Source organism: Camellia sinensis, chromosome 11 (genome assembly GCF_055761805.1).
Source record: "Camellia sinensis isolate YWXY chromosome 11, ASM5576180v1, whole genome shotgun sequence".
Classification (NCBI taxonomy): domain Eukaryota; kingdom Viridiplantae; phylum Streptophyta; class Magnoliopsida; order Ericales; family Theaceae; genus Camellia; species Camellia sinensis.
The window spans coordinates 168,079,121-168,151,209 of record NC_138971.1 but is presented as its reverse complement, the minus strand read 5'-3'; the positions used below and the strand labels follow the sequence as shown (position 1 = coordinate 168,151,209).

General features: G+C 33.4%; 2 protein-coding genes across 7 annotated transcripts; both read left to right on the top strand.

Moving 5' to 3' along the window:
• Positions 1–22,131: 22,131 nt before the first annotated feature.
• On the top strand, positions 22,132–30,367 carry LOC114273061 (uncharacterized). 2 transcript variants are annotated; one of them, XM_082896049.1, is made up of 9 exons: positions 22,132–22,339; positions 22,779–22,904; positions 23,356–23,443; positions 23,804–24,035; positions 26,618–26,671; positions 27,551–27,645; positions 28,776–28,901; positions 29,185–29,274; positions 29,888–30,367. In XM_082896049.1, exons 2-9 carry the CDS (start codon positions 22,816–22,818, stop codon positions 30,014–30,016), a joined length of 903 nt encoding a protein of 300 aa, XP_082752175.1. In that variant the 5' UTR covers positions 22,132–22,339; positions 22,779–22,815; the 3' UTR covers positions 30,017–30,367. The 2 variants fall into 2 exon arrangements, with proteins under 2 accessions (XP_082752175.1, XP_028070628.1); XM_028214827.2 differs by having other exon boundaries at positions 22,134–22,339; positions 22,779–22,933.
• A 9,427-nt stretch (positions 30,368–39,794) lies between these two features.
• NRPD1A (nuclear RNA polymerase D1A) lies at positions 39,795–57,753 on the top strand. Of its 5 annotated transcripts, none has more exons than XM_028214824.2 (21): positions 39,795–40,137; positions 40,725–40,806; positions 44,155–44,276; positions 44,678–44,798; positions 44,892–45,013; positions 46,436–46,477; positions 46,554–46,772; positions 47,600–47,737; positions 47,868–47,963; positions 48,406–50,313; positions 50,634–50,803; positions 50,913–50,982; positions 51,065–51,183; positions 51,339–51,481; positions 52,156–52,415; positions 52,512–52,685; positions 53,154–53,291; positions 55,354–55,616; positions 56,406–56,517; positions 56,882–57,038; positions 57,388–57,753. In XM_028214824.2, the coding sequence occupies exons 3-21, from the start codon at positions 44,175–44,177 to the stop codon at positions 57,423–57,425; spliced, it is 4,392 nt and encodes a 1,463-aa protein (XP_028070625.2). In that variant the 5' UTR covers positions 39,795–40,137; positions 40,725–40,806; positions 44,155–44,174; the 3' UTR covers positions 57,426–57,753. The 5 variants fall into 5 exon arrangements, with proteins under 5 accessions (XP_028070625.2, XP_082752174.1, XP_028070626.2 ...); XM_028214825.2 differs by having other exon boundaries at positions 40,042–40,153; XM_028214826.2 differs by lacking the exon at positions 39,795–40,137 and adding an exon at positions 40,142–40,587.
• The last annotated feature ends 14,336 nt before the right edge of the window (positions 57,754–72,089 follow it).

Below are 72,089 nucleotides of genomic sequence, written 5' to 3'. Positions count from 1 at the left end.
CGATCTGCATTAATCCACACCGCTCTAATCGCTAACAGCAGCTTAAACTTTAAAATCTATAATCCGCCAACCGAACCGCTCCGCTTTGCTATAATTAATACATATATATTTTTTTAAATTTCATTGAAATATCAATGTAAAAATGAGTGTGAGAGAGATTTAAGATATGAAAAGTGGTTATATATATGAAACATATTATGTAAAATTACTTTGTGTTATATATCTAAAAAATATTATGCAAATTAGTGTTATATATTTTGCAAATGTATGATAATTGGTTAGAATATTCTTCAATCTGCCAATTTGTTAAAAACTGCCCAAACCGCAATTTGTTAATCTGCTAACCTGCCATTCGGCTTGTAATTTTACTCTCAAACTGCCCGAACTGCACCATGCACATCCCTATTCATACCCATTTCCTATTTCATCAATATATATATATATATATATATTAGATGAGTTGGGAATATTAGTGTGATCGTACTTTTTTTTAAAATAAAATTTCAACCACTTTTTCAATGGATAGTTCTAGTCCACACTCCAACCCACATCCAGTTTGGTCAAATTTCAGATAGTTGCTAGATGTGCCTATGGCATCGGACACCATGCATTCGACTGAAGAAGTTGTATTGGCATCAAGCCGACCCAAAAAGTGGGCAAGTATGAAGTAGTTTAAGGAGACGAGGCACCCAGTGTACAAAGGGGTTTGAAGAATGAACTGAAACAAGTGGGTCTGCGCGAGCCCAACAAGAAGTAGAGAATATGACTCCAGACATACCCAACTCTTGAGGTGGCCACTAGGGCCCATGATGTCACTATCTTGGCTTTTAGAGGCCAGTTGATGACATGCTTCAACTTTGAGGACTCACTCTAGCGCTTGCCAGTGCCTACCTCAAAAGACGCCAAGGACATTAAGAGAGCAGCTGAGGCGACGATTGAGGCATTTTGGCCAAGAGAATGTTATAGTGATCATAGTGCCGACTTTGAGGAAAAAATGAGCAAGTAGCTGCTTTGGGCCCCAGAAAATCGGTTGAGAAAAAAGCCCCCAAAAAATTGTCAACTATTATATGTGTTCATAAAAAAAAAGATCCACAGAAAGAAATCAAAAAACGTGATTAAGGTGGTGACTTATTTGATGGATGGTTGTTTATCAGATGTATAAATTGTGTATAATGGCCCCGTTTGGTAGAGCTGTGGAAAAGTGATTATAACTTATAGTTTAACAGCTTATAGCTTATAACTTTGAACATAAGCTGATTTTTGACTTATAAATTAAGCTTCTCTTCCCCCACTCAAAGAATAAGTTGATTTTTGACTTATAAAAAGTTATAAGCTGTATTGTTAAGCTGAACCAAACACATCAAAATAACTTAAATTAAGCTAAAAGCTTAAATAAGCTGAAAATAAGCCCTACCAAACAGGGCCAATATACTATTGACTATAATGATTAAATTTTACCTTCAGTCAATAATATCACAAGAAAAATTAAATGAATTTTGTTGATAAATTTAATTTTGCAAGCTTGATTAGTAATCTTACAATTAAAAATGTAAGAATGTTGATGTTTTAAGTAATACTTTGTTATAGTTTGTACATTTTTGGGGGGTACTACTCCTACTTATATTATTTTGGTACTTATAAACTTTATGATCTAAAAATAAATAAATTTATTATAAACTTTGTTATATGTTTCAATAAAATTTTAATAGTTATGGAATTAAACTTTTTTGTGAGCAATGTGAAATAGAAGGGACGAAAAATAATATTTACTTAATTTTTAACATATATATATAAAACATGGTTAAAAAATCGGTGCATATTACAAGCTTACTTTGAGATTTTTTTTTCCCCACGTATATAAAGGTCTCATATTAAATATCTGCTTTGGATTCCCAAAAAGCTAGAGCCGGCCTGAGTGATCATGAAATAAGGGAAGAGAGCATTAAGGTTGTCTCTGATGGAAGTTGTAGCAGTGATAGGAAGGGTTGTGATGGTGGTGGTGAAAGTGAAAGAACCACCGTGAATTTGAAGAAGTTGGTGGTTGACGTGGCGTGCATGGATGAGGAATCTATTTTTGACATGCGTAGATTGCTTGCCAGTATGGCAGCAAAGCAATTGCTCTCCCCACCACCTTGCTTAGGTGGTAGTTTCAACTGGGATGATGTAGTAAATGATGGGAAAATGTTTGTAATTGTAGAAAATATCACTTTCTCATTTCTTGAAAATATCAGTGTTCCTAGATCACTTGTATATACAACTTCTCATATACAACAGATATGTATTTAATAACCTAACTAACTAATCTAACTGTTTTACATGTGTGTTAACAACTTAATAACTAGTAACAGATTATCTAACAGATTCTCTAACCACCATAGGTGTAGTTCGTAAAGCAGTTGAGCTGAATGGTAATCTTGAACTGATAGAACTCTGCTTCTTGAATTGATTGAGCTGAGGACTAAACTGAGTAGGTGCAGGTATGGGTTCTGAACTGGAGCTGAGCTGAGTAGGTAATTCTGCAAAGTTAGCATCTGTAGAGTTAGTATCCTCAACATCCCCTTGCAAACAAATGAGGGAAGAAGGACACAACATGAGCTTGGCTTTAAGATACAAAAATCGAGAAACAGAGAGTGGCTTAGTGAAGATGTCAGCCAACTGATCAATGGTAGGAATGTACTGAAGAAGCAACTTCTTAGCCAGAACTTGATCACGGACGAAATGACAATCGACATCAATGTATTTAGAGCGTGAATGAAAAACAGGGTTGGAGGCTAAGGCATTTGCAGAAACATTATCACACCAAAGTGTAGGAAGCACATGAGAGACAACAGATAAATCTTGAAGAAGCATGCCAATCCAAGCTAACTTAGCTGCAGTATGAGCAAGAGACCTGTATTTTGCCTCAGTAGAAGATCTGGAAACGGTTGGTTGCTTTTTAGCTGACCAAGAGACAAGATTACTACCCAGAAAAATGCAGTAGCTTGAAGTGGATTTACGGTCAATTATATCTCCAGCCCAGTTTGAATCAGAGAATGCATGAACATCAAAGGAACTAGGGGAATAAGATAGACCATGAGTAAGAGTGCGTTTGACAAAATGAAACAACCTCTTCACAGCAGCAAAATGACCAACTGTGGGTGAATGCATATGTTTGCAAGACTGATTTACTGCTAAGGAAATGTCAAGTCTAGTAATGGTAAGATACTGAAGAGCCGCAACCAGACTACGATAAAGAGCAGGATCAGAAAATGAATGATCAGCATTGGGAGGAAGAGTGGGCTTGACAAAGATGGGAGATGAGCATGGCTTACAGTCAGCTAGACCTGCTTTCTTGAGAATGTCTTGTGCATATTTGGTTTGAGATAAAACATAGCATGAAGTAGTGGTGGTGATAAAAATACCATGGAAATAAGATAGATTCCCCAGTTCTTTCATGGAAAAGGCTGTGTGCATATGAGAGATAAGAGACTGAATATGAAAAGGATTATTGCCTGTAAGCAATATATCATCAACATAGACTAAAAGAATGGTAATATTTGAGCCCAATTTCTCAATAAACAAGGAAGAATCACACTTGCTATTGTAAAATTCTTGAGAGAGCAGATAGGTTGAAAATGTTGAGTACCAGGCTCAAGGGGCCTGTTTTAGACCATATAAAGCTTTTTGTAGATGACAGACATGGTGAGGATGAGCTGAATCAACAAACCCAGGTGGCTGGAGCATAAACACCTCTTTTTCTAAGATACCATGCAAGAAAGCATTAGATATATCCAACTGTTTCAAGGGCCAGCCATGATGAAGAGCCAAGCAAATCAAAATTCTGATAGCGGGAAGTTTTGCCACTGGGCTAGATGACAGACATGGTGAAGATGAGCTGAATCAACAAACCCAGGTGGCTGGAGCATAAACACCTCTTCTTCTAGGATACCATGCAAGAAAGCATTGGATATATCTAATTGTTTCAAGGGCCAGCCATGATGAAGAGCGAAGCAAATCAAAATTCTGATAGTGGGAAGTTTTGCCACTGGGCTGAAAGTTTCTTGAAAATCAACCCCTTTTGTTGAAGATAACCCTTGGCAACAAGCCGAGCCTTATGCCTAGCAATAGTACCATCTAAATTTCTTTTAACTTGAAATACCCACTTGTAACCACTAGCATTTTTAGCTGGAGGCAAAGAAACCAAGGACCAAGTTTTTTGCTTATGCAAGGCATTAATTTCATCTGTCATTGCTTTATGCCAAATAAGAGAATGAAGAGCTTCCTTATATGAAGGAGGTTCAATATCAGAATAGAGAGGAGCAGAGGTAATAGAAGGCTGTTGAGAATTAGTATGAATCAAACAATGTGAAGAAGACTTGGATCGAGTAACCATGGGATGGACATTAGAGGAAGAAAGAGGAGAAATAGGCAAATCAATGGAAATAGAGGAAATAAGAATGGGTACAGGTGCAAGAGAAGAATTAAAAGGTGCAACAGGTGGAGAAGAAATAGGAGAATGAAACTGAGAAGAAATAGCAGTAGCATGATTGGAAGTAGGACTGCTGGAAGAAGGAGCAGCAGCAGAAATAGGAGCAGCAGCAAAAATAGAGGGATAAACAGATGGAGATATGTTAGAAAAGGAAGAAGTAGATGTAGGAAGATTAGATGAAGACACAGCAGACCAAAAGAAGAACTGAAGCTGGGGTAAAGAAAGAACAAAATCAGAGGAAAATGATACAACAAAGGGAAAAACAAATTCATTAAAAATGACATGTCTTGAAAGATAGAATTTTCCAGTAACAATGTCAAAACATCTGTAACCTTTAGCAAAAGGATGATAACTAAGAAATACACAAGGAAGAGATTTATGATGGAGCTTATGAGAGGAATATTATAGAAGCCAAGGATAACAAAGACAACCAAACACCTTAAGAAATGAATAATCAGGAACTTGATGAAACAGGATCTCAAATGGAGTCTTATGATTTAACTGAGTAGAAGGAAGTCTGTTAATCAAGTGAGTGGCTGTAGCTATGGCCTCAAACCAAAATTTGAGAGGTAGAGAAGAGTGATGAAGTAAAGAGACAACAGTCTCTGTGATATGTCTATACTTTCTCTCAGCTGTGCCATTTTGTGGTGGAGTGTAAGGACAAGAATGTTGATGGACAATACCATGAGTTGAACTAAAATTTTTCATTTTAGCATTACAATACTCAGTATTACCATCAGTTCGAAGAATTTTCAAAACAGTTTCAAATTGTTTCTCATCATAGGCTTTAAACTCTAAGAATTTATCATACACTTCAATTTTGTAAGTCAATGGACATAACCAACTGAACTTATTGAATTCATCAACAAAAAGAACATAATATTTGAAAGTAGAGGAAGAATGGAAAGGGCCCCATACATCACTATGAATGAGTGAAAGGGGTTTATTTACAGTGCTATTTGACAAATAAAAAGGAAGCATATGGCTTTTAGCAACACAACAATCTACACAATCTAAACTATCATAGTGAAGAGATTTCAACTTCAAATGTGGCTTGAGATGATGAAACTTTAAGGATGAAGGATGAACCAACCGATTATGCCACAAAGCAGCAGATTCAGGATTAGCCTTAATTAGGTAAACATGAGACTCAGATGGAAATGAAGTAGATGGATGAAGTTGGTAAAGACCATGAATGTTAGTTCCCTTGTGAAGAACCTTCTTGGAAACTTTGTCCTGAATCACAAAGTTAGAATCATCAAAAATGATAACACAATGATTATCCTAAGCTAGTTTTTAGACTAAAACCAAATTGGAGGAAATTGAAGGTGAATGTAGAATATTGTTAAGTGAGAAAAAATAGTTAGGAGTAAGTAAAATGCCATTACCAGTATGAGTAATAGGCACTGAACTTCCATCTCCAATAGTAACCTGATTTGGTCCTTGATATGGTTGATAGCATGTGAGATTAGACAAGTCATTAGTGATTTGGTCAGTGGCAGCAAAGTCCAAATACCATGGACCTGGAACAACAGATGAAGATGTATCATCAGATAAGGCAACAAACACTCTAGATGTGGAATTAGACATAGGATGTGAATCCTGATTCTGAGGAGAAGACTGGGACTGATAGTAAGAATCCATTCTATGCCAACAATCAAAAGCCAAGTGACCAAAACGTCCACAAATCTGACAGATCAGATTAGACTAAGAATGAGCAGAAAATCTTCCTCTGCCTCTAGGAGAAGTGGTGAGTCTGTCAGGACCAGTACTATTGCTAGATCTACTATTGCCTTTATAAAATTTGCTTTCTCTGTTATTCCGAAAAGAATTACGACCTCTAGAATAGCCAAAATTATGACCTCTGGTTTGAAATGGAATAGAAGATTGTGGGGAAAAATTTTGCTTGACTGAGGAAAAAGCAACTGTTGGCTCTGACAACTTTCTAGTCTTTGCATCCATATGAATCGCTTCAGAACACAGGAGCAAAGATAATTCTTCCATAAAAATAGTACCAGATTTAGCTCTAATTGTAGTTTTAAATACATCAAACTCATCTGGCAGACCATTCAAAGTTAGCAAAACAAGATCCTCATCATCAATAACTACTGATGCAAGAGCCAATTGATTAACAATCTCTTGAATCTTTGAGAGATAGACCTCCATGGAGTCAGATCTCTTAACAACAGAGTTCAATTTATTCTTGAGTTGATGTACATGAGATCAGGAAAGTGAAGTAAACTTCTTATTGAGTGCAGACCATACCTCAGCATAGTGATAGAACTAAAGAACAGTGGAATAAATTGAAGGAGATAATGTTACAGTGAGACAACTTAAAAGATGTGCATCGATTAAACTCCATTGAAGAAACTCTGGATTTGCAGATTTAACACCAGAGGTATCAACAACTTTAGATGAAGGACAAGGGATTGTACCATCAACATATCCCAAAAGATTTGTAGCACGAAGCATGTTAGAGATTTGACTCTTCCAGATGATGAAGTTTGTTGAATCTAACTTTACAGTAACAAAAGAAGACAGATTCGAAATGAGAAGAGTTAGATTTGATGGAATGAAAAATGAAAGAGATGAAGGAGTAGCCATTGTTATCTTGCTCGTTAGAGCTTAGCAAGTTCTGATACCATGTAGAAAATATCACTTACTCATTTCTTGAAAATATCAGCGATCCTAGATCACTTATTTATACAACTTCTCATATACAACAGATATGTATTTAATAATCTAACTAACTAATCCAACTGTTTTACATGTGTGTCAACAACTTAATAACTAGTAACAGATTGTCTAACAGATTCTCTAACCACCATAGGTGTAGTTAGTAAAGCAGTTGAGCTGCATGGTAATCTTGAACTGATAGAACTTTGCTTCTTGAACTGATTGAGCTGAGGACTAAACTAAGTAGGTGCAGGTGCAGGTTCTGAACTGGAGCTGAGCTGAGTAGGTAATTCTGCAGAGTTAGTATCTGCAGAGTTAATATCCTCAACAGTAATCCTCACAAAGGAGGACCTTTATGATCCCACTGATATATTGACCATTGAAGTATGTAAATTTTTTTTTTTATTTTTGACAATGACATAAATGGTTCAAATCATTTTGAGAGTTGTGGGGTTGTGTTTTGTGGAGTTTCTATCATTATTGATAAATGATGTTGGGTGTCATTGAGCAGTCACTCAATTTAGGAAAGAAGATACACGTCCCTACTAAAATTACATTTTAATCAAAGATTTTTAAAATGTCTTCAATTTTTTTCATCTAAAATTATATTTACTTTTAATTTTTTCTTCTTCTATTTCTCCTTCAAATTAAATTAACACATAGATTGATTCCATATTTAATTCACAAATAAATTTAAGAAAATATTTTTTATTATTAATATATAATTGACATTTTTTTTGTTCATTTTATTTTACTTGAGAGTTCTATGGATTTAAATGTAAAGATGATCTTATTGTAATGTAATGTATAATGTTAGATATTTTTGAAATATTGATAATTAATTTTTTTTTCTTCATCAAACTAAACTTTTTTTTAATAGCTGCCCCTCAACTAAAATCTCAGCTCTGTCACTACTTAGGTGTGTTGTTAGATTAATAAAAATTTGTAGCATACCTTCTCAATTTGATAACTTTGTTTTCAGTAGTAGAGGAACGATAAACAATAAACTACATTGATTAGACTCGAGTTCAAATATCATATTTTGGGAGAAGAAAAACAAAAAAGTTTCATCCACCAAACAAAGCCCATTTGTCTCAATTTAATGATTTCCATTACAGGTTTTCCCATTTGATTCAATTCTCTAACGCAATTTTACCTTTGTAGGTGTGAAATCAAATTATATATGTGCATAAATGTGTAGATTTGATTGATTTGTTTAGGTGGAAGAAGGAACATTTTTCTTTTTTTCTTTTTTGATGTGTTCAAGGATTGTAAGGTGGAAGAAAGAACATATTTCTTTTTTTCTTTTTTGATGTGTTCAAGGATTGTACCTTCATCTTTGATTTAATAAATTATTATATTTTTGCTGATAATTTTTTTAGGATAAATTACAAACACAACTCCTAAAATTTATTTAAATTACAAATTATCCCTATAGTTTTAAAACTTGCATTATGCTCCTTAAGGTTTATAATTTCATAACAAATAGGTTCTTTTATTAATAAATCATCAAGTTAATTAATAGTTTTAATAATGCTAAAATTTTATTTCAATTAATAATTCAGATAATTTTATTATTGTAAAGGTGAACAGTTAGAAATTTCACTTTTTTAATTAATTCTGTTAAATAAAAAATTCTGACACGAAGGTATTTGTAATTTTTCAAACTACAGGAGACAATGCGTATTTTAAACAAATTTTAGAGAGTGTATTTATAATTTACACTTTTTTTAATGATAATACTGAAATCTTCTGATATTAAAGAAAAATGTTTGGGGGCCCTAATTCTGTGGCACAAATAGCCAAAACGTTTTGATGTTGTTTTGTACTCAAAACGACGTCATTTTGGCCATTTGAGCCACATTTGAGCCACAAAATTTGAGCCCTCTACCATTGCTGGATATTAAAATCTTATGTAAAATGCTACACTTGCTAAACAATGTATGGGTTAATTTACACTCACCTTCCTTTTATATCTTTAACATATATAAAAGAATGAAAGGTCCTTGAATCTAACACAAAACGCCAAAATAATATCTAACTGCAAAATTGCCTTCCATTTTGTATTTTTTTAATAATATACTATAAATTGTATTAAAACATATATTTATTGCATCTTATCAAGTATATCAGGCACTTGTTAGCATGATTATTTATTTATTTTTTAATTTGGATAAAATCAAAATTAATTTATTGTCTACGGTTTAAAAAAATTGTAATCAAATTAAATTATTAAAATTATTGAACCAATTTGACCCAAATCATTTAAACACAATTCGGTTCGATTTGGAACTATGTTTTTAGATAATCTGTTACTAAAAAAAATCATACAACATTGTCAAAAAAATTTAACTTATCATAAATTTGAAAAATAATAATATGCCCATCACACAAACTATTCTTATAAAATTCAACAATTAAGCGAAAACATAACATTAAGCAAACATTGTTTAACATTAAAAAAAAAACTTAATATTTAGCAAATAAACATGCTATGATTTAAGTTAATAGTAATACTACGAATCCAGAAATTACCTAGAATTATTATCTTGTTATTCATATTTATTCTATATATGAACCTCACACTACACAAATTTAATCTCCACTACATAGCCACCCATCCAGAAAAATCTAGGTTCCCAGACTTATTGTCAAATCCAATATTTGTTGGAATTAATCCTTCAAATTCAGATAGATCATTATCTTAGAATTTTTTTTCTTTTTTGTCAATCAGCCCTTCTTTTTTATCCATTTCCTTTGTGTTCATTAATGACTAGATAATTGAATCTCTTATAGCGGTGACTATCCCATTTCAGTTTTCTGTTTGGTTTTGCCATTCTTTTTTTGTCATTAATTTTATAAAAGTTAATTTTACTAACTTTTGCTTTTATGAGTACTTCATCATGTATAAGATGATTTCTAATTATAATAATCCCCTAATTTTGCTCATCCAATTTCACTGTCAATGATGTGGAATTAGGGATGCTAAATATAAAAGAGAGAGAAGGGTGTGGAATCGCTTCACATGAGGGGTGGGCTATGTCATTGAGGCTGGAATTAGGAGGGCAAAATTAGGGAGATGTAACAAAACTCATCCAATTATTTCATATTTCAGTCAATACCATCAATTTTATTGAGTATTTTATTAACACAAGAGGTACGTGTCATTTTTTTTAATTTGAAAAATTCAATATTATGTATATTTTTTGAAAAATTCAAAAATATTTAGTAGATTAATTTATTATTCCCGTAAAATAATTTTTTCACAATATTTATAAAAGAAATTATATTCAGCTATTAATGTACTCAAATTAATTCAATATTTCTTATACACACACTTTGATTGTATTAATTCTATAACTATTATATAAAAGAACGAAAGTTAGCAAGTGAAATGAATCTAACGCTGTGTAATTATCTAATTGATCCTTATTGTGCTAATACAATTTCATTTGAACCAAACAATCTACATTGCACCATTATCTAATTGATCCTTATTGCACCATTACTTGCACACTATTTGAAGAAAAGTTCATTATCTAATTGATCCTTATTGTGCTAACAATTTCATTTGAACCAAACAATCTACATTGCACCATTACTTGCACACTATTTGAAGAAAAGTTCAAATAAATACGTATATGTGCTAGAAAAAGAGGTTGCAGCTCACAATCCATGATGTGGTGGAAGTTGTTTTTTTTATTTATTGTGATTGTCAAAAAAACTTATAGAATTCATCAATAAAATCATTAAAAAAATTCAATTAATTGGATATTGATAATTATATAATTGAGAATTAATTATGTGAAAAAAAAAGTCTATTATCAAATTTATACTGATTATTTAATTTTAAAAAAATCAATATTATTTGATCATGTGACTATAAATGCTCAATTAATTTAATTTTTTTTACTAATGATATACTCATCAAATCTTATAAGATTAACTATTTACATCACAATTAAACTTCCCAAACAGAGCTCTTATTGACCTTTTATTGTAATAGTTACATGATTGTTTCTCGCTTGCTCTATTTGGGAGTGCCTAATGTGTCTTCCCATAGTCCCTCCAAGTGGTTAACACGAAACACTATTGTTGGCTCAACCAACCAAAAGCCAACATGTGTTTGTACCAGATGCTACTATTATTCGGACCACTGTTTCATAGAAGAATAATGGAGGCAACATTTTTTGGAAGCTACAATTCCACTTCTCACTCAACAAAAAGAATTTTGGGTGAGCCTTTGCCTTGCTAAAAATTTTAAACTGCTTTCTATTTGATTTTATATAATCTGATTTGAATGGAAAACTAATGCATTTTGTTTTCTTTCTTTTTTGTGGTGTTTAACTCTTCTTGCTTTTGATAAATCATTGATATAGTGTGACAGCTATGTGATAAAATTATCCAAAGAACACATATGCTATTTCCGAACAAGTCAAAGTAAGTTATTGTAGTAATAGTAAATTAAACTTGAGAATAGAATGATCATTTTATTTCAATTGTATTTTATTGAACCAAAAACTACTTAGAATCCCACTAAAATTTTATTCCTTAATATATTTTTTCATTTTTCCCTTATGATAATATTTTCTTATTAGTTTTGTTCACTTGATTTTTTTAAACATGCGTTCTATGCAGTTTGTGACAACCTTTTTCACTCATGTTATATCCGCACTTAGGAGTAACATTACTGATAACGTTATCTAATATTTGATTGCATATTTCTTGTTTGATGAAAGCTATATGATTTTTCTTCATTTTCATGTTAGATAATGTCTCAATGGGACCACATAATTAAATGTGGTGTTATCATTTATAAGAAGCCTACAATTTAAGTGATTCAATTTAGTTAATAGGCTTAAGGGTATATGTGTTATGGACCTAATGTGTAGATACTAGTTGTATAATTTCTATTTCTATGAGGGGCAGAAATAGAAATTAAAACATATTGGTTAAAGTTGGTTTTCATTCCTTTTGAACTTCCACAACCTTTCAGTTTTGAAAACCAATAAATAGAAATTAAAACCAATAATGGTTAAAGTTGGTTTTCATTCATTTTGAACTTCCACAACCTTTCAGTTTTGAAAACCAATTACAACCTTTAAAAGGTTATGGTCCCTATTCCTTCCCAGGTGAAAATAAGAACACTGCCATTTTTTTCCTAAATCCTCTCAAGGAGAAACATAAGGCACCAAAGGGAAAAGGATTAGAAGGCAATAACATAATCAATAACAAAGAGTTCATTGATAATCACGCTTCCGTTTAACCGTTCATCAATGGATTCAGGTATGTCATTTTGTCTTGATTTCTTGATAATACACATGGTAAACGATCTAAAGTGTAAGGTTTATGTTCTGAAATTTATGTTTACAATTGGTGTCAGAGCTTGCATATCATGTGTCTTATCAGAATTAATATGCTTTATTCATTCTATTTAGTTTCCTGGAATCAGATTCTGGATTTTCTTATGAATAGTAAATTCTGTTTTTTTCCTGTTTTGTTCTGTGAAAATGGCAATCTGTTTTCTGGAATTGTAAAATGATTCGGTGGGCAGTTTTTTTTTTTCTCTCAAATGGATGAACATCATGTATTTATATATATAGATATATCTTGCGATTTGATTTGAACATCATAAAAAAAAAAAAAAACTATTTGTTTTTGGACCCGTCAATTCTATTTATATATGTATATATATAATTGGAATTGCTGCAGATTATATAACATATACGGGGTCACAAATTTAGAAATCTTTAAATTTAATGTAATTTCATACAACGTCTACAGAAATTTAATTTTCTAACATTCTCAATATATGTCAATTCAAACAAGATCTCACAAAAGTGATCTCTCTTGTCTAGATTATTTTATATGGAATGTTTTGAAGTTCATGTTTGTGTATCTCATGCGGGTATTTATCGGTCCAAAGACATGATTAAAACTTGGCAGAATTACACACACATTTTGTGATGATAAACATGTGCCAATTGTCAAGAAAACCCTAATGTGAATAATAAATCCATCAAAAGATAGATTTGTTATTTGACATAACTTATTGTCAATGTTTGATCATTACAACAAGAATACCACTTACAGTTAATATCACTACCCAAAGGCTTGGTATTAATGTTGTGCTAGGTATCTTGAGATGTTGTCATTAAATTAATTTATTTAGAGATTATCTGTTTGGTAACTTAATGTGAGCATATATTCCTTTCCTACTACTACTTTTGACCAATCACAGGTTCCTATACCTGTCATTGCTCGAGAAGTAATTTCGGATCCTCAACCAGACAATGTTGTTCAAGATAATATAGTTCAAACCCCCATTCAAGATGAGGTAATTGTTCCTGAGGAACAAACTCTACAACCTCAACCTCAAGAATCTGTGCCATTAAGGCGATCCACCAGAGAAAGGAGATTTGCATTTTCAGATGATTATATTGTATATCTCCAGGAACATGAGGTAGAAAATGGAATGTCGAAAGATGATCCAATCAACTTTCGTCAAGCCATGGAAAGTTCCAACTCTCATAAGTGGATAGAAGCCATGAATGAAGAATATAAGGCACTGCAAGACCACTTAAGTTATATTGTGACAATAAGTCTGCAGTTTTATATTCCAATAACAACAGGAGCTCGACAAAATTAAAGCATATTGATATCAAGTTCCTAGTTGTAAAAGAAAGAGTGCAGAGTGGACAGATTTCCATAGAGCACATTGGGACAAACTCCATGATAGCAGATCCACTTACGAAGGGACTACCACCCAAGGTCTTTCATGAGCACACTGCTCAGATGGGTGTTGTTCTATTTGAGAACATTCTGGTTTAGTGGGAGTTTGTATTTATATTACTGTTTTATGTCAGCCTTGAGTTTTATCTATGCAATTAGATTAATTTCTGCAGAAATGAAATATTCAGTTTATTACGCTCTGTTACGTATTGTGAAGTATTGATCTCAATAAAGTTAAGTAGGACCAGTTGGAAATAAGCATGTATGGATCACATCACATGTAATTTCCATGCTACGCATCCATGATTGATCTATGTCATTTAGCTGTATTAGTATACGTGACCATTGGTGGGTCGAGTTACGATTGATGTAACGAAGACCGCTTTGATCCTATATTAATATAGTTAATGGACAAGATTGTTTGGATACCCTCAAGTTATGATAACAAATTTCTGAGCTCACTAAAGTTAAGCATATTTTTCAGGATACATATGTGGTCCAGTGGGAGATTGTTAGATAATGTCTCAATGGGACCACATAATTAAATGTGGTGTTATCATTTATAAGAAGCCTACAATTTAAGTGATTCAATTTAGTTAATAGGCTTAAGGGTATATGTGTTATGGACCTAATGTGTAGATACTAGTTGTATAATTTCTATTTCTATGAGGGGCAGAAATAGAAATTAAAACATATTGGTTAAAGTTGGTTTTCATTCCTTTTGAACTTCCACAACCTTTCAGTTTTGAAAACCAATAAATAGAAATTAAAACCAATAATGGTTAAAGTTGGTTTTCATTCCTTTTGAACTTCCACAACCTTTCAGTTTTGAAAACCAATTACAACCTTTAACAGGTTATGGTCCCTATTCCTTCCCAGGTGAAAATAAGAACACTGCCATTTTTTTCCTAAATCCTCTCAAGGAGAAACATAAGGCACCAAAGGGGAAAGGATTAGAAGGAAATAACATAATCAATAACAAAGAGTTCATTGATAATCACGCTTCCGTTTAACTGTTCATCAATGGATTTAGGTATGTCATTTTGTCTTGATTTCTTGATAATACACATGGTAAACGATCTAAAGTGTAAGGTTTATGTTCTGAAATTTATGTTTACATTTCATACTTGCTTTTTAATTGAAAATAAAAATGGTCCATATACTATGATCTTCCAAAGTACAGTTGATTATTATTATTACTTTTGAACATATTAGGATATTCTCTAATTGAATTTTGAAAATTTAATTTATTAGATGATATTTTTAAAAAAATTGTCCCAATATGACATTTTTAGTCATATTACATCATTTACCTATCTTTTTAGAAACTAAATTTTTAAAAGAAGATATATAAATAGATGAAATAAGAATACTATAATTGACATAACGTATCATATGAAAAGATTAGATTATTTTTTAAGAGGAACGATACGTTTAATAGTTGCTATATATATAAACTTGATTAATTGACAGATTGAATGTTTTGAACACCTTGATATGCAGAATAATATCAGTAACTGTATAATTAGGAATGCAACTGAGTGTTTTCACATATAAAGTTAACTTTAAAAAGTTAATAGCAATGCGACGCGCATGGAGGTCCAACTAGTTTGAAAAAAATAAAGAAAACGTCATATAAACAGCCATATATTATAAAAAAAAAAATTATTATATTAAAATTTAAGTTTATATTTGTGTTAAAGGTATGAATTGTATATATTAAAATATTTTATACTACATGATTCTTAATGTGTCATTTTCTATCCAATTTTGAATATAAATTAATTTTTAGTGTAAATTAGAAAACACTTAAAATATGAATAAGGGCAAACTACGGAAAAAAAATTCAAAAATCAAAGTAAAAAAAGAATATGGGGTGCCAATAATGTGCAGCCAAATGGGTCAATTTTGATAATCCGAACAGTTTACATTTTAGAATATATCGATTAGAATATATATGTAAAAAATTAAGTTAATCAGATATCGTTAATCCTTTCATTCACTCACATTTGAATCTGCAAAAATAAATGAGAATTGTGATTTAAAATATTAAAATAAATACAAATGTAAGTGGATGAAAAGGTTACGATATCGATATCCGATATAATAAGAATTGCATCCACTCACATTTGTATCTACAAAAATAAATGATTTAAAATATTAAAATGAATACAAATATGAGTGGATGAAAGGTTAACGATATCCGATATAATTGATTTTTTACAGTATATTTTACTCAATTTACTTTAAAATATGAATGGTTAGGATCATCAAAATGAATCTCGAAATGAGCCCATTATCCATAAAAAAATAGTCAAACATAAAAGAGATAAATATAATTTACCCATAGTTATACATACAATTACACTAAAACCTTCAAAGACTTTTAACCCACAATAATGATTGAGATTTCTTTTTTTTTTTTGAAAACCCTTACAATCTCTTTTAAATTTCAATTATTAATGGTGTAACTCTTATATACACATGAATAAATTTTATATATATATATCAATAATTAAGATTCAAAAAGAATTATAAATCTCAAAAAAAAAAAAAATTTATCCCAAGCATTTTTCCTTAACACACCACACAACTACTTTGGTGCTTCGATGCACTCACACCACACCACATCACATATTACAGGGTCAATTTTCGTTTTCAATTTCCAACCTGTAATGACACTAAGTTGCAGCACTTAGTCTCAGCCAAGCACGCACGAATTACCCACTATAAGTTTTGTAAGCAAGCAAGCATACACAAGTAGATTACAGGAACCGTTCCCAACCTTTATTATTACCAAATAATACAAGGATACATGAGTATTCGTACAGATAACATGATCTGTCTAAATCCCACTATGCCTTAACATTTATAGGCATTTTACAAATCAGTTATGAGCAGTTGACACCCCCAACTACTAGGGCAAATTCAAACCAACAAGGCTGTTACAGATTGTAACTACTGGAAACTATTTGGAACTGTCTTGGACCAGTCCCTTAATTCTAGCAGCCTTTGTCTTGACTTTCTGCAACCATAACTACTATAAACTGTCTTGTCTGTCAGCTTTGCATCATGCCAAGGAACTGCTATGAATTGCCTATCCATTTCAGCCTTTTGAACTCTCCTGAGTTTAACCCACGAAATTGTAAGTCTTGGTCTACCATGCCTTGTCCACTGATCTGTTTGACCCAACAAGTCTATGTTGCCAGCAGCATATAGCCGTTCATTTTCCCACATGAACCATTACTCGCCTTTGGGTCTGGTGGCATTGCCACTGCCACATTGTTACCTTGACTTAAGCATGCCCCTCTCATGCCTGACTTGGATCTTGACATAAGTGTAAAGTGTCACCCCATGCCAAGCTGTGTGTCCAAGTCTTAAGGTGCTAACATCACACCACTTAAATAAAGCTTATGTGTCACCAGCACTTACATCCACTTGGCTGGACTACACTACAATAGTCATTATCACATTAATTAATCACTCTGTGGCTTGGTTTGGTACAAGTCCAAAATATCAAAATATTTATATATTTTAATACATTTTTCAAGACTTCGGGGCGATCAATACTCATAAATAAATAAATAAATAAAACGGTAATGTTATATGTATTAATTAATATATTAATTAGTATATCAACATTAATTATGAAAAAATATTATTAGAGTGAAATGTCAATAACATTTTAAAAATTATGAAAACAATAACGGTTGTTTTAATTGAAAATGAAGAGACTATTATAAACCGTATTATCTATGAAATTTTTTGAATGTAACAGTGATGTCATTATTATTGACATGCAGGTATAAGTAATCTTACTATAAGGGCCCGTTTGTTTTGGGGTTAAGTAGATGAGAGGGGATTAGGATGGTGGATGTGTTATTTAATGTTGTGTTTGTTTGTAGAGTTGGGGAGGGGATTAGGATAGCGGAGGTGATATAGATGGAGGTTGGGAAAGGGATTGAGATGGATGTTGGGGAGATGGTATTAGAAAAATAGTGAGGGGATTCAAAAAAATTCATTTTTTTTATTTTTTATTTATTGAGAATTTTTTTATAAATATTAACGTTTAATTTTTTATGTTTTTTTATTTATTTTATTATTTTATATAAAAATAATTTAACAATTCCTACACTAACAACTATCATCAAATCAAACACAATTTTACTTAATTCTCTCACTATCAATTCCCTCACTATTAATCCTCTCACTATGAATCCTCTCCATTCTACCTCTGAAAACAAATGGGGCCTAAAGATATGAAATTTATTAGATTGTTAGTTACATTTGACATGTAAGGTTTACTCTCTATATGTTTATGTATTATTAATTGGTGATATCACATATCAATGATGACATGATATTAGCATTATATTAAATTTTTAATCAAATTTTGTATAAAAAAAATAATCATTATATAATTTATTTTAAAACTTATATCCATATTTTTTTTATTGTTTATGATACACTAGTTACAAATAACATTATTTTTTAATATTTTTCAAAATTAATCATAAAAACTTATGCAAAAGATTTTTATAAAAAAATTTAATATTATAATTAATAAGCATATACCACTGTATAGTTCATCCCCTGCATGAACACGGACCTCCTCATGATGATCTTGACTCGGGTGTTTTTTGGAAAAATGCTTGCTCCCACTAATTAGTGCTTCCACTAATTAGGTGGCAGTAGGTCCCGTCATTAATGATGTGATGTTTTGATCTTCGAGTTGTGTTTTTTTTTTTTTTTTTACACTTTTTTAATACATTAGTGCTATTAGTAGTGATGTTTTTAGTGGGATGAATCATTGTTGTGTTTTTTGGGACTGACACCTTGAAAGTCGAGGAGACAGCTCTTGAAGAGGGAGGTAGGTCAAAATTCGGACGAACTACTTCGTTGAGCCCTAATCGGCTTGCAGTGGCCCAAGTGCGAATAAACAAGCTCCTATGAATCCATCATTTACAGTATGCAAAGTGTGCACGCACAGGGCTACACTGCCACATTCGAAGATGGTGAATTTTACCGCTACTATTGGAGTGGTGGGCTGGAATGAAATTAGGAGAAAATTATAAAAGGTTATGAATTTTTATTTTTATCAAAAACTTTATTTGTTATAATATTTTTAAAAATATATATCTTATTTTATAAATAAAATAGTCTCTTAATATAACAAATATATAACTCATTCTTTTCACATCTTACATTTATTTTTTATTTTCAACCAAAAAAGGTTCATCATTTTATTAGAGATTGTTTCTATGGTATTGAATTTTTTTATGTATATATATATATATATATATCATATTGTATATACATGTGTGTTTCTATATAAGGTGAAAAAATATTATTTGTCTTTTAACCTCTCCGATGATAAAATCTTGATTCTATCCCTGGTGATGGTGATGGGTGAGCTGGTTGGCCCAATATCATGGAACAAGGGTGTGTTTGATTGGACGGACTGGAAAAGGGGGGATTAGAATCCATCGGACTTAAGTCCTGGGACTGTGAATCCCCCGGACTATTTGGTCGAATTGGATATGTATCCTGTGTTTGTTTTTTCATGGGATTAGATGTCTAGATAGGACTATTTTCAGTGAATCCAATGTTTGGTTGGACAGACTGGATAGGATAAATGAACAAAAGACTATTTTGTCCTTTTTCAATTGTTTACTAAGTAATAGTAATATTAAACATATCTTTAATATTTTAATTATTTTTAATTAAATAAATTTGTTTTTTAAATTAAATAAATAAATAAATAAAATATCAATAAAATTTGTTTTAAATCATTACTGTATAACAAATCATTATTTTTTTTACATACAAAACTTTACCGTGTTTGTTTATTTACACAATTAAATAATTTACTGTGTTTGTTTATTTACACAATTAAATAAATTTATTTTTTTACACAATTAAATAAATAAATAACCACTAAATTTGTTTATATTATTTTTTAATTAAAATTTTAAATAAAACACCTATTACAATTTAAATAATGAAATTAAATAAATTATAAACAAAATTTTAAAATAAAACATCAATAAAATATCTATAAAAAATTATTTTAAAAAATTAAATAAATAAAACATCAATAAAAAGTTAAATAAAATTATTTTATTTTTAAATTGAGACATTTAAATTTTATTGAATTTTATTAAATATAATACATAATTAAATAGTAGAGGGTCAAAATGGTCATTTTCGCATCTAATCCCAACAGTGGATAGTCCCCCACTTTCTGTCCCACCCCCCTCCCAGGACACAATAGTCCCCCATATCCGGCGGGACTCCATGTCCCCCATATGGGGGACATGGAGTCCGGCCGAACATGGAGTCCGGCGGACTAAAAAAAAATCAAACGGCGGATAAGGAGCACTATTTGAATTACAATCCAAATAGTGGATAGTCCCCCCCCCATAGTCTCCCCAATCAAACAAGGTTGAGAAGCTCAACCTTAGGACCTTCATTGAGAAACTCCATGAGTGTAAGATTCACTTTGGCTTCCAAAAATTCAACACCTTGGTCATTACAATCTATCAAGAGATCATCTTTTACAAATCTTTCAGCTTCTGGATAAAATAGGGTTAGGGTTTCAGATAGTGATTTTTCTAGTTATTGTAGTTGGGCTGTCTCCTTGGCGCCATGATAGTGATGATATTAATAAGATTTTTGTTTAGAAAATATTTTCTAACTCAAAAATATGAGGGGAGGGGAGGGGAGGGGAGGGGAGGGGACGGGGTGGGGGAAATCATTTTCAAATTTCTTTCTTATCTATATCTAATTTTTTTTATTTATTTATGTGGGTGTACAATTGGGTAATGCTACAAACTCTAAAAGTTTTATCAAAATTTTTACTAAATGTCTTAATTTAGATGTAAGAATGTGGGTCCCATGTGAGACATTTAGTAAAAATTTTAAGATTTCTAGCATTTTTGGTGTACAATTTCATTTAAAGTGAGAAAGGATGAGGCAATTTAATGCACGAGGAGAACTCGTAAGATTGGATTGGTAAGGTTTTAAAGTAAGGATTGAGTTTCTCTCACGTTGGAATCTCATTATGATAAAACTTGAGGGATTCGTATGACCCAACACGGGTCTTATTTCAATGATCAAAACCGTTTATTTATAGGGTTCATAATGTATATTATTTTTGAAAAAAATTTAAAGTAATTCGATAATTGTAACCTCTTAATTTTATCACATTTGTCTCTTAAAAAATAGATGATCTACTTCAAATATATATTTGTTGTCTATTTTCTTGAGACAAATGCGATAAAAAGGAAAATATTACAATTATCAGACTATTCTAACTTTTTTTCATGGATAATATACATTGCGAGTCCTACAAAATGAACGGTTCGGATCATCAAAACGAGACCCATGTTGAACCCTACGGGTCCTCAAGTTTTGTCATATTAAGATTTCAATATGAGATAAACTCAACTTTAAAGTAAACCTCACCGTGTCAAAAATTTGAGAATCAAATCTAACCGTAAGATCTTTGAAATTGAATCAAAACTAAACAGAAAAACGATTCGATTGTGGTCTGACTCTACAATTCTTGGATAATTTTTATCATGGTATATAAATTATTCACTTTTAAAATATTCTCCACGCTAAATTTATAAAATGTGTAATAACATAACAAATTCATCATATTATATAAAAATTCTTATAGATATACAAATTTTAAAAATATAACAAATGTAAAAATCATATAAATAATGAAAAAAAATTCTCCAATCAATTAAAAAAAACCCATATATTAATGTGAAAAAAAAATATTTTGTGAATAGGATGAATGAAACTATCATCCACGTTGCAATAAAATCGGAATTCTCGAAATTCAATGAGAAATAGAATAAAACTTAGCAGAATGTCCCGATATATATATATCAAAATTAATAAAAATTAAGAAACAATTTTGTTCAGTTTAATTCAAAATTTTAAATATAAATTTATAAATCAAGTCGTAATTAGCAGTTCTTAATAGTTGGATACACAAGTCAAACAAGACAAATTGGACACAAAGAAACAAATCAAGCCCGAGCCCACAAAACAAACGGGCCTACATTATTGACTCACACTGAAAACAACCTAATTGAGAATTGAGCCCAACCATTCAGGATATCATAGCTGGGCTTTTGATGGGGCCCAATTAAGTGGCCCAAATTAAAGTGCAAATGGGCCTTCAAATCCCAATCCAACGGTTCCGATTGAAAGTTAGACCTCAACCAATTTCAACGGACACGATCATTTCTCGTTCTCGCTCTCCATTAATATAGCAAAACAGAAACCAAGAATCGAACAAAAGATTTGTCTCCGCCGAATCGCCGCAAAAATTCATCGGGAAAAAAATCGAATCTTTTGGTTTGAAAAATCATATAATTCTCAGCAATGAATGGAACGAAACGACTCGGAGGCTTCGATTCTAATCCTGAAACCAATGACTCTCTTGTAAGTCCATTCTTCACTCTCTCTCTAAAACCCTAATCTCTCTCTCTCTCTCATCTCTTCATGTTTTATCGAATTGTAGTGTTGTTTCATCACTTGAGCTTCAATTGAGGTTTCACAATGTTTGTTCTTAATTGCTGAGTGGCCAGAGATCAGTGTTTTTCGTTTATCAAGTCCAATGTTATGTGGGTTTTGCTTTTTTGAGTGACAATTAAAGCTATTTTGCTTTCAAAGTGTATTGGGACTATTTCTTATGCAAATTAGTGGTCTTTTTCATAAAATATTTACAAATTTATGAAAATGTTTGTAACTTTAATTATTAAAATTGATAAAGTTTACCACTGAAGTGCAATTTTCTGTGTCTTAAATGGCAAGTGAAGAATCATTGTGGCATCCAAGGCATCCAATGAATTTTATTTATTTATTTATTGTGATTTTGCAGTTCCAGAGTAAAAGAATAATGGCAGGATCCCCTTTTGATGATCACAGGGCAGAACCATCTTTGCAGCAATCGATGGAGACGCCTCCACAGTTGGATATGCACCGGGCTGAATTATCTAGACAGCATGTGAGAGCTCTCAATACCCAATTTGCAAGGTCTATTCTTTACTATTCAGCTCAATGTGCTCTTTTTCTTTTTTCTTTTTTTCTGTTTTTTTTTTTGGGTTAGTTAAAGACTGATTGGCTTGGCTAGTTTTTTGTTTATCTGCTTTAGCTGAAAAGAACACTGTTGCAAAATTATTAAGGGGGCAATTGATGAATATTAAGATTTTGAAGAATGAATGATTGGGTCTTTTTAGATTTTCTTTTTCTTTTTCCTTCTCCTCCACCTACTTTCATTCTTCTTCCCAAATAGAAGTTTTGTTACGTTGGTCTCTAACATTTAGCCATATTGCATAATGCGCATGAGTTTCTCCATTTGCTTAATGTATAAGTGGAGATTTTTTTCCTGTAATTTTGATTTTTGTGACAAGTTTATATCTTTCCATGTTAAACATTGCGTTGTTTATGGTAAGCAGTTGGGTCCAAACACAATTAGAGAATCACCCTGATGAACTTTGGGAAGATGGAGTCCAAGATTACCTAGCTCATGCATCAAACATAATGGTAATTATCTATAACTGTTTAGTAATTTGTAAATTAATGGTTCTTGCTCATTTTTCATTGCTTAACTTGCTTATAAATGGTCAATTGGGGTTGCATTGGAACTTTTAAATTTTAAACTAGGGATATACGTTGACTGGTTTCCCTGGGTTTCGTGAAGTTTCAAGGCGCTGTATTTACAGACCTGATGGAAACTATGCATAGCTAGATGTTTTTGTATATCACTTTTCACTTTGTCATGAACTCTTCCATAGGGGATGCTTCTCTGCTCGATTGTAAATAGTTGCAATCTTGAGAGGGAAATTTATGAAGAATAGGTGTTATTTTCTATTTTGATGATCTTCATTTATTTCCTTGCCGCAGGATCAATTTAGAGATGTTGTTAACTGGCTAAAAGCAAATGCTGTGAAAGGAGAAAGTTTCTCTGCATTGGGATGTCATGATGCTCAAAAGAAGCTTGTGCCTGAAAGTAAGGATAACCAGATAAAACCATTTCGGGAGAAAACTGGCTTTGCTCAAGCTGGTACAACTGCAAGCTTTGCACCTTCATGGAGCTCTGGAGTGCTCTTTAGCAATCAAACACCTTTTTCGTTTGGTAGGTAAAATCTCGGGCAACATTAAGGGCCTTATTTTGACATCCAGCTGTGGATGCAAATTGGATAGTTGTGTACTGGTAGCTTCAATATGTCATCTGGAGACGTGTTGAACAAGTTTAACAACTTATCAGTGATTCATATGCATTTCTATGAGTTTGGACATTTTTATTTACACTATGATGACAATCTCTAGGACCCCAATTCTATGTTCTTAATGAAAGTGTAGATATATTTAACTAATATTCAGGTTATTAATTTATTATTGAAATTATGGCCCTTGATTGAGTGCAATGGCGAAACAAGATTCATGTAGACGACTCAAAGTAGTTGGGACAAAGCTTTGTTGAGTTGAACTATATTGTTTATTTCCATTTTCTTGCCAGATAATCCATTTTAAATCTCCTTTAACACAATAACCTTATAAATATACTTGCATGGGTTCATACTCCCTAACCACATTAATCTTATGACACGATTTATATTTGTTCATATTGTCCTACATTTTAGCTTTTAAATGCTAAATCAGTGGCTCTTGGAGTAGGCAACTCCTTTACAGTAACCTCAACCATCTAAAGATTTTAGTTTAGATGCTGCCAAATCTGTACTGTACAGTGCACACAACTCATGGGTCTGCTTATCGGAAAATTTTCATATAGACTTTGAAGCCTGGTCCCAATAAAATTTTTGTAATCTCATTTTCCTCAGTGTACTTTACCACCTTCTATATCAATGAAGGCAGCTTATGATCACAAACTGCTTTAAATCTGGGAAGACATGCATATATGCAAGGAGATATTGTGTAGTGCTGTGCTTTATGATGTGATTGGCGTATCTGTACTTACAAAGACACATGCTGGATGAACTCAAACTTTACTAAAAGAAGATTTGCCACTTTCAGGATTTCATATCTTTTGCCTCATTATTGGTGAGATTGTTTGAAAGTGAAAATTGAGATATGATTAATTAGAAAATAATTTATAAAATCCTTTCAGAATGTGCGCCGAGAAAGTTATTAATTACCAATGGTTCAAATGATTTCCAGAGATTATATGATGAGTTCTATGAGCAGCCTCTTCCCTAAAGAATAAGGAATGCAGACAGTGTTATCATTTTGTGCCATATACTTTACATTAACTGCTTATTTTGTGAATGATTTTGTGACAGGATTTTTACCTATATTAAGTTTTTGAGAATGATCAATGTAGTACATGCACACACACATGGTTATTTTTTTAAAACAGAAGGTTTTACCTTAGCAGCATAAAAAAGAGAAAAAAGGTCATAAAGACACTTTCCCCTTTCTATCGTTTCTATTTCCTTTCATGTTTCCTTTTTAAGCTAAGCTTTCATGCCACATAAATCACAAGGGATTTCCACAAAGGAGAGGAAAATCATATTGGGAAAGATGTTAATATTATCTTCTTGACAGGATTCCCCAACATATTAAATTTTTATTATTTCAGTGCCATTTTTTCTATGCAGATCAGGGTTTTTTTCTTTAAAATTAAAAGCCAGGTTTTCTATACTTTTTAAGTTCTGATTTGTTTCAAGACAATCATGTGGCTTAAATATTAAGATCAGAAAATTGTGGTATTAAGTAAATCTATTGAATCTGAAAACTCATAACTTCACTAAATTTCTCAGTGAAAATGCCATAAAAGTTGGGTACTTTGAAATCTAATGGATAATATTTTTAACTAGTGTGTGTCTTCGTGAATTCTTGGACATTAATGGAATAATAATAATCTTTATATATTTCTCTTTCCTTTATATTATCATTCTTATTATGATTTTTTTTTTTTCCCCGTGCACTGCATGTGCACATTAACTAATGTTTTTATCCATTAGCTGTATGTAGTTTGTAGCCCTTTCACAAATCAATGGTTTAATTTCTTCCAGGTTGCCGATAGCCTCAACTGAGTTGGTTTGGCTTTCTTGTACCTATATTGCCTTCAACTTGAACCTTGTCATCCTTGCTTTCGGTGCAGTGATTGGTTATTGTGCATAACCATCCATTTGTTTATTCATGTCTCCTATTTTTTGCGCTCGTGCTTCAGTATTCTGATTGAGGCACATGTCACCTTTGTCTCATTTCAAACAGTAATTGATTTTGTTGCCATTATCTCTTTATTCTTTCAGCATTTTTGCAGTTTTCATTAAACTGCCTTTTTTTCTTTTCTTTTTTTCCCCACTAAGGAATTCCTAATGTAATTTTTGACAATACAAAAACATTTTTTGTCATCACCTAAAAAACTAAAGTGCTTGAATTTTTATTTTGTGATATTTCACAAGTCTCTAGGGGACATTAATTCTTATTGTAAGTGCGCAACCCCCTCCCCCCCAAAGAGAGATAAAGAGAACTTGATCTTTTTGTTCACATGTGTGTATTGCATTCAAATTTGGACTTTTAAATAAAACTTAGAGAGCATATGAATATGCTTTTGAGGTTTAGAATTGAAACTTTGTCAAGACTTTTAATATTTCTACCAATTGTAGTTGTTCTACAGAATTTTGCCATTAACTGTTAATTTGCATGTGTTTGTATGAATTTTGAAGTCCTCCATTTGTTTTTTTGTTTCAGGAAGCCAAGGTTCAGCTCTCTTAAAGAATGATGCTTCAAATGATGAAGATGATGGTGAGACATGGAACCTCTTCTTATTTTATGTCCATAGTGATCATAATCATTTTTCATACTATTACTCTAATGAAAACCTTGCCACCCTTTCTAAGGCTCATGTTGTCTAAACTAGCAAACATCATGTGCATTCAATTTTATTTGTTGTGTTAATGAGTTATTCACTTTTTATTGTTGCAGAAGTATGGATGTCATATGCTTTCAATGTTTTGACTTAAATTGGCACATGGTTAGATACATCTGTGTAGCTGGGTTAAACCTAGTTGTAGGTTTCTTTCCATTGATTTAACACTGTGGATGCTTACAGTTGCCTAAATTTTATGACAATAAAGCATTTGGGGCTATGCTTAGGAATCAAATTCAATCCGATTTCCACCCTAACCTGACCCTAGTTAGATGGGTTGGGGAACCAATCAAATGAATCAAGTGCAGCCTGCTAACCCATCATGAACTAGGACCGGGTTTAAGGGTTCCCGCCCTACTCATGTTTATGGTTATGGTGTTAAGCTTGATATGCAAAAAGTAATCGTCCCACATCGGAATAAGTAAAGCTGATGGTCATTCCTTTCCATTTAAAACACCACAACTGTCAAGCCATGGCTATATTATATGGTGCAAAGGACGTACTTGCCTGACACATCATAAAAGTTAGCTTTTCCTTGAAAACTTTGAAGTAGTGACTAGTGACTAAATTAAAAGTTTTGCTCACAGTGGAAAATTGGCCATTCCTTGTTCATCATCTTCATAGGAATAAGAGACTTTACTAGTGTGAATTAAAATATCTGATGAATGTGAGAAATATGGTCTGAAATGGGAAGTTATTCTCTGCTCATGTGTTCTTTTTTGTTCTTTCTTACTTCTATTTTTTGTTATCATCAGGAGACTTGAAGCAACCTAGCAGCCCATCAGTGAAAAAGGCTGAAGAGAAGGGTATTATTGTTGTACATGAAGTCAAATGCAAGCTTTATGTAAAGGTAATTTGTCTATGCAAATAACGGACAGTATCTTTATTTGAGATGCTAATGCTCAATTTTTTTTTATTTTTCTCTCAGTTATGTGCTTTAACAATACCTGCTGAACTGGAAATTGGCATTCTTCCTTGTTTCTATATGTGAATAAGAAAAAGTTAACTTCTTTTACCTCATGAATATAACTTTTTCATCATCCTTCTAACATCACACAAGATAAAGATGACTACTGCAATGTATGATTGATATGCTGACATTTTTTCCCTTTTCTGGTGGGTTGGATGGGGACCTGCATCTTGGCGGTATCATTAATTTTCTATGTATATATTTCCCGTAAGGGAGCAATAAATTCAGTGTAAACATTAGATATATAAGCTTAGTAGTAAATATCAATTTATATGGCGTGTTTGCTTGCACACTGCACATTGTGGGCATGCATGCATCAGTCACATATAGACACCACAGACAAACATAAATGTAATGTCCTGAAATTACACATGGTATTTATTATGCCTGAGTTTTGGGCCAAGGTAGTCTCCCCTTCATATTTGGGCACGGAAAATTGTCTCAATCAAGATTTGCGATCATTAATAAAAATTCCATCTGTGCAAATCAAAGTAGCACTACTGTCGCATGCTATGGCGAGCACAAAAATGCTTAGATCAATGTCATCTGCGATTGGTTTGCATCTTAAGAAGGATAACAGGGAGGTCTAGCATGAAGTCGTACAAATCCTACATTCTTTGTGCTTTTGTAGATATCTCATCTATATTCCAGAGGTCCAGTTACACCTACATTCTTCGTGATTTAATATTACTTTGAAGTTTTTTCTGGGACTCAGATATTAAAATTGTCATTCATCTTGTGCCGCTCCCACGTGTGATACTTTTGAAACATCATATACATCCAATCTCTTCGTGCCTCTACCTAGAAAAAAGAAACTTCCTTCCTGTTAAGAAAAAAGAAGAGGCAAATTTGAAATATTCATCGGGGCACTGCTTCTTGTAATTTTGCATCAACAGCTTGTAGTGCATTGATGAGTTGGGCACTGTTTACATCTGCCTGCTTTTATATAATATAATATTAAGACATTTGATTTTCTTATGGTTAGTTCTTTTCTTTTCTGCTTTGTTCAGTCAAGTGATCCTGCAGATAAAGATGCATGGAAAGATAAAGGCACTGGTCAGCTTGCTATCAAATGTAAAGAGGGTGTTAATAAGGGCACAAGAGAATCCAAGCCAACAATTCTCGTTCGAAATGACGTATGTTTCTTCTTACTGTTTTTGCTTCTCCCAACATGAATTCAGCTTGAAATCTTGAGTTTGTAATGAATCTTTGATTTTTGTTTCTGTTTTTTTCTTCTTTGCAATTTTTCCTACTTGTTCATTATTTGTCTGACATGTGCGAAAAATGTACTTACATGTACATGCATACACCTGTCCATATAGGGAAGAGCTGAGACACACCAGTGGTTTACGTTAAATTAAGAACCAAGGCTCAATTTCAACCATAATTATACTTCTGTGCCCTTTTTGCTTATGGCAGGTGGGGAAAGTGTTGCTAAATGCATTGTTATATCCAGGCATCAAGACGAACATGCAGAAAAATTCCATTGTTGCGATATTTCATACGGCGGTAATACTTCTTAATTAAATTATTCAAAATACACTTTTGTGGGGGAAATAAATAAGAGACAGGGATGATTTGTCATCCGTCATTTCTTCTGCAATAAATTCTGCTGTTTCATGCAAGGCTCCAGGCATGGTAAATCTTGTCGATGAATTCATAAGTGAGGCCAACAAATCGAGGTTCTTATTTCTGCTGCATGATAATGGAATAACTATTCTATTTATCAAAAAACAAAAAAAATTGGGATAACTATTGTGTTATATAAAGTGTACACCTGAGTTGGGTTGGATGCTGTCACTTCTTGTTTTTTTTTTCAACTTTTCCAAGAATGCCTTTACAACTAGTAACCGTCACCCTTTCCCACTCAGTAACTGTCACATCCAGTGACAATAAGAACAATTTTTTTCCTTTGTCAAACTGTCCAAAACTGCTATTAGTTTCCTCAACCATCATACTATCCAAAAATTTAAATATAATATTGCAAATGTGTTTGCACCCACTGCTGGTATATATATATGTGCGGGAAGGATTTTCATGGGTTGCTTTTTGCGGAAATTTTCTCTGAAGCATTTTTTTTAATGCACTTTATAGTGGGAAATTTCACTTGCGTTTTTTGTAGGGTGACGTGGGAAACAACGACAGTGACAGTAACGGTGTCGTGGCACGTACCTTCTTAATAAGAACAAAAACTGAGGAGGATCGGAATAAGCTTGCAGCAGCAATTCAGGAATATGCCCCTCCTGCTTGAAAATACACATGGAAATGATTTTCCATCACATTGTACAACCCTTGAGCTTCAACAAAATTGCAAATGCAAAAGTTGTGTAGGGTGGTCTTGTTGAAGCTGAAGAATCCTCCTGTACTTCCAGAGGGATGTCGAGCTCCAAAAATCTACCAAGCGGAGCCAATATTCAGGAGTAGACAATATTTTCATATGTACAAGAGGCTAATGCACCTGTATCGTGTGGAGAAGAAAGGATGTTCTCCTCCAAAGTGAGTATTTTACATTCTTTTTTTTTTTTCTTCTAATTATCATGCAAGGATTAGCAAAGAACTTGGCTTGAGTAGCTCCTATTAAAATGCCTTTACATGTTGGTCATCTCTTCTGAACATTTCTATTCTGGGTAATGCTAGGGACACCAAATTTTCTACCAAATAAATGACCAAATGTGATTGTGGGGTCCGCAATTTTGTGGGCCCCACACTCATGTCAGATATTTGATCATTTATTTGGTAGAAAATTTGGGACCTCTAGCATTTTTTTGTTTTTATTTATTTATTTATTTTTTTTCTTGCCCCTTTGTCTCTGTGCTGTTGCGCGCTGTCCAAAATAATTATTTTTTTGTTAGAAGCTGGGATAAGAGACGGGAAATCTCATGCCGAGTAAAAAAAAAAATAGAATTTTTTTTTTTTTTTCTCACCACCAGAATGTTGTTGGCTCATTGGCAAAGAGAAAAAAATGATACAATGGAATGAGAAAAATTGTGAATGGATTTGTACATTTTTTTTATAGGAGAAATTTTTTTTGTAGTTTAGGGAAAATAATTGCAAATAGGTGGAGAATCTAAAAAATTATAAAATGAGAAGTTGAAAAATAATTGCAAAAAGAAAATTTATTAGGTAAATTATATGGATGTACCCCGCAGTTGGCCTAGTTACACTAAGCCTTATTAGTATATAATAATTACATTGTTCTCTTTTAAAATTGCATAACAATTACCCCCAACCTTTTAACCTGTTTTTGTCTTTTATCAATTGGATATTAACCTTTGATCCTGATGATGAAGATACTCAACTCATTTGGTATGTATTTTTATTTAAAAAAATTTATAATTAATTTACAAAATTTATTAAATTCTTAACACGAAAAAAAAATTATTATTTTTTTATTTTAAAAATCATTTCTTTTTCCTTCTCCCTACACCCTGGTTTCTACTCTCTATACACACATTCAACCACCATCACAAATGATCTCTATTGACAATTACATCTAACCACTACCTTTCACCAGCAACAGTCACTTTCAGTGACTTTTTTTTTTTTTAAATAATTTTTTCCTATAATCATCACTTTTCGCGACCAATAACCATTTTTCACTGGTGGTTACCACCTCTAATCAGCACTTCTAGTAGTCAACAATCATTTCCTTATCACCATTTTTTATTTTTAGATAATTATTTCTCGTCAATTATAACACTCATCTCACTTATTTTTAGGCACCGTTTGGGAAGTGATTTTGTGAGCTTTTTTAACTATTTTAATCACAAAAGACAAAATGTGTTATTTTAGCCACAACAAATAAAACATTACATTCAACCAATAATCATTACACTATTCTCTCACAAAAAAAGTCAAAAAAGTCAAAAAGTTAAAAAATCTTTCCCAAACTAAATTTTTTAGTTTAGGCTAAAAAAGTCAAAAAGTTAAAAAAATCAATCCACTTTCCAAATCAACCCTTAAAATAACATTTTAAAATGTGTTACCAAATATATACATATATATATATATATATTAATATTTCTAATATTTTTTGGAAAAAAAAATAATACCAAATAATACCTAACTATTTTGATTTTGATTTTTTTTATTAACTTCAACAATAGTTTATAAGAGGGCAATTAGGATATCCGAAGAAACGAATGGGATAAAATTAATTTTAAAAAAATGGAAATAAAAGACAGGAATCTGATAGTAATGGATAATGGACACGTGGAATGACAGATACATAGATACGGTGGTTGATAGATTAGATTTGTTTATTTATTTATTATTATTATTTTTTTTATCACAGTGAGAGTCTATTTATAGATAGATACGTTATGGGTTATGGGTAGATTATAAATACATCTTCTGAGATTTGTTTAAAACACAGATTATTTTTTATGATTTGAAAAATTAAAAATACTTTTTTATTAGAATTTTTTATTTAATAGAGTTAATTAAAAAAATAAAATTTATAATTACTCCCCTATATAATAATAAAATTATTTAAATTATTAATTAAAATATATTTTTAACATCATTAAAAACTGTTAATTGATTTTATGATTTATTAATAAAATAGATGATTTGTTATGAAATTAAAAATCTCATGAAATGAAATGTAATTTTTAAAATCAGAAGAGACGATCCGTATTTTAATCAAATATCAGAGGATGCGTTTATAATTTACCCATATTTTATACAAAACAAGAGAGAGAGAGAGAGAGAGAGCTTATGGAGATGTGATGTGATGAATCTTTGAAGGCCTGAGTGATTGATTCTGTGTGATGAGGGGCTTGTTTGCTTTGTATTTCAAGATGTAATTTTTAGAGTTTTTTTTTTAAAATTTTGTTTGGTTTAAATTTTTTTAAAAAAAAATTTCAAAATCACTTTCCCTCCTACGTATCAATCAATTACCTTTTCTCATTTCTTTCTAATTCTCAATCATTTTTTTTCTCACATGTATCTATTTAATTATAACAAAATAGTAAGGGTTCGTTTGAGAAGTGGGTTGACTTTTTAACTTTTTGGCTATTTTAGCCTAGGGTTAAAAATTCTCCTTGGGAATTATTTTTTGATTTTTTTGACTTTTTATGAGAAAAATAATGTAATGATTATGAATTGAATGTGATTTTTTTCTTATTGAGTTAACAAACTTAGCCTTTGTTTGGGAACTTGGTTTGGGGCTAAAATAGCCATAAAAAACAAAATAGGCTATTTTAGCCACAAAAAACAAAACATCAAATCCAACCCATAATCATTACAATCCTCTCTCACAAAAAAAGTCAAAAAAGTCAAAAAGCCAAAAAGCCCTTCCCAAACCAGGCTAAAATAGCCCAGGCTAAAATAGCCAAAAAGCCAAAAAGCCAACCCACTTCCCAAACGGAGGCTTATTTTGTCCTTTTGTGGCTAAAATAATTCCAAACTCACCCAACCCATTCTTCCTAAACCAAGCCTAAGTCATTATAAACTCTCAAATTCTAAAACTATTTTCAAAATATACAACTAAACAAACTAAAAAAAATTCTAAACTCTCTCTTCAAAATTTTTTTTTTTATAAATTTATCTCAAAACACAAATCAAACACACCCAAGATATCTGTAATCAACCAATCATTGTTAATCGATACGTTATTTGGTGTTCTTGCACAATGACTAAATCCTAATTATTTGTGTTGAATGATTAAAAAATAATTAAAAAAAAAAAGTTTATATTGAGTAATTAAAAAATAAGAAGGGACATTCCGAATTGCAATAGGTTAGGCGTAAAGTCCCGACCTGGGGAGTATTATAATTTTTCGAGTTAACCACTATTTCTTCTCCAAACCCAACATATGTAAATTTCCAATTTTGCCCCCTTTGACTGTTGGTTTTTTCTTTCCTCCCCTTCCAATGACCTTAGGTTTTGTTTGGAATATCCTAAAATGAGTAACGCTTTTTAAGTTTGAAAAAGTCAGAAGTTAAAGTTTGTTAGGGAGAGGAGAGGTGGTTTTGAGAACTTTTGGTAATTTGAAATTTTACTTAATTTTTTTGTATTAAATTTTTAGTTAAAACTTTTGGTAATTTGAAATTTTACTTAAAAAGTCATTGCAATTAATTCAAATTATTTTCTTCACTTTTTTACACGTCTTTTCATATAAAAAAATTATATAATAGTCAATTTCCAAAACAATCATAAATCATATAAATATAGATTCTGTTTTGTTTGATTTTCAGAATAGGTTTTCATAATTTTAAATAAAATAAAATAAAAATGAATTTGGTATAAAAAAAAAATTATCATTTATATATAGTTTGTCTTTTGAGAGTGTAATTTTTTTTTTATGTTTATTTTTTAAAATTAATTTATATATATATTTTTTAAATTCTGAAAATGATTTTAGAAAATCAAATCATAGTGTTCTTAGCAAATTTGTGGAAGGGCAATTACTTTAAAAACACTTGCCAAACACGAATCATACATTAGCCCTCCACAAACTATAGGACTAACCTGTCTTCTCCTCACGTGAGTGATAATGTCACCTCGGGGACCTTTAGAAGCCTGACATAATAGAAAAACAGGTACAATGATGGGAATCACCGGTACTTATTTTTTGTAAGGTGAATTCTTAAATAAATTTATAAAAAGCACTAAAAAGTTAAAAAAATTGCACTAAAATATTAAAGTGTCCTTGAGACACAAAAATTGATATACGTTTTAGGGTTTTATAATCACAAGTGTGTTTGTATTATGATACAATTGAGCCGCTGTTTGGGAAGTGGGTTAGTTTTTTAACTTTTTAGTTTTTATGGCTATTTGAGCGTGGGTTTAAAAGCTTGGTTTGGCAAGAGTTTTTTTGACTTTTTGACTTTTTTGACTTTTTTTGTGAGAGAATAGTGTAATGATTATGGGTTTGATGTGATATTTTATCTGTTGTGGCTCAAATAGCCTATTCTGTCTTTTGTGGCTCAAAGAGCCAAAAGAGCCCAAATAAGCTCTTCCCAAACGACACCTGAATTATACAAACTGTGACTTTATTTTAAAAATTCTACAACTACACATTTTTTTTAGGTGTGTATTAGTATATGGTTCTCAAGCTAGGTTTGATTTTTGTTTTTTTTTTTGACTAAAAAAAACACAAAAGATAAAATTGACTATATATAAGTTAATAAGATAAAATATCACATTCAAAGTATAATCATTACACTTTTTCTTTCGCAAAAGTTAAAAAAGCCAAAAACAAAATCAAACGAGATTAAAATAGCAAAAAAGTTAAAAGGTCAGGCTATTTTAGCTCTTTCCAAACAAAGACTCAAGTTATGACGTTTATAAGTTTTGATAATAATTTATTATGGTGTTAGTTACGATATGATTATGATTTGATTATACACATTGTGGTATTAATCATGATAAATTGTTATATTAGTTATGATATTATTTTGATTATGATCGAAAAAATCTTTGGTTATATCATATCTGATGATTTGTCATAACTCAATTTTTTTCCTTTAGTGACCTTCAATGATTCAGGCCTATTTTGGCAAGTGATTTTTTTTTTTTTGGCTTATTATTATTATTTTTTTTGTTGAAAAAATGTACAAAAAAAAAAGTAGAGAGTTGATGTGATCCAAATAAGTCAATAACTTGACTTTTTTCCTAGTTGTCAAAATAGGCCTCAATTATGATATTTGTGTGATAATTAACCCAACAAATATCATAACTTACATATAATACAAACAATAGCACAATCCTACTCACTCGGATTGTTTGGTATAATTATTACTATACGTATTTGTCAAATTATTTAGTGTAATTTTTGTTTATAATATAGGGAAAGGCTATGATTTCCCTTAAATGTGTATACTATATGTACTTTATAACTACAGAATAAAATAACATAACTCTATACTTTCTGAGTCATAATTAAAAATAAAAATAAAATAAAAATCATAACTAAATATTTCAAAATTATATTATAACTAAAAAAGAAAATTAACCACAATTAAAAAAGAAAATAGCTTACCCAAATGTAAATACCATATGGAGTATATATAATAGAATTCTCCTACAACCTATTACTTATTAAATAAAAACAACTTAAATAAATTTAAAGTATCTAAAAGATGGAAGAGAAATGTTTTTAATTTTTACATTTTTATTATTAACTTTTGACTTATAAAAATTTGAATCAGATAAAGCATAACAAACCATATGATTAGGGCCATTTAAGAATATGAGTTAAAAGTCGAAAGTTAGCATTTAATTTATTTTGGGTTATATCATATCTCACATAAAATAATAAAAAAAAACAAAAAATACTAGAGATCTCAAAAGTTCTACCGAAATTTCTACTAAATGTTTCACATGGATTTAAGATCCACATGGGACTCACGTGGTGTGGGTCACCTATGTGAGATATTTGGTAAAAACTTTGGTACAACTTTTGGAGTCTCTAGCATCACTCTAAAAAAAAACTTAAAAAATTCACAAGTCAATTTTTAACCATCTTTTCAACACACTCCATTATGTCTTTCTAATTTTACAAATACATGCTTTACTTTGGTCACTTATTTACAATTCCGCTTCCATTAAAATAGTTTGCAATAGTGACATGTTTATTTATTATATTGTGGTGTTTTGAGAAATTGGTAAAAAATTAATTTTTTTATTTTTTGACTTTGTGGTGACTTTTTTGACAAAAAACTAGATTATTTTGGATAAAAAAGTTAGTTTTTTCAACTAAAAAAACTAAAAAGCAAAAAAATTGATTTTTTTGGCAACTTCCCAAAAGACTCCATTTTCTTACAAAATAGACACCAGTCAACAATAATAAATGCACAATAGATGTAATTATAAAAAAAATTAAATTAAAAATGTAAGTGTAGTATATTATTATTGAGCATCACTTCTCTCTGGTCACTTGCGAGACTTGACCAGCACAATCTATGTTTATGATGAGTTTTATTTCGGTAATTAATTTTTTTTTTGGTCTCAAAATAATATTGTAATTTTTTTGAAGCAATTCAATTTTTTTTAAATACAATTATTATATTTTAAAAATATTAATTTTCTAAAATTACTTTTCGATAGTATATTTTTTTGAAAATAATAATTATCATAATTGTATTTTTTTTATTATTAATGAAGTTTTAAAAAGGACAAAATAGAAAATTTATATTATTTTAATCTTAAATTTTTGAAAAGGAACTAATATTTTGGAATAATAAAAAATGAAATAAGGGACTAATATTTTAGAATTAAGGCCTCGTTTGGAAACATGCTAATTTAGTAACTTTTTGACTATTTGGTTAAAATATGAGCTAAAAAAAACTAGTATGTTTGGGATGACTTTTTGGTTTTTTACGAAAAGATGTGCAAAAAAGTAGAAAGAAAATAGAATCTTTGACTTTTTTGTATGGGTTGTTGGCTTTTTGATTTTTTTAGTGACTTTTTGATTTTTTGCTAAAAAAATCACTTGCTAAACGAGGCCTAAATGTTTATTTTCTAAGTTTTTATATATATATATATATATATATATATATATTAAATATTAAATAAATCAAATTGATTTGATAATCATATGTATTTTAATTGATCGAAAGCCAGGCAATAAGTTAAAAAAATATACTATCTATTTTTTAAAGATAAATATATTGAAATGTATGATTATAATTATTAAATTAATCTAAACGCATTCAAACTACATAGGCTATGTTTATTTTAACGGATTGAATTAGATGAGAATAATATTTTAAGACAGTTAGACTTGAGATTATCAATCATTTGGATCATGTATCATACCATGTTTGGATAAGCATAAAATTGATAAAATTCTATTAATTTCGTAATTTAGCCAATTAGTCTGAATATCTCCTTAATCTCCTATTTGTGTATCACACTCATCTCTTGAAATTTATTAATTTCCCATAGATGGAGATATCATATCCAAGTAAACTATTAGTTCATTCCTTATTTATTTTTTAACTAAACATAAGATTATATATTTCATTAGACTATATTTATTCAATTCGATTATAATATTCATTCAAACAAACCTAATTATAATAAAATTACAGATATCTCATCATCTGCAATAAATTTTTCTTGCCGAAAGCTAGGGGATGTTACTGACACATATTTATTGCTTTAATTTTGTTTATTTTACCCATACATTTTTATTTATTTTTAATGAAATTCAGTCATGTAATTATCATCTTTCTCTCTTAACATCTATATTTTTGGATAATCATTTTATTTGTTCTAATTACCTTTTGAGAAACTTTTCCTGATGTGAAAAGTAAATAATCATTATAAAAAATATGAAAAATAAAAAAAAGTAGTAAGTGGAAGTTGATAAAAAGTGCGTGAAAGAATCTTATAGCTTTCTGCTCCCACTGTGCAATTGCATGAAAGTCCTAATATAGGGTTGGTAAGGTATTTTCCTACTTTTACATTTATGCCATTGATAATTATATATTTTAATAAAAAAAAATATAAATTGTCATATTATTATTTTTAATTTTATATGTATTTTTTTATAAAAAATTAAAAAGTTACTAAAATAATTTATTTTCAAATGAGATTGTAATTTTATTTGCATGTTAATTAAATTTTTATTGCCTTAATTAAAGTACACACTTTTTGCTTGAAAATAGTTTGGAGGACGATTGGCTCATGATTATAGAATTGCTAATTAGTGTGGAATAATATCACAATTTACTTTTTGTTATTTTATTTTCTTTCAATGTGCTTATTTTTTCATGATAATAAAAAATGACAATAATAGGCGTTAAACAACTGGAGACTCTAAATGCATCTCATTAATTTGGTTGGACATTTCAGTTCTTTGAACACCAAAATCTAAAATTTGAACACCCCAATTAATTTCATGTTTAATACTATTCTACCTCTATTTTACTTTACCGTCAAATCCATTTCTGCTGCCAAAGCCATATTTGACACCCGTAATCTTCTTCTTTTTTTTTTTTCCGTCGTCCCTACCCATTACCCCATTTGCAACCCCATCAACTCCCATGTCCCCTACAACCACGTCGACCTCCTTTTCTTACTTCTTTTACAATCCCGTCGCTCCCATTTCTCCGCTACATACCCATTATTCTTCTTTTTTATTTCAGAATCCTTCCCTCTTCGTGAAACCCAACCTATCGCTAGCCTCCTTTGTTCGTCGTGAACTTCATTTCCTACTGTAAAACCCTAGATTTGAAAATATCTAGATTGCGACCCCTCATTTCGTGATGCAAAACCTTAGATCTATTTTTCAGATCCAGGGTTTAGAGGATAAAAAGGAGGAGGAGTAGAATAAGAAAGGCAAAGAGGCAGCGACAGTGGAAAAAATGAGAAAATAGTGGTATTGGTGAGTGTAACAAGTAGTCGCAACAGCGATGAGGAGTAAAGAGGATGGTAGCGATGGAAAAAGGAGTTGGGAACAATTGTGAGTCCTACCTTCTTCACTAATTACAAATCTTTTAGTAATCACCTAATCATAACTTAAAAGCACTAGATATTTCTTCAATAATAACTTGTTATTGTCATAATATGTTCAAATCCATTAAAACATTCCCCAAGATGGTTGCTTTTATGTTTACAAATCAAATTTTTTTTTTTAAATGTTAAGTAATAATATACAAAAACAAAAACAAAAATTTTATATGATATAAACCTTTTAATTTAAACAAAACACCAATAAATATGAATTTTTTTTTATTTACAAAATTGACATCAACGATAATAAATCATTTTTGTGTTTTTTTCTTTTTATTTAAAAAAGGGGGATTTTGTTCGGGTATGTATTTTGAGTATGAATGATGGGGATTTTGGACCCATGAATTGCAATTAAATGAAATTTTCCCATAATGAAATAACTCTCAAGAGTGGAAAAAGTTTATTTTAATTGCATCACCAAGTCCCTCGTAAAGTAAATTTTAGAAACTCCTTTGTCAATTTGGCAAAAAGTCCCCTCTTTTTATTTTTTTATTTTTATAGAAAGGTAAATGTCACTATCGTAATTTCTCCAAAATAGGAAGGGTTTTGTTTCCCTAACATCTGACACAAAACCACATAGCCTTTGTCGCGGCTTCGGTCTCTCTCTCTCTCTCCCCAACTCTTCTCGAAAGGAACCGACGGCGCTACACTTTCTCTCTCTAAAAATATATACATGTATATGTGTATGCATACACGAGTCTATCTCTTCTTACAGCCCCGATACTCTTGTTCTTATGCCCTCGATTTCCTCACAATTTACAATTTTGTCTGCTCTTTTTTAATCTGCTTTAATCGATAGTCTCGTGAGTTCTTGAGAGTGTGCCCTCCTCTCTCTCTCTCTCTCTCTCTCTCTAGCTTCGAACAGTTCTCACTCAGAGTAAAGAGACACTCCAAGCCCGAGAACAGGTTAGAGAAAGTTAAAGTAAAAGTTTCATCTCTTTTATGTAATCTCGATTCTAGTATCTGGGTTTTGTTTGGTTTTTTTGTTTTGTTTTTGGGTTTTTTTTTTTGGATTCTTTGTTTGTGATGATATAGGGTGTGCATGTTTATGTATATGTGATTATGTACTTTTGTTTTTATTTGCTTTGATTGTTTTTGCTTTCTGATTAATATCTGATTTGGGTTTGATTTCTCTGCCGGGTATTTTGCCTTTTACACACACACACACACACTCATATTTGTGTCTATATATAAATTTTGCATGTAATGATGAATTTGGGTTTTGATGGGTCATAAAGTGGGGATTGGGCAATGTGGTTGAGTGATTTTGATTGGGCTTTTGAGCTGATTAAAGGTATGAATTCATGGAAGCAAATTGATTCTGTTTAATTTGAGGACTGACATTGGCTTTATTTGGTGAGTCTTTTGCATGTTGTGTTGCTTTTGGTTTTTCAAGGGTTTAAAATTGGATCTTTATGAAATGTGCTAAGTAAGCATGTATCTGATCATGAGTTCTATTAATGGGATTAGTAATTGATTGTGTATACTGACAGGGATGCGGCTCTGATCGTCCACATGCGTTGATCGTCTATTGTTTGGGGCAATTTAGGAGGGAACTTGTGTTTTTGATCACAGGTTACAATGATCACTTATTAAATGTGGTTTTTCATTTATTTTTATTGATTAATTGGCATGTGACAATTGTGTCGTCTGTTCATTGTTTTGATAAGTAATATTGTTTTGTCAGTGGCAAGCTATTACTGCATGTGTTCTATGTTACACGAGTCCATGCGCAACTCAGGCATTCGTTTTCCAAAATTAGTTTCATTCCATTTTTAAAGCTTGGATTTTGGACAAACGGTAAGGTGTGTCGTGCGTCCCTAATGCTGCAAGTTTGAGTCACGGAATAGCCTCTCCAAAAATGGGTGTAAGGCTGTGTATGTTTTGCACTGCCTAGGCCTCACTTTAGCAGAGCCTCGTGTGCTGGGTTGTTGCCCATTTTATTTTGGACAATTTTGAGAAGTGTGTCCACGAATTACATTTTTTCTTTTATTTTTTATCAGAAAAATTTAGATATTTATGAGAAAAATGTAAGAGAGGGCCGCCAATGATTGTTAGGAATTTACAAAGAGGAGTTGGGATCCCGTAAGCGTGTGAGATGGGTGTAACACTCTGCTTAAGTATCCAAAGCATATTTTAAGTAATATACAATAGTGTTTTATCCTATCCCTGAGTTTTTTTTAAAGTTCTTACGAATAAATTGTTTGTCAGGTTGTAAAAGTTTCTCATGGGATTTTAGCTTGAGGGCTAGAATTATAAGTTGCTTTTGAAGGAAAGTTATAATGTTATCTTTATGTGTCTGTGGGTTGAAGCAATTACATCTTAACACCTTAAAAAATTCTGGACATTAGCTGGCTCCTTTGAAGGGAAAATTGACATTTAAAATTTTTTGGTGATCATCTATCATCTATACGTCTTAATTTCATTCTGCATCCCAATTTTTTTTTTCTTTTGAGCTAGTAGTTTTTCTTGGGATTCCCATGTTTTCTACATATAAGTTTCCGATGCTTGAATTAAGTTCATGCTTGTGGTTCAATTTCTGTACTAGGGTTCAATGCTGATATGATCACATTGACTTGACATATTGGAGCACATTTTTTTTTTTTGTATTTTATTTGTTTTGCTTTACTGGAATTGTAGAGCTCATATTTTTAGTACCTTTCAGTGACAAAATAGCTATATACTTCACTGCTGACATGATCACAATGCATAACTGGAGCACATTTTATTTTTTCTAATCACAATGTTGTGCATAATTGAAGTCTAAGAAGCATGGATACGGATACAATACGATACAGATACGGCGATACGACAAAATTTTAAAAAATAGGATGCAGGTATGCCTAGGTTATGTTTGTGAAACATGTTTTTTTAAAATTATTAGTAGTGAGTTACACATATGCTAGAGAGTGTTGAGAAATCACAATGTAATTTTATAATGCAAAATATTAACATTTTAGAATTAGATATTAATTTAAGCTATAGCTTGTTTATTTTTTAAATTTTTAATAGGTTTTGAAAATATTTCATTTTAATGTCAAGTCTAATATATTTATATTACAATAATATAACAATCCACAACTTGTCACTGTGCTTTTCCCTTTGGCGCTAGTAAAAAATGTTATATTCAAGTTTATTTTCTTATTTATTTATTGATATTTAATTTTACGATTGTTATATTCTATTGTTAATCCTTACTTTCTATGTAGTTATTGGGGATATGCATGAAACAATTAGGATACATCAATTTGACAAATTCTATTATTTAACTCACCATGTTCTTCTTATCAATGAACTAAACAAAATATTAGAAAAATATTTTTATATTTGTCGTTACAATTATATTATATTCTAATACTATGCAAGAAATGCTACAATTTTAATTTTGTAAAATAAGTAATACGTGATTTGGAGTATCTGATACTCAAAATGAATGAAAAATTAATAAAGAAGTATCCGATACTTTTGAGAAGTATCCGATACTTTTGAGAAGTATCCGATACTTTTGATAAGTATCTGATACGTATCCGTGAGTGTCTAAAGAGTATCGGTATCTGATACAGATACGCCACCCTCCGTGCTTCATAGATTGAAGTTAATATGCTAATGTTACAGCAACTTTTGATGCTGATGTGGGATTGTGACATTCTCCGCCATCCAATCTTGTGACGTCCTTGTCACGACACGAATTGGCCCCTGGCCTACACTAGGGTCTCATATGGCTGATAAAGGTTATGACACACTTGGACTTGCTCCAGTATTACTCTGAAGAGCTTAGGTCTTGTAAAGGGTTAACCCTATAAGAGCCTCCTCGACCTAGGATGTTATACTCAAGGCACAACTTCCAAGAGACTTAACCAATTAAGTTAATAGGTTTCTTTCCTGAACATTTCTTGCAGGTTTAATTGTGCATGTTGTTTGTTAAATTATCACTAGTCCTACATGCTTATGTCAAGCTCTCCAACACCCTCCCTCATGTGCATCCCCCGTTTTGTATTGGAGATGCAAACATCAAAACATGGTGAGAAACATAATGCACATGGGGAAACAAATGTAAATGAAGAGGCTTGAACCCAAGACCTCTTATAACCAGATCTTTGATAGCATGTTAGATCACCACTAGTCCCAAAAACTTGAACTAGTACTAGGAAAGGGGACCAAGAATGCATATAAAGCTCTCCACAGCATCTTTTATACTACTTCCATAATCTCTCTTATTTTCTAATCTGTTTATGAAGGTTTTAAGTTATTTTATGTAAATGTGTTATGTAATAGTATGTCTAGCGCAGTTGTGAAATTGACTAGAAATGCATCTGTTTTGGTATCATGCTAGAATTTAATATGACATAACAAGTTAGAAAAAAACAAAGAAACCCAAGGTAAGACTAATGCTTTGTGCTCTCAAGTGTTCCTTTTGGATTCAACGTGGACTCAGGTGGGGTTTGGCAATTGTTAAAAAAGTTGCTTTTTTGGGTCTTTTCAAACTTGCTTTATGGTGAGAAGTTATCATATTATCCTTATAGTATTGAGGAGTCCTTTTAGGGACACGGTAGAATTTTTGAAAGTATTTGTGGTAAAATTGTCTTTTCGAATTTGCTAAAAGACACTTTTTTGTTTATATATTTTTTTTAAGGAGAAGCCATGAGGAGTCCTTTTAGGGACACGGTAGAATTTTTGAAAGTATTTGTGGTAAAATTGTCTTTTCGAATTTGCTAAAAGACACTTTTTTGTTTATATATTTTTTTTAAGGAGAAGCCATCCCAAACAGGCTTATTTACTTTTGTCTTTTTTAGCAAAAAAATATACTTATTTAATTCTTCACAAACAGGGCCTTACTACTTCAATAATTTATTGTTTATACTTGGGGAACTTTCATTCTTCTTCACTTCTTGTCCTTTTAATGCTTCTTGTCATGTTATGTAGGTTGCTTAATTTGTTGCTGAATGAATAAGGCTTCAATGGACAGTCAATCATTTGTAGAGCTGCAAGTGCCATCGGGGGTCCTGACTGGCATAAATTTCAGTATATTAAATGACGTAGAGGCAGTAAGTATCTGTTAAATTTACATTATGTTCAACTCCTAGGTTGATCTTGCTTGGATCTCAAATGACATTGAATGAATGTTTATTTCTCAATTTGTGTGGATTGGTTGGATATAAAAACTGATTGATGGTCTTGCAAGTTATAGCTACAATTGAAAAGGTTGCCTAAGGTGTCTTATGGTCTTGGTACACGTTTCGCAGGCCTGAAACTCAAGTTTTTGGCCATTGAAAAATCAAATAATAGAGGCAAACAAGAAGGGTTTTCTCTTTTGAGTTAATTTTTGTTGTGTATAATATACCTAGTGAGGTGACCAGTGACATTGTAATTTAACTTTTAGTACTGTTGTTGAATATATTTTTCCATATATGAAAATATCTGATATAATACGATAATACTGTATCAGGAAAAGGTATCGGTTTTATCAATAGATGCGGTAAATGAGGTGACAGATCCGAAGTTGGGAATGCCAAATCTAACCTCTCAGTGCCCCACATGTGGTGCCAAGGACGTAAAAAGTTGTGAAGGTGCAATGAAGAACTTTATAATGATTTTATTATTTGATGAATGTCTTGTTTTAATTCTGTTAAGTAAATATGTTATAAATCTTAATTTTGCAGGACACTTTGGGGTAATCAAATTCCGATTGACAATAATCCACCCATATTTTATATCGGAATTTGCGCAGATTTTGAATAAAATTTGCCCAGGATGTAAATCCGTTAGGCGTAATAGGGTTAAGGTGAGGAATTTTGATACTCAAACAAGGAATTTATCATTCCTTTATCATAGTACGTTGCAGATTTATTGAGATATGCTTTTATTTTTGTTAAGACCATTGAAACATGGTATTGCTCAACCATTTAAAAGATTTGGCAAGTGAGATGTATTACTAATTGGGATTGATGCTAGAGTTGTTTAATGTGTCGTGTATGTATATCATATAGCACTGCCATGAACATGAAAGCCAATTTTCCTTGGGATGTGTAAAATTAAATTTGACCATCTTTTAGACTTCCTTATGTACCATTTCCCTCTTTCAATAAAATGTACATATTCTAGACGGAAAACAAGAAATATATAAAGAATTGCTTGCGGACACCTGGAGAAAGTACGACTTTGATCATTTTCTACCATAACTCGTCCATCAGCAATTGAGAATTTTTTCTTTAGGACCTTTGTTTACTTGTGTTTTGAAGTGGTTTATTCTAAACATTAGAGGGAGGTTTTTAAACTTGTTATTCTTTTATCTTCTGTAGATATGACATTCCCCCTGCCCTTGTTTGTTTGATCATGCATCATTCGTGTTAGATTTGTAATAAACGGAAACTTCAGTCATAAATGTTATAATGCTAATAGAAGTTTGTTACTTTCATTATAGTGTTTCCCCTTAAATGTTGTTAGGCTGTGTTAGGACCATGCATTTGGGTAGGGATTTGGAAAGGGGAAGGAAAAGGGTACGAATCATTCCCAGAAGATAAGGCATTTCTCCTGTGACAAGAAGGGTGCTCACTCCAGTTTGGCAAAGCCCTTGCCTCACCAAGATCAGAAAGAACTCAATGAGCTTAACTAAGTGAGGCTAGGTAAGGCCACTTGCCCAACTGTTGGAGCACGAAGCAGCCTGGGTTCTTTGGGAATTGCTCTTGACCTAGGCAAGTGTATAGCATCAAGGTGTTCTCTTAAGTGATGGATGAGAGTTGCCAAGGTTCCGCAGGAGGGAGGTGGGGCCTTAACTGTCCCCTATGTATTGATGCCATTTGGTAGGAGCCTATAACTCATAGGGGGACATATCGCACTTGGTCAAGCATCTGTTGATTGTTTGTTGCTTTGCCATTGGGGTGAGCTTTTCCTTATTAGTAAAAGAACTGAAGGAGTAACAAGCCACTGGGGTGAGATTTACACGTGGGATCCTCAATTTTGACTGAGTACGTTAGTGACAAACTCCACAAAACATTTTGAAGTTTTTTGGTGTTCTAGTTGTTCCTTGTCATGTATAAATGTGGTAAACGGCACATTGTATTTCCAAGATCTATTTCAATGATTTTCACTACTGTTATCAATGCTCAATTAAGAACATATTTGTTCCAACTTATTTTGAGCTACCAACTTGGTTTCTAGTTTTTGACTTGCTGACAATTTTCTTATCTTGGTTTGTACGTCCCAGGGTGCTCATCCAAAATCTTGGCAGAATTGCAAATATTGTGATGTAAGATTGTCTGGTTATTGTCAAGCGTTTTGTTCCTTCTGTCCATTTTGTTTTTGTACTCATATTTTGTAAACAGGTTAGTTTCAGAGAATTTTATCCGAGAATGAAATTTAATGTTTCATCAAATGATCTGTTTGGAAAGACTGCAATTATAGTAGAAGTGCAGAAGTCAAATAAGTCACAAAATAAAATTTCTGGAGATGGTCTGGCCACTGATTATTGGGATGTTATTCCAATAGATGCACAACAACAAGGTTTTACGAAACCAAACAAAAGAATTCTATCACATGCCCAGGTAGCATCTCTACTGATATTTCAATCTGCAATGCTTTTCTTTTTCCCTTCACTGTTCTCTCTTGTTGGATCTATGTTTTGTGCAGTTATTATGGAAAATATATTCATAGGTTGATTATATTACTCAAGGATGGAACTCGGTTCATATAAAATGATATGCTAGGTTTATCTAGTACTGCTGATATTGTATTCATTGTGAATTCTTTTAGGCTATTTAGCATAGCATTACAAACTTAGATAGGTGGATGTTGCCTTGTTATTAGATTGAACAAATATTTTTTCGCTTCTTTGAAGGTGATTTCATGTATGAGAATGTGTATGTGTCTATCTCACTCATCATATTTTTGTTTATGGGTTGAGACTTACTTGGCTGGATATAAAGGAGTTTTGAGTAGTTGGTAAACGGGAGACTGAACAGAGTGAGGTTTTGAATTCTATCGAAAAGCATTAAGTACTAACAATCATATATTGTCAGCATATAAAATGTATATTCGTTTGAAAAAAGTGACCCGAAATGAGGGGGAAAAAGTAAGGATAAGATCTAAAACTTGTGTGGTTTTGAACCGTACACAGAGAAATAGGTCTGGCTTCTAATGCCTTTTGTAGAAGGTCTCTAGGAAGCCAAACTTGACCAAACTTTATTTAAAAATAAATAAATAAAATAAAATAAAAAGAAGAAGTTAAGTTGCTTTAATTTTAATTTTTGTTTTTCAGTTATCAAAGGTTTTCTTTTTGTTTTTGCTATCGCATGTTTACTCGCTTTTTTTTGTTTATCTTATTCTTATATAACTTGATAAGAAATTTTGATTCTATCTCTTTTGCCTTCAGGTCTATCATATGTTAAAAGATGTTGATCCAAAGTTTCTTAGAGATTTTCTTGTAAAAAAAAATTCACTCTTTCTCAACTGTTTCCTTGTAACTCCCAACTGTCATCGTGTGACAGAGTTCGGGCATCATGTGATTTTTGTAAGTATATCATATTTTTTTAAGTGCTCTTTTGGTCTCAGTTGATATGGTCACCGAATCACATCAAGTTGCATAACTCTTTTTTAATTTGTTTCTTATTCTTATGCTTTTACTTGGTTAACGATTTTAGGATGGACGCACAAGGGCTTTCAGAAAGCTGGTTGATTTTAGAGGAAATGCCAATGAGTTGAGTTCCCGGGTTCTTGACGGCCTAAAAACTTCCAAGGTAACATATTCTTGTATTCTCTATCATGGTAGTTAGAATCTTACGATTCACGATTCGAGTTGTGTAGTTGAATCTTAAATTGAGTGAATCTTAAAATTCAATTGTGACCACTAAGCGTCCCTGCGATTCATTATGATTCACTGCGATTCAGTTTTGTTTGTATAATGCATGAAACGGCATCGTTTGCACAAAATAAAAAAAATAGATCAACTAATTATATTGATATTTGTGTACTTTTATTTGTATATACATATATAAAATTGTATATTATGCTCAACAGAGTGAATCTTACGAATCTTGATTCAATATGATTAACGATCCACTATTTTAGCAAAATGATTCATGATTCAATTTGTGATTTGACAACAATGCTCTATATCTTGAAGCAAGTCTTTGAGAAACCTTGTGCTTATTGCTTTCGGTTAAACTTTTAATCCTGCAGATACGAGCTGAACAGTCACCGACTAATGATTCTTCTTCCAGTACATCTGGTTTGAAGTATGTCAAAGAACTTCTTCTCGGTAAGCGAAGTGATCATGCCTTCCGCATGGTCGTTATCGGTGATCCAAACTTAAAACTCAGTGAAATAGGCATACCATGTTATATTGCAGAGAGATTACAAGTCTCTGAGCATTTGAACAAGTTGAACTGGGATAGACTGAACACTTGCTGTAATCTACGGATTCTCGAAAAGGGTGAGATATATGTTCGCAGAAAAGATCAGCTTATTCGTGTAAATTGTATGGGTAAGTTGCAGATTGGGGACATTGTATATAGGCCATTGAACGACGGAGATATCGTGTTGATAAACAGGCCTCCATCTATTCATCAGCACTCCTTCATTGCTTTATCTGTGAAGGTGCTCCCAATAAAATCGGTTTTTTCGATAAACCCGCTCATCTGTTCTCCGTTCCGTGGGGATTTCGATGGCGATTGCCTACATGGTTATGTTCCTCAATCGATTGATGCCAGAGTCGAGCTCCAAGAGCTTGTTGCTTTGGACCGGCAATTGGTTAATGGGCAGAGTGGTCGAAATCTCCTTTCACTAAGTCACGATAGTTTAACCGCGGCTCATTTGGTTGTGGAGGATGGGGTGCTTCTGAACCGTCACCAAATGCAGCAGCTTCAGATGTATTGTCCTCATCAGTTGCAATTACCGGCCATTGAAAAAGCACCTTTAATAAAAACTAGTTTGTGGACGGGGAAGCAATTATTCAGCCTGCTCTTGCCTCCGGATTTTGATTATGTTTGTCCATCAAATGGCGTTCATATTTGTAAGGGTGAGCTTTTATCTTCGTCTGACGGGTCTTCTTGGCTACGTGACACCGATGAAAACCTTTACGAGTGTCTCATCGAACATTGCCGAGAGAAAGCTCTCTACTTCCTATATTCCGCTCAGCATGTTCTTTGTGAATGGTTGTCGATGAGGGGTTTGAGCGTTTCGTTGTCTGACCTTTATCTCTCTTCTGATTTGTACTCGCGTAAAAATATGACTGATGAAGTCTCTTGGGGTTTGCAAGAAGCAGAGCGGATCTCTCATATCAAGTTGTTGATGGTAGATGGAAATCGGGATTTCCTTATTGGAAGCGAAGAAAGTCTAAATGCTATGAACTTCGGAGCTGAGCGCATGTGCTATGAAAAGCAAAAGTCTGCTGCGCTTAGTCAAGTTTCTGCTTCTGCTTTTAAGCAAGTTCTCTGGGATATTCAAAACCTAGTCTATCAATATGCTAGTAATGAAAATTCATTGGTGGCCATGTTAAAAGCGGGAAGCAAAGGCAATTTGATGAAATTAGTCCAGCATAGCATGTGTGTGGGTTTGCAGTATGCATCGCTTCCGTTATCTTTCAGAATGCCACATCAGCTTTCTTGTTCTGCGTGGAACGATCACAAGGCCATTGTGTCTGGTCACGTGACCCATGATATTCCTGATGAACGTGGTGGGCCTTATGTTCCATGTGCTGTGGTTGAAAGTTCTTTCTTAACGGGTTTGAATCCTCTAGAATGTTTTGTTCATTCATTGACAAGTCGAGATAGTTCATTCAGTGACAATGCTGATCTTCCCGGAACTTTGAATCGGAGGCTTATGTTTTTCATGCGTGATTTGTATGCTGGATATGATGGAACAGTGAGAAATGCTTATGGGAATCAAATTGTTCAGTTCTCTTATAATATCAAGGACGCTGCTTCTCCAAGTAGTGGTACTGATGGTTCATTCTATGATAGTGCTTGTGGTGCCGTGGGTGGTCAACCTGTTGGTTCGTTGGCTGCTTGTGCCATTTCTGAAGCTGCATATAGTGCTCTAGATCATCCAATTAGTGCACTTGAAACATCACCGCTATTAAATCTAAAGGTGCTCTCTCTCTCTCTCTCCATTGCACCCCTGCTGTGTATCAGATTCCCATGGGAAAGTGGGGGAATCGGATTCCTACGTAGCCCAATAATGTGATTCCAGGTGAAATAGATAATCAGAAATCATGTTCCTATTTCAATCCTTTCCGAACGCTGGAATCATTGGGACCCTGAAACAATTTCCCATTCCCCCTCAAGATTCCTTAGCATAAAACTTTAAGCTAGTAGACAGCAGTGTAATTTATTTGTTTCATCAACAACTGTCATGTAGTTCTCAGAATGCTTGACAAAGTCTCCTAATATTCTTATTCGATTGTGCAGAAAATTCTGGAGTGTGGTGTGAAAAAAATTAGTGGTGATAAAACTGCGTCTCTATACTTATCCAAGAAACTCGGAAGATGGACACATGGTTTTGAGTATGGAGCGTTAGAAGTTCAGTCTCATTTGGAGAGACTACTCTTTTCGGACATTGTTTCTACTGTCATGATATTGTAAGTTTCCGTTCCATTTTGATCGTTCGTATTTTTACTTTTACCCTTTTGATTATAACATTAGTATATATGCATTTGCTATCTAATTGATGTGCCCCGTGGGTATTAGCTTCTCCCCACAGACCTCTAGTGGCCGTGCACAAACCAGTCCATGGGTTTGCCATTTTCACATATGCAAGGTATTGCAATCAGAAAATATCAAATTTTTGGCATCTATGAATTTCAGGTCCCACGTTCTTGTATAAAATCGTGCTTTTTCAGGAGATGGCTAAGAGGAGAAGACTAACGGTGAAGTTTATTGTTGATGCCCTCAAAATGAAGTGGGAATCCACTAGTGCCAGATTAAAAACCCATCTCCCAAAATTGGAAATAATGATTAAGTAAGTTGCTTTTTTCCACCATATGCTTATTTTATTATTATTATTTTTTAGAAGTGTAGCTATGAGCTTGTTCTGTCCATTTGCTATGCAATCACATTTTTTTATTTTTCTTATCTGTTAATTTCGACTTCTGACCTTGTTTAATTCATTTCCAGGGATTGTTCTGATATGCAGAAAGAAAATAATGCTACATTTTGCATCACAGTCACGATGGTTGAAAGAACCAGGAATTTGGATGTACAATTCATCACTTTTCGTGACATGGTGATACCATCCCTTCTTGGAACTGTCGTAAAAGGTTATTACTGAACTAAGAATACAAATTTACTCTAGCTTTAAGTTCTTGTGTATTTAATTGCTCAAGTTTGGTTATTCTATGCCTCGTTCTAATTTTTAGTTTTAATTCCTGGGTTAGGCTTATCCCGTGATAAAATTGCCTCTAAAAGCAGAAATCGAGTATTTCTGAAGTGTGAAGCATGTATCTTCTCTGATATACGAACTATTCTTGGATATTGCTTAATTTTGAAAGTGTGAAATACCAACGGAGAAGCATTGTAGAATAGAATGTCCTCTTTCCTAAGCCATTTACAGAAAATGTTTTGAACCACTATGATAACTCTTTGATCATATCTTAAAAAGAATTGACATTTATAACCCATAATTGACATTAAAAACCCAGAGTAAATCCCTGCATCCTTTAAGATTCTTTTCAAGTACAACAATAATTATCACAGATTGACTAGAGCGTGCTTAGGGTTAAAGTTTCACTGGTTGAGAATTTTTATTGTGTGAACACATACAAATAATTCCGCATTTCCAAAGTTATTTTTAATCAAGTTTATTAGGTTAATCAAATATTCATTCCATTGTGGCTGATAAAAAACAAAAGTAAAAAATGCTCATTCCATTGTGACATCATCTGAATTCTTGAATATTTATAATCTATTTTTTACCTTCGGAAATGTATTTTAGGGTTCCCCGAGTTCAAAAAGGTGGATATCTCATGGAAAGATGGGGCAAATTTATCAAGATCTCATAGAAGGTTTTCTGGTGAACTCTATTTGAGAGTTTTTATGTCAGAGAACTGTGAAAGAACAAAATTCTGGAGTGCCATTTTGGATAGTTGTCTCCAAATAATGGATATGATCGACTGGGAGCGCAGTCATCCCGATGATGTTCATGATATGACTTCGGCCTATGGAATAGATGTTGCACGGAAATGTTTTTTGAGTGTGGGTTTTTTTCACCTTCCTTTCATTTTGATGCATTTACAACTTTTGAAAAACATTTAATTAATATTTCTAACTGAAAAGGCAATTCAAATGCAGAGTTTGAAGTCAGCAATATCTGAGACTGGCAAGTCTATACTTCCAAAGCATTTGCTTCTTGCTGCAGATTGTCTATCAACTACCGGAGAGTTTGTTGCCTTAAATGCAAAAGGGTTTGCAGTGCAAAGAAAGAATGCTTTCGTCTCTTCACCCTTCGTGCAAGCATGCTTTTCTGTATGTTCTTGTGTTTGGGCAAAAAATGTTTTGTATTCTATGGCATATTGGTACAATGGAAAATGGAAGTCAATGGAAAATGTTATCCATGGTCAACGGAAACAAGCCTATTTGGGCAGCAATTGTTTTCCACTTGGAAAATGTTTTCCGAATTAAGATTTTTACCAATTCCACTACACTACCACTGCCACCATCACCATACCACCACCACCACCACACCACCATAGCCACCACCCCACTACTAATACAACAATTAGTACATTAGTTTCAAGGACGCAACCAAACATAGGAAAACCTTTTCTCTGGGAAAATATTTTCTGTTGGAAAATTTTGTGTGCCAAAACAAACGGAGCTTAATATTCTTTATAATGTTTCTATGATTTTTCATATGAAGTTTGGTTTTGTATGCCTATTGAACCTATGTCTGCATGATGAAATTTATTTATTTATTTTCTTGTATGTGTGTAGAATCCAGCTGATTGCCTTATTAAAGCTGCCAAGAAAGGACTTCAAGATGATCTTCAGGGTTGTCTTGATGAGTTGTCGTGGGGAAAAACTCCTTCTATTGGGACTGGTGGACGATTTGATATTATGTATTCTGGAAAGGTAAGGGATCATTGTTGTTAAAGGATGCTCCATCTTCATGTAATTCATGCCTCTCATGTCATGAGTTGAATTTTGTAATAAGACAACAGGGTTGAATATGGAGAGATAATAGCGGCATAAAAGAGAGAAGAAAGAACAAAGGTTTAACGTGTTTAGCTAATATTGGTCTACATTCACACACACAAAGCCCTATGAGCTACATCTTTCATTCATTCAACTTGATATTCTTGTTTACATGATATAACATATATATAGAGTGGGAGATACAATGAAATCCCTTAAGGAATTAAAATAAATCAAAGATACAAAAAATCATAATAAGTATAAATCATAGAATCTCCATATATTCTAATATCTTCCATATCTTTGACAATATAATCTTTATCTCCAACGCTCCCCTCAAGTTGGAACATGAAACCGTTGAAGTGAAGTATGCAACTTGAACTCGAAAATAGTATGATTGTTGCAAACAATTACAATGAAGTTGCCAAAAGACAACAACAATTGTAATAACTCCCTTCAATGATAACTTCAATGAACATAGCAAGGAATCAATAGCTTGCAACAGAGAAACGTTTATTGAATCAATCATGATGGCTGTAAGAGAAACCAACCGAGAGAGAGAAAGCAACAAGGTCTAAGCAACGGCAAATCACCACAAACAGAAAGGCCGAAAAACATCCCACAAAGAATACTATTGAACACACCAGTAGCCCAAATATAAAAAGGAATCAAATGTGTTTACCACATTAACACAGGGACCCTAACAGGGTATAGAAGTAGTTAGAAAACTCGGCGTATCACAAAATAATGCTACCGAATCCACTAGTAGTCCCAAAATAAGTAAAAATCATAAAATTTGCTTACCACATCAGCAAACTAGTGATCAACACAAGGAAGAAGGAAAAACACCTTGATAACAAAAAATGTAGAGTAAGAGATAGAGAAACATGCCTAGGGTTTAGTAAGCTCTGATACCAAGTTGAATTTTGTAAAAAGACAATAAAGTCAATATAGAGAGATAATAGAGACATAAAAGAGAAAAGAAAGAACAAAGGTTTAACGTGGTTTAGCCAATATTGGCCTATATCCACACACACAAAGCCCTATGGGTTATATCTTTTATTCACTCAACTTGATACTCTTGTTTACATGATACATCATATATATAGAGTGGGAGATACAATCAAATCCCTTCAGTTAAGAAATTGAAATAAGTCAAAGATACAAAAAATCATAATAAGCATAAATCATAGGATCTCCCTATATTCTAATATCTTTCTTATCTTCTAATATCTTTGACAATATAATTTTATCTCCAATAGGTATTTGTACTTTTGAAAATTACTGTCGCCTTCAATCTTTGTTGATATCTAATATGTTCTCAAAATTAGAAACATTTCTAGAACTAAAGTTTTTAACATATCTAACAAGAATGGAAACTTTGAATACTAGTGGTTGATTATGGGAAACTACGGAATAATGCTATATGCACTAATTGGTCTACTAACATATGATGTGGCATAATTTTATAGGTTTTGGGTCCTTGTAGCTTGTATAATGGGTGGGGTCATAGTTTTGAAGTGGCAATGTCATAACATATGTTGGTACACTAATTGGTATACCGATTGGTGCGTGTAGCACCACTGGGAAACTATGAGCAGCGGAAATACATCATATTTTTTTCCCTTTTTTCTTTTAACCTAAGAAAGGTATAAATCTTAGGGTTTTTAAAACTGTGCTCCATAAAAAGTAAGTTCTTTTCATCTTCTTAGCTTTTCAGCTGTACTGATCTTTAGATGACGTGTTCCTTTAAGCATCACGCTACACTGGTTCAATTCTCTTCATGACCATCCCCTGGTTTGGCAGTGATCAGTTGCTATGCATAAACTTTCTCAGACATCTGATATGATTGTTAATTTTAATCATTGGCATCAATTGATCTTTGTAGTTTTATCTTTTACCCTTTTGTTATCTTTTCTGTGTATATGGTATTGGGGGATGGAATTACATTTTTCAGGAAAAATAATGTGGTTCTCTTCATGTCTAATTCATTCATTAGGGGCACGAACTCACTAAACCTGAAAATATCTACGAACTTTTGGGTGGCCATGTCAGCTCTCAGGAACAGAATCTAAAGGTGAAGGTACCTGGCGAATATAATGGCATGTCTGACAAATGTGACCCTTGGCCTCTGTGCACATCCGATGTATTTTCCACAAAAGGGAATAAAAATTTGGAAGTATCGAAAAAGATCTTGAGAAGTTTTATATCGCTCAAAGACATTCAGAGGTTGCGTCAAGCATTGAAGAATATTCTACACAGGTAAGTTAATTCTCTTTTTACCAAATTTTTGTCATTATGTAGTAGTAGTACATTATGTTACATAGTTAAAGATTGTATATGCTAGTCCGAAAAATATTTTGTCCTCAAATGATTGTTATTTCACATTGGCTATTCCGTAAAAAAAAACTAATAATTTTAGTGGCTATTTCATTGTGCCATACATATATGCTTTTCTCATGGAGTTGATACTATGCGCAATCTTGGTGATGTTATTTTGATTTTGCACTCTAGATAACGATAATTCTGTTGTGAAATCTGTGTATACTAATTGGTCGCACGTGCACTTGGAAAGTGTTAAATGGTTTGTCTCAAGTACTAGTGTTAAGTCTGTAATAATCCACTTTGAATTTTTTTTTATGCTATTACAAGCAAATGATGTACCCAACATTATGGTTGAGCCACATGAGAGAGATTAGGAAAATGATATGCTTACATAATTTTTGTACAAAATTTATAAGAAGAACGGTGGCATTTGTGAAATTACGAGGATAATAATGCGTGTTTTTATTGTAAATGACGGAACCACAATATACCACATCATTCTATTTGTGTATCATTATTCATTACTCATAGTACTAACCTTAAATCCTTACATTGTTAGCACTTTGGTTCTCAAGTTGTGTCTTCACCTAAGAAGCATTGACACTTCTGAGCAAGTGTCGTGTTTGTGTCGAACATCGACACTTATCGGACACTTTCCAACGCGCATCCTAATTTTTTAGCACTTTTTTAGAACTGGACACTTTTTTATTGTTTTAATTGATGCAGATATCCCATCAATCATTCGCTAAATGAAGTGGACAAGTCTATTGCAACGATGGCTCTATATTTTCACCCCCGGGGGAAAGAGAAGATCGGTAATGGAGCTCTAGAAATAAAGGTAAATGAAAGAAAATATAATCTGCTGCAAATTTGTGTTAAAAAAAAATCGTTTTTTGTGTGAAAGACACTCGTGAAAGAAAACAACTTCTAAACTTACCTGCAATATGAGTATGACTATTTGTTTTCTAAAGTTGTGTTTGGATCATGGATTTGAAAGAGGGAAAGGGAAAGGGAAAAGGTGGGTGAAATATTTTATTTTCATGGAAACATTTTTCATTCATAATGGAGCTAAAGAGCTGATGGCAAAAAAAATGAAGAAATTTTGAGTATTATTTGGGTCAAAATATTATCTAAAGAATTCTCTGTAATCCTATGAAATTAATTATGTATTTTTGGACTCGCTTTGTGTCACCCATGTACAGGTTGGCCATCACCCTGAGCACGAAGATAGCCGTTGCTTTTTATTGGTAAGAACTGATGGAACGGTTGAAGATTTCTCATACCACAAGTGCGTACATGGTGCTCTTGAGATAATTGCTCCGCAAAGAGCAAAAACCTACCAGTCAACGTGGTCAAAGGGTACGATGTAATCCAACTTTTTTCAAATTCGATTGCAATCATTTTTAATTTTTTTCACAAAAAAAAGAAAAAAGAAAAACTAAGAAACAATTCAGTATTTGTACATATACAATCATTCCTGACTATCCATTTCTGTGTCGTTCACAATTACTAACAACCCGTCCACATCTTGTCCTCTCTAGATCTTGTTTTAGCAGGAGCCTCTAGTACTGGATCATCTTTTTTTTTTTTTTTTTAAAAAAAAAAAAAAAATTTAAATTAAATTAGAGAAAAGTAGTACACCCCATTAAAGTTGGAACCTTGGAGATCTGATTTTGGCTATATTTAAATTTTTTAATTTGTGTTGCAGTACTTACTCCTAAAGTGGAGCTCTCAGACAAGGCCTAAGCGGTAGGTTATCTGCAGTGGCTGGGTAGTGCACAAAGGGGGAAGGTCTATCCAGACAATATGCTCTTTCTATTTTTGTTTTACTAACCTTTTTTTTTTTGGATAGTGAATTCTCGTCTTTTGTATTTATTTATTTTTTTGTTGTTAATTAGGGTAGTCCAATTCTTATGCTTCTTTTTGCTGCCTCCACTAAATTTTGTTTCCCTTTGGCAAAGGGAAAGAATATTTAGTGGATGTAGCAAAGAGAAGCTTGGAAAGGGCAGTGCCCCTTTTCATGCTGTATCTTTTATCTTTCTTGCAATGGAAACACATGTTTTTTTTTTTTTTTAATGTGTGTAGGTATTCTCTAAATAAGTATCTTGGTATTTCAGCATATATTATGCTGAGGGTAGTCTAAACTAGTGTTGTAATGGCAACAAAAAGTAATTTGTTGCATGGTGATCGTGGCTTTGTTAGGGAAGTTTGGTGCATGTCTTACACTAATTGCTTGCCAATTAGGTAGTGTTTGGTTCACTGGAATGAATTATTTGTAATGTTTGGTTTATTGGAATGAAGATGAAATGATCATTGCATTAGAATGTCTATTTGCATGTTTGGTTCATTGAGACACTGTTCGTTTGGATCTAGGATTTGGGTAGGGATTTTCCATCACCTTTTTCTTTTCCATTTGTAAATCTCTACCTAAATTTTAGATCCAAACACAAAAGTAATGGAAATTAATTTACAAATTAAAGCATCATTCACCATTGGAAGGGTGTCATCATTTGACTCAAGGAATGTTCATTTCATTCTTAATAAGCCAAACAGTTCCCTAGGGTTTGGTTTTTTTCACCCATGGTTAGGTGTGAGGCTTTTCATTTTCCTCGTATTTGTTTGAGGCCTTGAGTTTGTCAGATTTGTTCTTTATTTGTGATTATTTAGTTGTAATTCTCTTGATATTTGTTGGGCGAATTGATTGGGATTGGAATTTAGTTTTGCCTTTGTGAACTTCATAAAAATAAAATAAAAAAAATGTAACCGGTGTTAATGTGTGACAATGTGTACTGTTTTAATTTTCTAAGGTTTTTTTTTTTTTTTGGGTTACATGAGACTTCAGTTGGTAAAAAAAAGTTTTTAAAATTTGTCTATTTGTATTACATTTTCTATCATTTATTCTCTTTAGGCTCACAAGCAATGGCATCAATTTGTGCAGGTTGGCTACATGAACCCCCATTTCATAGAGATAACCCAAAGGATTATTTGTGTTTGGATCGTTAAAAGTTGTGTTCGGCGTTAAAAGATGATTCAGCATCAGTTTAGTTATGTAAACAAAATAAGTTAAAATATGTTTTCTCAGCTTGTTAATTTTCACAACTTGAATTTGACTCAATAAAAACTTTTACTCAACATATATTTCTAAAAAAAATTGTACTAAACAGGATAATTGTCAGCTGAGTTTTTGGATTAACTAAAAAAATCTGAGCGAATTTGGTATAAGCTTTGTTTTGATGGTGTGTAGTCTATAGTCTTAACCCAAATGATTATACATATATGCATAAATTGACTACTGAATTATTTAACTCCACACTGGTCACCCACTTGTTAATTGGACATGCATGTTAGTGTATAAGGTCACTATCAGTGAAACCACCAAGTTGGGCAGAAGGATTATATATATAAAAAAAAGTTGTATTTTTATGCCTATATATATGTAAGATTTTTTAGGTTTGGGCTGTAGCAACCACATGTGCTTTGTTGCTCTCACACTTGGATGGCTTGTTTTTTTTTTTTTTTTTTTTTTTTTTTTTTTTTTTTTTTTTTTTTTGGTGTCATTTATTAAATGTTTGATCATATTCACACTTGCCTAAAATTCACCCTCTTTGAAATGTACTAATATGGAACTTTGTTATCTTCAAGGATCACGATTTTCTGTTATATTTTTCTTTGCAATGATTTATTGTGATAATTTAATAATTCTTGTTTACAGTGGAAATAAAGTGTCATTGGTTTAAAGTATGTTTGATTTGGAGAAATTTTTAGAGTATATTAATCAAGTTTGGATGATTTAAAAAGACGAAGCAAGACGAGAATAATCAATAAAAATTATAATTTATTATGCTTTCATTATCACAAGATCTCTAATTATATTAAACTTGACAAAGTCATGCGTAGTGGCTAGTATACAACGGCAACAAACAACAATTCTTGTTAAAACGAAAAAAGCAAAACTCCGTTTGGTAAGCCTCTCAAATTATAGTTTTGCCTATTGATTTGAGTATAGTGTTTGTTCTGAGCTTTCAAATCGTAATTCTACATCCATATCTCAAAACTTAATTCAAAACATAATCATTATTTTTCAAAATTCATAACCAAACACATAATTCAAAACTCTTTTCAAAATTCAATTCAATTCAATATTTTAATTTTTTAAATATTTAAATATTTTAAAAATATTTTAATTTTGTTAAGATATTAAATATTTAAATATTTAAATATGTTACGATTTTTTTAATTTTTTGAATATTTTTAAATATTTTAATTTTTAAATATTACGATTTTAATTTTTTAAATTTTAAAATATTTTATAAAAATAAATTCAAACTCTATTTTATAAAAATATTTTTAAATACTTTAATTTTTTTTGTTATGTATTTGGTTACGATTTGAATGTAGAGTTGTGAAAGTAGTATGGAGTTTCGAGTTATGTATTTGGTTATGAGTTTTAAAAATAGTTTCTTAATTGAGTTTTATTTTATGTGTTTGGTTACGATTTGAGTGTAGAGTTATTTTTAAATTTAAAATATTAAAATTTAAAATTATTTAAACTTTTAAGATTTAAATTTTTTGAATATTTATTTTAATTTTTTACTTATTAATTTTTTTTAGATTATTTAAATTATTTAAATATTTATGATTTAAAATTTTTGAATATTTATTTTGAAAAAAAATTATTTCCTTTGTAGTATTTTCAATCAAAAAATTGATTAACGTTATTTTCTGTTAATAATAAATTTTTTTAATTGAATTTTAAAAAGAATTTGACTATGAGTGTTGATCAGATTTTCAATAGTGTGGAAATAGTGTGTTTTGTTATGACTTATAACAATTTGAATTAAGTTTTGAAAACTCTTTCCAAAACTCATAACTAAACAAATTTTCTTATTTCACATGTCAAATCAAACTTTCAAAACTCAATTCCACATGTAATTCAAAACTCAATTCAACACTTTATTCAAAAATTATAACCAAACAAATTTTCTACACTCAAATCATAATTCCATAACTCACAAACAAGTTATACTTTTAGATCATATTTATAAAACTCTACCAAACGCAATCAAAGTATGTCCGAGAGGAAGCCAACCTACTCTGCCGAAGTAAGAAAAAAGTTGAACGACGACAGGAAGATGGATCAATTGAGCAGGTTCAGGACGATGGTATTAGTGTCTCAGGTATGAAGTACGAGGATAACTTAGGGATGCCCATTCCTAGTTCAAAGCCCTATGGATCTTCTTTTAGGGAGGTACTTATTGGAGATAGATTAATGTTAGGATCGTAAAAAACATATCATGAAATGTATCATAAAATTTGTTGGAGAAAAATAGTTGAATAAGAAATTGTCTCATAAATGTGTATATAACTTATACATTTAAGGCTTATCAGTTTTACAAAATTGATGGGCAGTTTTGCTAGTATTAGTTGCCAGCCTTGATGGCTAGAGGCTCCTCCTCTCTCCCCCATGGTGTACAAAAGGAGGCCCTATTTCTTGAAAAGAGATATAGAATTTTTCCTTGATATCCATACACTGTCAGTCTACTTCTCCTATAATTTTCTTCCTGAGAGAGAGTGCTGCCGTTGTCCGTTCGCTAAGCTAATCAGAAAGTGCTTCTGTTGTAGCTGGTAAAAACCGTCATATCCTGGGAAGTAGATGCCGGCGTACCTTCAGCACCCAACGGTGAGGCGGCAAATCTATTTTAAGGAGACTGTGGTATCACACAGGTTTCGATTTGCTTCCTTTAACCATTTTATATTTTATCTGTATTTTATTCAGCATGTTATTTTTCCTGGGATTGAGGGTTTGTTTTGTTCATCTCACAATTTTGTGATATGCAATGTGAAATTATGTAATGTGAGTAGTTTTTCCCAACAAGCTTAAAATAGATTCGACGTTTATCATAGAATTAGATTAATAGATTCATAGGTGTGTGTAATAATTTTGCTTGGCCACTGATAGTACTAGCGAGTTAATTGATTTATTAGATGCATGTATACAGGGTTAAGCTTTTGATTTTGCCATTTTGTGTAGGCTACTATTTGGTCTTCCCATGGCATGGAATATGCTACTGTTATCAATAGGGAAGAAGAGTTCCATTGGTGCAACATTAATTCACTGTATTTTCTAATTAATTTATTAATTTATGGTGTACCGGTTCATGCCCTGTATTTCTAGATTTACATGCTTCTAGTTCACAATATAAATTACATGTTCATTCGGGTTTAATTTTTAGTGTAATTTACATTTCTAGCAAGTTTATTAGGTAGTAAATTTTCATGTAACTTGTACCTATTAATCTTTAATTTAGGTGTGGAGTTGTAAAGTTTATAGCTTGCCTATATTTAAATTCATGTTAATTTCTCTAGAATTATTTGCATGTTAATCATGTCATTTGCAATTCTTGCCTAGTAATGTGATTTAAGTATTTAGGAGTTATAAAATGTTTGTAACTTGTCTCAGTTAATTACATGTTTATTATGTAATTAATTTTTTACAGTTTTTTTTTTTATAGTTTAAATTCTAGATGTGTAACTTAAGGGTTGGTTTTAATCTTTACTTACAGTTATTTATTAGTTTGTTTGCTAGTACCCTCCCCTTCAATCACTATTTTGCCAAAAACAAAGAAAAGCTGAGGGAGGTTTTGTTGTATTTTGCTGCTAACTCTTTATTGCAGGAATACCTTTGGAAATGGGAAAAAAGATTAATTTGGACTAAATATTTGAAGCAACTGTTTGCTTGAGTATTCATTTGTGATTATTCACCAATATGTAAAGCACGTTTTATTTGCTTGTAATTATTGTAGCAATTTTGTTGTAATTGCTTGTACAGTTTGAAACTTGGTGTTTTTAACCTAGTTCATCCCTTGGAAAATTTAATTCTTAAAGTTGTTTCCCATGAATTAGGAGTCAACATACTCTTGAAAGTTTTGTCTAAGGTTAACTGGGTTTTAAGTGGGACCGGTGTGACCCCTCCAGTCTTCCTGGAAAACTTTTTTGACCATGTTCGATTCTAGGTTGCGTGGTGAGACTAGTTTTGAATTAAATTTTCAATTGTGGGATTTTCTAGTGTTAAGTTTGATTTTTGAAAATACAGAATATTGAAAATTCTGCTGTAATTTTTCAGAAATGGCAACTGTCTCTGATGCTGCTATTGTTGCTGCTAATGTTGGTGGGGATCCGAACCCTGGGGCGACTGGCTTGCCAACCCCTGCTATGACCTCTGTGGTCAATCCTCCTGTTGTTACTTCGGCTGTTCCGGGAGGACCGCTCAATCATCACGAGCGCCCGGAGAAGTTCACGGGAGTGAATTTCAAGAGATAGCAGCAGAAGATGCTGTTTTATTTGATTACTCTAAGCCTTGCGAGGTTTCTGAGTGAAGATGTACCAGCTGTAGAGGAGAATGAGCAAGATAAACGGCTCTGGGTGCTTGGAAACAAGTAGACTTCTTATGCCGGAATTACATTCTAAACGGCTTGGCGGATCCGCTTTTCAACGTGTTCTATGCCAAGAAATCGGCTAAGGAGTTGTGGGATGCCTTGGACAAAAAGTACAAGACCGAGGATGCTGGGGTAAAGAAATTTATCGTTGGCCGGTTCCTGGACTTCAAGATGGTGGACTCTAAAACTGTCCTGAGTCAAGTCCAAGAGTTCCAAGTGATTCTGCACGAGATACATGCAGAAGGGATGGTCCTAAGTGAGTCATTTCAGGCAGCTGCTTTGATTGAAAAGCTGCCTAATGGCCGGAAAAACTTCAAGAACTACTTGGAGCACAAACGAAAAGAGATGACAGTCGAAGAGCTCGTTGTCAGGCTCCGGATTGAAGAGGACAACAGGAAGAAAGGAGGGAGTACCTCCACTGTCAAAGCTAACATGGTTGAGCATGGCGAGTCCTCGGGGGCGAGGAAAAAAACCACCGACAGGCAAAAGCTCAAAGTTGGGGGCTAGAGGAGGAATCTCCAAAAGGCCAGCCTACAAGCCAAAGGAGCCTACTTTTAGGTTCGATGGCAAATGCTTCAACTGTGGAAGTGACAGGCATCGGGCAGTTGATTGTCTGAAGAAGAAGCCCTACAGGAAAAACCCTCCCCAACACAAAAACCAGGCACATATGGCTGAATTGGAGGAATTGTCACACGATGTGGACGACATGCATCTGTTAGCCGTCGTGTCAGAAGTGAACATGGTGGGGTCAAACCCAAGGGAGTGGTGGGTGGACACTGAGGCCACTCGCCATATTTGTGCAGAGAAGAGAATGTTCACAACTTTCGAACCGGTTTCAAATGGGGAGAAGTTGTTTATGGGAAACTCTGCAACCTCAGCTGTTGAGGGTAAAGGCAAGGTGATCCTGAAGATGACTTCAGGAAAAGAACTAACTTTGAACGATGTCCTTTTTGTGCCGGACATTCGTAAGAATCTTGTCTCGGGGTCTCTCCTAAGCAAGCATGGCTTCCGCATGGTGTTTGAATCAGACAAGGTCGTTTTGACCAAGGGCGGGGTCTATATGGGGAAGGGATATATGTCAGGTGGTATGTTTAAATTGAATATAATGACACTTATCCCTGAGATTAATGAGAAAGCTTCTTCTTCTGCTTATATGCTCGAGTCCCCTAATTTATGGCATGGTAGATTGGGTCATGTAAATTTTGACTCTTTACGTAAATTAATCAAGTTAGATCACATACCATCTTTCAAGATTAATCCACAACACAAGTGTGAAACTTGTGTAGAAGCAAAATTGACAAGGTCTTCTTTTCATTCTATCGAAAGAAGTACCCAACCTTTGGGTTTAGTGCATAGTGATGTGTGTGACTTGAAAGTTGTACAATCACGTGGTGGCAATAAGTACTTCATCACTTTTGTTGATGATTACACTAAATACTCTTATGTGTATTTGCTTAAAAGCAAAGACGAGGCTATTGGTAAATTTATTCTTTTTAAGAATGAAGTTGAGAATCAATTAAGCCGAAAAATCAAGGCATTGAGAAGTGATTGTGGTGGTGAGTATGAATCCTCGTTTGCCGAGACTTGTGCTCAATTTGGGATTATTCACCAAACCACAGCGCCTTATTCGCCTCAGTCAAATGGTGTTGCTGAGTGGAAGAACAGGACGCTGAAAGAGATGATGAATGCAATGTTGATAAGTTCTGGGTTGCCACAGAACTTATGGGGGAAGCAATTCTCTTTGCGAATTATATTCTTAATAGAATACCACGGAAGAAAGTGGACAAGACTCCATATGAGTTGTGGAAAGGTCACAAGCCTTCATATAAATACCTACGAATGTGGGGGTGTCTTGCAAAAGTGGCGGTACCTACACCCAAGCGGGTTAGGATAGGTCTGAAAATCGTGGATTGTATTTTCATTGGTTATGCACAAAATAGTAGTGCACATAGATTTCTTGTGCACAAGTCTGATATTTCAGATATATACAAGAATACTATCATGGAATCTAGAAGTGTATCTTTCTTTGAAGATGTATTTCCGTGTCGTGCCCAAGACAGGGTTCCGAGTTCCATGAAAGAAATAGATGATCATGAAGACGATCACATAGATGATCACATGGATGATCAAATAGTTGATCAAATAACTAATCAAGTAGATGATCAAGCTGATGAAGTAGATGAGCCAAGAAGGAGTAAAAGGGCTAGAACCACAAAGTCTTTTGGTGCAGACTTCTTGCCTTATATGTTAGAGGGAGAACCTCGAACGTTCCATGAAGCTGTGACTTCACCTGAAAGTCCTTTATGGAAAGAAGCAATTAAGAGTGAGATTGACTCCATCTTACAGAACCATACTTAAGAGTTGGTTGATCTACCCCTAGGCAGTAAGGCCTTGGGGAGTAAGTGGATCTTTCGAAGAAAGATGAAAGCGGATAGGTCAATTGACAAATATAAAGCTCGGCTAGTTATCAAATGATACAGACAGCGAGAAGGCCTAGATTACTTTGATACGTATTCACCTGTGACAAGGATTACATCCATTCGCATGGTGATTGCAATAGCAGCTTTACATGATTTAGAAATACATCAGATGGATGTAAAGACAGCTTTCTTAAATGGAGATTTAGATGAAGAAATCTACATGGAGCAACCCGAGGGGTTTTCAGCTCCAGGAAAAAGTAAGAAAGTCTGTAAGCTTGTCAAGTCATTGTATGGTTTGAAGCGAGCTCCCAAACAATGACATGAGAAGTTTGACAATGCTATGTTGTCAAATGGGTTTCGAATCAATGAGTGTGATAAGTGCGTATATGTTAAAGACACTGACAAAGGTTATGTCATTTTGTGTCTATACGTTGATGACATACTCATTGTTGGTAGCAATGATGAAATGATTAAAGCTACCAAAAGATTGTTAAACTCTAAGTTTGACATGAAGGTTATGGGCCTTGCAAATGTCATTCTGGGTGTTAAGATCACCAGAACATCTGGTGGTATTGTACTTTCTCAAGCTCATTATGTTAATAAGATACTTGAGAAATTTGGAAAGTCAGATACAAGTATGTTTAGGACACCGGTAAACTTAAGTCTATATTTGACCAAGAATAATGGTGAGAGCGTCTCTCAGCTAGAATATTCTCGGGTCATTGGGAGTTTGATGTATTTGATGAGTTGTACAAGGCCAGATATCGCCTACGCTGTTAGTAGGCTGAGTAGATACACGAGTAATCCTAATGCTACTCATTGGAAGGGCATTATGCGGGTGTTGGGGTATATCCGTTACACCCTGGATTATAGGCTGCATTATACCAAATACCCAGCGGTACTAGAAGGGTATAGTGATGCAAATTGGATATCTGATATAAAAGATTTCAAATCCACTAGTGGTTATGTGTTTACCCTTGGAGGGGCAGCCGTGTCTTGGAAATCTGCCAAGAAAACGTGTATCTCGAGATCAACCATGGAATCTAAGTTTAGTGCTTTAGATAAAGCAACTAAAGAAGCTGAATGGCTTCGCCAGTTTGTTGAGGATATTCCACATTGGTCTAAACCTGTGCCAGCTATCAGTATTCATTGCGATAGCCAATCAGCGATTGGTCGGGCACAGAGTAATATGTATAATGGAAAGTCTAGACCTATCCGTCGTAGACATAATTCCATACGACAACTACTCTCAAATGGGGTTGTCTCTCTAGACTATGTCAAGTCTAAGGACAACATTGCGGATCCGCTAACCAAAGGGTTAACTCGAGAGTTAGTAGAAAAGTCGTAAAGAGGAATGGGGTTAAGGCTTTTAGTAAAGGTTACCGGAACGGAAAACCCAACCTAGTTGACTGGAGATCCCACGATCTAGGTTCAAAGGGACAACCTAACTTCGTGTAACGGGTGAGTCACTGAAGAGGTAAATCCTCTTGCCCATTCCTTTATACAGTGATGCCCTGTAGGGGTGGAAGGTTAAGCTAATGCTTTTAATGACCTTAGTGATGTGGTATAATGAAATACCGTATCTAGGTCACCTATGTGAGTGCGAAGTGGGGCCGCTTCTTTAAGAATTGCCAAGGCCAAATTCTTTAAAAACACTCACAGAACCAGGCTAGTGTTTCAGGGCCATACCGGACACACCAGTGAGAACAAGAACAATGGTTGGACTAACTCCTGTGTGAGGTCTATTGTCTCGGTTTACATAAACGGCAAAACAGTTCATGACATCACGTTCACTGGTCAGCCAGTAAATCCGATAGGCTTTCACTACGAAAGGTTCAAGGCCAACAGCTACCTTTTCTGATGCAGGGTTAGTCTATGTGCTTTCTCTCTTTCCGAGTCTTTGTTGATAAACGTTGAGCGTTTGCTGTATTCGGTCAATTTTTATTCATGTGGGGGATTGTTGGAGAAAAATGGTTGAATAAGAAATTGCCTCATAAATGTGTATACAACTCACATATTTAAGGCTCATCAGTTTTACAAAATTGATTGGGTAGTTTTGCTAGCATTAGTTGCCAGCCTTGATGGCTAGAGGCTCCTCCCCTTTCCCCCATGGTGTATAAAATGAGGCCCTATTCCTTGAAAAGAGATATAGAATTTTTCTTTGACATCCATACACTGTTAGTCTACTTCTCCTATAATTTTCTTCCTGAGAGAGAGTGCTGCCATTGTCCGTTTGCTAAGCTAATCAGAAGGTGCTTCTGTTGTAGCTGGTAAAAACCGTCGTGTCCTGGGAAGTAGACACTGGCGTACCTCCAGCACCCAACGGTGAGGCGGCGAATCTATTTTAAGGAGACTGTGGTATCACCAGGCTTCGGTTTGCTTCCTTTAACCATTTTATATTTTATCTGTATTTTATTCAGCATGTTATTTTTCTTGGGATTGAAGGTTTGTTTTGTTCATCTCATAATTTTACGATATGCAATGTGAAATTATATAATGTGAGTAGTTTTTCCCAACAAGATTTTCATTCTTTGATTAATATTTGGTGTTTTATTGTATGTGTAATCCAAAAGTAAAAAATATTTCATGATCATTTTCATGATATTTTTTTCATGATCCTAGCATTACTCAGATAACTCAAAGCTCTGGTATCATGGAGATAGTGACAATGAGGATGACCTCTTTCCGGCCTCGGTTGACTTGGATACCTCGGATGCATCTTTTGCTTGGCCTAGTCTTTGGGTCCCATAGGAGGAACTTGCACAACTCAGAGCGCCCTGGTGTAGAGCCCTCATTGTTAAGGTCCTGGGTCGAACGATTGGGTACAGTTTTTTAATCCAGCGAATGAAATAGCTATGGTGGTTGCAACAATTTTTTGAGGCTGTGGATGTGGGGGATGGGTATTATATGGTCAGATTTGCATGTAAGGAAGACTATCTTCATGTCCTCTTGGATGGGCCCTGGGTTATTTTTGGCCATTACCTCACCATTAGCAAGTGGAAGCTGGATTTCCGCCGTACTTCAAATGAGCTACCAGCCACACTGGTATGGGTACGATTCCCTGTTACACCTATTTAATACTTTAATGAGGATCTCCTATTGAGATTAGGTAATCTAGTCGGAAAGGCCATTAAAACTGACAAACCAACAACCAAAGCAACCAGGGGCAGATTTTTGTGTAAAGCTCAACCTTAAAGATACTCTAATCTCGAAACTGGGAATTAATAATCAATTTTTTGTAGTTGAATATGAGGGCCTAAATTTATTATGTTTTGAATGTGGCAAGTATGGACATGAACAAGATGACTGTCCCACCCTGAAGAAGATTCTGGCGACCTCTATCATCAACGTCGACGAAACCGAAACAGAGGCCTCTGTGGAAGGTATGAAAATCAATTTTGACTCGGGTAATCGTTTCGAACCTTGGATGATTGCCCAGACCTGCTTTCGAGGAGCATTTCGTATGCCATGTGGCTCTGATCCCACTAAATCCGCTGATCCAAGGACAGTATTAGGTAATGCGCGTTATACGAACCAATTCGTATAAAGGCAAGGTTATGATGTCACAAGGCAATATGGAAAATTGGTTTTCATTATTTTCAAAGGTGCCCACCGAGTTTGAGCCTTCTCATATTGGGCTAGTTGCTACTAATGGCCCATCAAATGTGGGTGATTTTGTTCTCATATTGGGCTACCTGCTACTGATGGCCCATCAAATGTGGGTGATTTTGTTTTGGTCCCACAGGATAGGCCTACAACTAATCGGCCTGTTTCCAAAGATCTACCCCTTAAACCACTCTCCTCTAGAAGACAATACACAAAGAAAGCCCTAGATACCTCAAAGCAGAATCGCCCCAAGTTTTCTACTCGCCCCTCTACTTCAGCTCCCTTTAATCCTTTCTCCAGCTCTGATTCCGATTTTCCCCCACTCCGTTCCTTCTTAGCTGGAGGATTTGGACATCCCACAAGGGATGGATAGTCCTTGGCATCTCAATCCCCCACTTCACCTCCTACCTCATCCAACCATTCCTACTCTATTCCCTTGGTTTGCCTTTCTCAACCAGTCATCGGTGAATTTTTGGGTAAGCTATCTGACCAATCGACCCTATCTGGTCATTCCCTACGACCAAGTCGACACGGTTCACCTCAAGACGAGGGCCATCCTAGTGATTACAGTGGAAAGGTTGCAGGAATTCGATATGATAGTCTTATTGCTTGCCAGCCAAATATGCTAGTTAGTACAGTCGAGGTTGATCAGAGAGGGTCAACCGAGATGGATTTATGATCAGGCCTTTGGCCCACAAATCTTCGTTGATCAAATGAAGATTCTCACTTGGAATTGCGGGGGAGCTGGTGGTGATGGAACTCTAAGAACCATTTATGAATTAGTAAGATCTCATGACCTTGTGTTATTGGTACTATTGGAAACTAAATTCCCTAGTGTCAAAGCAAATAAAATTCTTAAATGTACGCATGTTTCTACGCATGTTTCTACTATGGCTACCGTTGAAGCTAGTTGTTCGAAGAAAGAATGAAATGGACTAGTTATTCACGGCTCTTTATGTGAGACCCAACCCCAATTCCAGAATTGAGCTCTGGGATTACTTTGCTGGGGTAGCTCGTGCCCTCCCACTACCTTGGTTGGTAGTCGGTAACCTTAATGACATAACAGATAGTTCTGAAAAACAAGGTGGGACTCCAATTACTCAAAGAAGGTGTGACCGATTTGCAAAATGTGCTGATCATTGCCGACTCATTGATCTGGGTTTCTCAGGGCCTAAATATACTTGGACCAATGGTTATCAGGGATAAGCGAATATTAAGGAAAGACTAGACCGCGCTCTTAATAACAATACTTGGCATTCTCTCTTCCTTGAAGCTTGGGTTCAACACCTTCAATGCACAAATTCTGATCACTGTCCACTGTTAATTTCCTTCAATGGGGACATCCCTCATCCATCTCAATGGCCTTTTCAATTGAAAGCTGCTTGGTTGACCCATCCATCGTTTAACCAACTGGTTTTAACTACATGGAACTTTGAAGAACATAATCTCTCCCTTATAACTGCTAGACTTACCGAGGTGGCTCAGACTGGAATTGAAAGGTTTTTGGAAACATATTCTGGAATAAGAAGAGGGAAATGGGCAAGATTGGATGGTATTCAAAGAGCTTTGAAATTACAGCCAAATCCTTTTCTGCAGTCTCTTGAATCTTATTTAGTCCAAGATTACAACAATTTGCTTCTTCAAGAAAAGATCTTATGGTTCCAGAAATCTCGCTCGGATTGGCTCATGTTTGGGGATTCAAACACTCATTTCTTCCATTCTTCTGCTGTTGCTCGGTGGCGTAGAAATAAAATCATGGCCTTAAAAAATGATGATGGATCGTGGTGCATTGAACAATCTGAACTTCAGGATATGGCATTACATCACTTCAAAACTCTTTTCCAATTAGAAGCTAGTGAGTCCACACCCACTTTGGCCCCTTCTCTGCCCTGCCTTTCAGCTTCTGAGATTACTATTCTAGACTATCCAATCACCCTCGAGGAGGTTAAAAGGGCAGCATTTTCAATGGGGGCTTTTAAGGCTCTTGGGCAAGATGGTATCCAATCTTTTTTCTACCAACGTTACTGAGACGTTGTTGGGTCTGATTTAACTCTTGTTATTCAAGGAATTTTTCAATCTGGACATGTCCCCATGTGGACTCGCCTTTTTCCGCGCCTCCGCCTTTTGGAAAGGGTTTGAAAAGAAGACCTCACAATTCGGACTCTACCTATGGTCTTGAATATAATCTCACAAGTGCAATGTGAAACTGATAATCACCAAAGAGTCCAAATTCGGAAAACTTTTTAAGAAGATCGATTTTAAATCAAATAATGCCAAAATTGGACTGCTTTGCCAGACTATAGAGTCGCCACCTAAATATTTTGTTTTTGGAAAAATTTAAGAAACCTTGACTCATGCCAAAGGCCACATGTCCGTTATCACCAAAGTTGCCTCGGCTCGAGAACTTGGGTACGAGGGGGGAAGGTCATGAAATGAGCACCCCCGTTCGCCCGATCAAAAGATCGGCCTCTACTAACCATGATATGGTGTTTTATAAACCTCATGTGTTCTTATTCCGTTTATTTGTTAACATTACTATGTGACGCGCACAAGCAAGTATAGACTAAAATTGCAAGAATTGGAACATTTCAAGTCATGTTTGTTTTCGAAAATGGTTTGAATTTGCCACCCTCAAGTGGCCTCAAAGATACGGATTTGCCACTAAACAAGGTGGGCTCCATGACAAAGTGGGCTTAAAACACACATTCGTAGAATTGTTTCAATTCAAACAATAAGTCTTTATCCACAGGCATTCATGCAGTTTAGCAGTTAAGCACATAGCCTCATGGCAAGCATGCGAAACATGGCAACATGGCAATCACACTTATGCAAGCATGCTAAAGCATAAAAACTTACCAAATACTCCAAGCCAAAACAAAAGCTAGTTAGAAAGATGCATGATCTTAACTACGTTAAATGTCTAATGCAACACATGTAATAATGCAATT

Bases quoted from the DNA above. Each gene is read 5' to 3' on its own strand.
- LOC114273061 (XM_028214827.2), top strand. From the start codon at position 22,280: ATGAATGGAACGAAACGACTCGGAGGCTTCGATTCTAATCCTGAAACC. The intron at 23,444-23,803 runs GTAATTATCTAT...TCCTTGCCGCAG, and splicing joins CTCATGCATCAAACATAATG to GATCAATTTAGAGATGTTGT. The intron at 28,902-29,184 runs GTATGTTTCTTC...TGCTTATGGCAG, and splicing joins CAATTCTCGTTCGAAATGAC to GTGGGGAAAGTGTTGCTAAA.
- NRPD1A (XM_028214824.2), top strand. From the start codon at position 44,175: ATGAATAAGGCTTCAATGGACAGTCAATCATTTGTAGAGCTGCAAGTG. The intron at 46,478-46,553 runs GTAAGATTGTCT...TTTTGTAAACAG, and splicing joins AGAATTGCAAATATTGTGAT to GTTAGTTTCAGAGAATTTTA. The intron at 53,292-55,353 runs GTAAGGGATCAT...TTCATTCATTAG, and splicing joins ATATTATGTATTCTGGAAAG to GGGCACGAACTCACTAAACC.